General features: G+C 38.3%; 3 pseudogenes; all 3 read left to right on the top strand.

The window, feature by feature from the left end:
* The first annotated feature begins 37,450 nt into the window (after positions 1–37,450).
* LOC148553328 (uncharacterized) lies at positions 37,451–37,990 on the top strand (annotated as a pseudogene).
* Positions 37,991–41,977: 3,987 nt separating this feature from the next.
* Positions 41,978–42,517, top strand: LOC148553327 (uncharacterized; annotated as a pseudogene).
* A 3,941-nt stretch (positions 42,518–46,458) lies between these two features.
* LOC148553326 (uncharacterized) lies at positions 46,459–46,998 on the top strand (annotated as a pseudogene).
* Positions 46,999–72,089: the final 25,091 nt, after the last annotated feature.

Here is a 72,089-nt window from a genome sequence, read left to right as displayed (position 1 = left end):
CTAAAGAGGTTGGCTATGTCAGTAAGGTGAGTCAAGGAGGAAATGGCAGAAGGAAGTTCTTCCAGAGAGACCCTTTCCTTGAAGACGCAGCGACGGCAAGCTCGAGAAATGACAGGTATGAATGGCGGTGCGGGCAGCACCTCCTTCTCCTCGCGGAACACTCCTTCTCTTCTCTGGCCATGGCGTTCCTCTCTCCTCCACCAAGTTTGACGATGACGGCACACCCCGAAGCAGCCCCAACAGCGACGACGACGAGGTGTAGCTACGCAAGCAGCGCCCCCTTCTCCGTCGCGTGCTTCCTTCTCCCCCTGTCCTTCTCTCTTCCCGATCTCTCTTCCTCTCCTCTGGCGCGCGACAGCAGCGGCGCTCCTCACAGCTCCATGGACGGCGACCGCGGCTGGGCAGCTTCTCCCTCCTCCGTTCTTCTCTTCTCTCTCGGCGTGGGTGAGGGGAAAAGTTGCCCGTGTGTGTTGTGTGAAGAGGGAGAGTGCGTATGCGTGAGTGAAGGGTGAGGGGTGAGGGAGAGGAGTGGCGGCTGAAGGGCAGCAAGAGGAGTTAGGATTAGGGTTTTTGAGTTTTAATTTGGAAATAAGGATTTGAGTAACTTTAATAAACATTAGGGAATAGAGTAGTTGTTAAAAATTAAATTCTCTCTCAATAAAATTATTTTAAAAGTATCATTTTATTTCATTAATTTATTAATTGATTTTTTAAATAAGTATTTTAATTTAAAAGTTGAGGTAATTAAATAATTTTTTTATTTATAAAATTAATTAAAATTTTTAATTATTTAATTTAAATTATATATAAATTTTTTTATTTTTAATTACGAAAATTTTAAATTTTAATTAAGTAAAAATCTAACTTATTAATTTCCAATAAAAAAAATATCTAATTGTAATTGAAAATTATATAAATTTAAATTAATTTATAATTCAAAATTTCAGAACTTTGATTTATTTACTTTTCAGTAAATACAATTTTTTGAGCAAGGAGGACACGGCGAGCGACAAGAGATGAGCACGATGACCCACGACGTGTGACGAATGACACAGAGAAGCTTGTGATTCGTTGGACAACCTCCTAAAACCGTTATTATAGATACTTCTAGGTCACTCTCCAAAACCGTGACCATAAACCTTTTTAGGTCATCCTTTCGTAAAACGGTGACCATAGACTCCTTTAGGTCACCTCCCAAAACCGTGACCATAGACCCTTTTAGGTCACCCTTTTGAAAAACCATGACCATAGACTCTTTTTGGTCATTGTAAAAAACCATGACCATAGACCCCTTTAGGTTACCCCCTAAAACCGTGACCATAGACCCTTTTAGGCCACCCTTCAAAACCGTGACCATAGACCCCTTTAGGTCACCCTCCAAAACCATGACCATAGACTCTTTTAGGTCACCCTTCTGAAAAACCGTGACCATAGACTCTTTTTGGTCACTGTAAAAAATCGTGACCATAGACACCTTTAGGTCACCCCCTAAAACTGTGACCATAGACCCTTTTAGGCCACCCCTCAAAACCGTGACCATAGACCCCTTTAGGTCACCCTCCAAAACCGTGACCATAGACTCTTTTAGGTCACCCCTCCGAAAAACCGTGACCATAGACCCTTTTTGGTCACTGTAAAAAACCGTGACCATAGACCCCTTTAGTCCACCCCCCAAAAGCGTAACCATAGACCCTTTTAAGCGACCCCCAAAATCGTGACCATAGACCATAGACCCTTTTAGGTCACCCTTTTTTGAAAAACCGTGACCATAGCCCCTTTTTGGTCACTGAAAAACCGCGACCATAGACCCTTTTAGGCCACCCCTCAAAACCGTGACCATAGACCCCTTTTAGGCCACCCTTTTTTAAAAAACCGTGACCATAGGTACTCTATGGTCACCCTTTCTAAAAAAATCGTGACACAAGCTTTTTTTTTGGTCACCCTAAAAAACCGTGACCATAGAGGGTCTATGGTCACGGTTTTTTACCGTGACAAAAAAAAACGTGGCCATAGACCCAAAATGTTGTAGTGAATTAATGCAAGTACTATTATTTTTCCTTCAATTCACGCCTACTTCTTCTCCAAGATATACTCTTGTTCTTAACTCAGTTAAGTTAGAATGAAGGGGTGACCCGTGACAATCACCCAATCTTCATTACTCGCTTAGCCAAGATCCGCGTGCCTGACAACCACAAGCGGTCTACATGATGTTCAATGTAGTCATTGGACGACAGTCGGAGTATATTCTCTTGGGTTTCTAATCAACGATTCACATCATCTCCCCTGACAACAGAGCATCTGAATATGAGATTAGAACCTTCGGGGTATAGGCTAGAACCATTGGCAGCATTCTTGAGATCTGAAAAGTCTAAACCTTGTCTGTGGTATTCCGAGTAGGATCTAGAAAGGGATGACTATGACGAGCTTCAAACTTGCGAATGTTGGGCGCAGTGACAGTGTGTAAAAGGACAATGGTCCTATTTCGACGCTAGCGGGAACCGACAGATGATTAGCCGTGCGGTAGCTGTACATGGTATTTTTTTATCTGAGACGAGAAATCCGACAGTTGATTAGCCGTACAGAGATCGTACATGGATTTGTTTTCATCCGAGAGGATCTTACAGCTTGCCATGGAAGGAGGTAACGCATGCTTGGAAGAATGCAGTAGAAAAGCAGAAGTTCAAAAGCAACAAAGCATCTCCAGACGCTTATCTGAAATTCCCACCAATGAATTACATAAGTATCTCTATCTTATTTTATATTTTATTTATATTTTAATTATCAAAACCTCATAACCATTTGAATCCGCCTGACTGAGATTTACAAGGATGACCATAGCTTGCTTCAAGCCGACAATCTCCGTGGGATTAACCCTTACTCACATAAGGTTTATTACTTGGACGACCCAGTGCACTTGCTGGTCAGCTGCACCAGAGTTGTGAAAAGTGTGAATCACAATTCCGTGCTACCAAGTTTTTGGCGCCGTTGCCGGGTATTGTTCGAGTTTGGACAACTGACGGTTCATCCTGTTGCTCAAATTAGGTAATTTTATTTTATGTTTAAGCTTTTTAATTTTTATTTTTTATTTTCGAAAAAAAATTTATAAAATCATAAAACCAAAAAGAATTTTGTGTTTCTTGTTTGAGTCTTGTGTCAAATTTTAAGTTTGGTGTCAATTGCATATTTTTAATTTTCACTAAAATTTTCGAAAATTCATGCATGTGTTCTTTCTTAATCTTCAAATTGTTCTTGATAAATTCCTTTGTTTGATCTTTGCATTTTCTTGCTTTGTGTCTTTTCTTGTTTTTCATATGCATTTTTTAATTATTGGTGTCTAAAGTTTAAAAATTTTTAAGTTTGGTGTCTTGCATGTTTTTCTTTTCTTAAAAAAATTTTCAAAAACATGTTCTTGATGTTCATCATAATCTTCAAAGTGTTCTTGGTGTTCATCTTGACATTCAAAGTGTTCTTGCATGCATTGTTAGTTTTGATCCTAAATTTTTATGTTTTGTTTCATTTTTGTTGTTTAAAGAAAAAAAAAAAGAGAAAACAACTAAATGATATCTTCTCTTTTTCTCTTTCCTCATTAAAATTCAAAAATAAAAAATATATCTTTCCCTTATTTTACTAATAAATTTCGAAATTTTTAATTGATTTAGTCAAAAAGTTTTAAAATTTAGTTGTTTCTTATTAGTCAAGTCAATATTTCAAAGTAAAAATTCTATTTTTTTCAAATCTTTTTAAAAAATTAAATCTTTTTCATTTTTTATATATTTTCGAAAACTTTAAAAATTTGATTTTCAAAATATTTTTCTTATTGTTATCTCATATTTTTGAATTCATTGCTAACATTTAATATTTAGATTCAAAAATTTCAAGGTTTTACTTGCCTATTAAGAAAGGTTCAATCTTTAAATTCTAGAATCATATCTTTTAGTTTCTTGTTAGTCAAGTAATCAACTTTAATTTCAAAAATCAAATCTTTTTAATTTCCTTTTTAAATCTTTCTCAAAATAAATTTGAATCATATCTTTTTCAAAATCAATTTCAAAATCTTTTCTAACTTCTTATCTTTTCAAAATTGAATTTCAAATCTTTTTCAATTAACTACTTGACTTTTTGTTTGATTTTAAAAGTTTACTATTTCATATCTTTTTCAAAACCACCTAACTACTTTTCTCTCTCTAATTTTCAAAAATCCCTCACCAGTTTTTCAAAATTCTTTTTAATTAACTAAATGTTTTAAATTTTAATTTTATTTTATTCCTTTTTATAATTTCAAATTTTAACTAAATTCTAAATTAAAAACAAAAATATTTTTCTTTTCTTTTAGATTAGTATTCAAATTCTGTCTCCCTCTCATCTCTTTCTATTTATTTATTTAATCATTAACACTTCTCTTCTTCTTAAAATTCGATCCCTTTCTCTCCGTCTATGTGTTCGAATTCTTCATCTCTTCTCTCTACATCACTCTTCTCTTCTTCTCTTCTTATACTCACATAAAGGAATCTCTATACTCTGACATAGAGGATTCATCTTCTTTTCTGTTCTCTTCTTTTTCATATGAGCAAGAGCAAGGATAAGAACATTCTTGTTGAAGCTGATTCAAAACCTTAAAGGACTCTAAAGAGGAAGCTAAGAAAACCTGAAAGAACATTCTTGTTGAAGCTGATCCGAAACCTGACAGAATTATTCGAAAAATAAGAAGAGATGGCCGAACCTAACAACAATGGTGGAGATGCAAGGAAGATGCTTGGTGACTTTATTTCACACTCTTCTGACTTCTATGGAAGGAGCATCTCAATTCCTGCAACTGGAGCAAACAACTTTGAGCTTAAGCCTCAATTAGTTTCTCTAATGCAACAGAATTGCAAGTTTGATGGACTTTCATTGGAAGATCCTCATCAGTTTTTAGCTGAATTCTTGCAAATCTGTGACACTGTTAAGGCCAATGGGGTTAATCCTGAGGTCTAAGGAATTATGCTTTTTCCCTTTGTTGTAAGAGATAGAGCTAGGACATGGTTAGACTCACAACCTAAAGATAGCCTAAACTCTTGGGAAAAGTTAGTCAATGCCTTCTTGGCCAAATTCTTTCCACCTCAAAAGTTGAGCAAGCTTAGAGTGGAAGTCCAAACCTTCAGACAGAAGGAAGGTGAATCCCTCTATGAAGCTTGAGAAAGATACAAGCAATTGATCAGAAGGTGTCCTTCTGACATGTTTTCAGAATGGAGCATCATATGTATATTTTATGATGGTCTGTCTGAATTGTCCAAGATGTCATTGGATCACTCTGTTGGTGGATCTCTTCATCTGAGAAGACGCCTGCAGAAGCCCAAGAACTCATTGAATTGGTTGCAAATAACCAGTTCATGTACACTTCTGAAAGGAATCCTGTGAATAATGGGACAACTCAGAAGAAAGGAGTTCTTGAGATTGATACTCTGAATGCCATATTGGCTCAGAATAAAATATTGACTCAGAAAGTCAATATGATTTCTCAGGGTCTGACTGGAATGCAAGCTGCTTTCTGTGGTACTAAAGAAGCTTCCCCTGAACAAGAAGCTTATGATCCTGAGGATCCTGGAATGGAAGAAGTGAATAACATTGGAGAATCCTATGGAAACACCTACAATCCTTCATGGAGAAACCATCATAATCTTTCATGGAAGGATCAACAGAAGCCTAATCAAGGCTTTAATAATAATAATGGTGGGAGAGCACGGTTTGGCAATAACAAACCTTTTCCATCATCTTTTTAGCAACAGACAGAGAATTTTAAGCAGAGCCACTCTGACTTAGCAACTGTAGTCTCTGATCTATCTAAGACCACTCTCAGTTTCATGATTGAAGCAAGGTCCTCTATTGAGTTAAATCTCAATTTGGTCCTTGAAATTTAGTCCGATGCTCAAAAAGACCCCTACAATTTCGTTGGCCCCAATTAGAACCTCCAAATTTGTAATTATGGCTCTAGCTTGCCCCTGCGATTATCTTGGTCAGCAGAATACTGATCTGATGCAATTACATAACATAGTGGACACTACTTAAATGACGGCGCATTAGTTTCGTCTAAATCCTTTGGAAACCACGTCATTTCAGTTTCTTGTTGGTTAAAACTCTCTTTCTTTCCACTAGGATGATCATAAGTTGCAAAACATCAAGAAAACCCTTACACTACGTGGTTTCCAAAGAGTTTGGGTGCAAAACCAATACGTCGTCGTTTAAATAGTGTCTACCATGTCATGCAATTGCGTTAGATCGGCATTTTGGTGACGGAGATGATCACAAGGGTAAGTTGAGCCACAATTGTAAATTTAAGGATTCTATTTGAGGCCAACGAAATTGTCGGGATCATTCTGAGTATCAGCCCAAATTTTAGGGGCCAAATTGAGATTTAACTCGTTCTCCATTAGAAATTTGAAGGCACAAGTGGGTCAGCTGAGTAAAAGAGTTACTGAATTCCCTCCTAGTACTCTCCCAAGCAATACAAAAGAGAATCCAAAGAGAGAGTGCAAGGCCATCTACACGTCCAACATGGTCGAAACTGTAGAGGAGGGAAAGGTAGTGATTTCTAGTGAGCAAGACCTTAATGGACATCCACTGGCCTCCAAGAAGTTCCCTAATGAGGAACCAAAGGAATCTGAGGCTCATATAGAGACCATAGAGATTCCACTGAATTTACTGTTGCCATTCATGAGCTCTGATGAGTATTCTTCCTCTGAAGAGGATGAAGATATTATTGAAGAGCAGGTTGCTCAGTATCTAGGAGCAATCATGAAGCTGAATGCCAAGTTATTTGGTAATGAGACTTGGGAGGATGAACCTTCATTGCTCATCAATGAACAGAATGATCTGGTTCAACTGAAATTACCTCAGAAGAAACAGGATCCCGAAAAGTTCTTAATAACTTGTACCATAGGCACCATGACCTTTGAGAAGGCTCTGTGTGACCTAGGGTCAGGGATAAACCTCATGCCCCTCTATGTAATGGAGAAACTAGGGATCTTTGAGATGCAAGCTGCAAGAATCTCACTAGAGATGGCAGACAATTCAAGGAAACAGGCTTATGGACTTGTAGAGGATGTCTTGGTGAAGGTTGAAGGCCTATACATTCCTGCTGATTTCATAATCCTGGACACTGGAAAGGATGAGGATGAATCCATCATCCTAGGAAGACCCTTCCTAGCCACAGTAAGAGCTGTGATTAATGTGGACAGAGGAGAGCTAGTCCTTCAATTGAATGAGGACTACCTTGTGTTTAAGGCTCAAGGATCTTCTTCTGCAACCATGGAGAGGAAGCATGAAAATCTTTTCTTAATACAGAGTCAAATAAAGCTCCCACACTCAACTTCTAAGTTTGGTTTTGGGAGGCCTCCACTAAGCTCTGAATCTCTGTGAGGCTCTCTAAAGAGCTCACTGTCAAGCTATTGACAATAAAGAAGTACTTATTGGGAGGCAACCCAATGTTATTTAATTATATTTATTTATTTTCCATTGCTATTTTATGTTTTCTTTAGGTTGATGATCATGTGAAGTCACAAAAACAACTGAAAAATCAAAAACAGAATAAAAAATAGCATCAAAAATAGCATACCCTGGAGGACAAGCTTACTGGCGTTTAAACGCCAGTAAGGATAGCAGAATGGGCGTTTAACGCCCAGCCTTGTAGCATTCTGAGCGTTAAACGCCAGAATGGGCAGCACTCTGGGCGTTTAATGCCAAAAAGGGCTGTCTGGCATCTGGCTGGTGTTTAACGCCAGAAATGGACAGCAGAGTGGCATTTAATGCAAGGAAAGGTAGCAGAGCTGGCGTTAAACGCCAGAATTGGCACAGAATGGGCGTTTGAATGCCAGAATGGTGCAGGGACTCGAATTCCTTGACACCTCAGGATCTGTGGACCCCATAGGATCCCCACCTATCCCATCTCTTCTTCTCTCCTCTTTACACCTTTCCATAACACTCTTCCCCAAACACCCTTGACCAATCCTATTAATACCTCTTCCCCAAACACCCTTCACCTATCAATTCTTACCCTCTTCCCCATAATCTCTTCACCACTCACATCCATCCATCATAAATCCCACCTACCTCACCATTCAAATTCAAACTATTCCCCTCCCAAACCCTCCCCTTCATGACCGAATTCCCTCTCTCTACTACCCTATAAATACCCCTCCTCACAACCTTCAATTTCACACAACATACACACTACTACCACCCTTGGCCGAATTCACACCCCCCTCTATCTCCTCTATTTCTTCTTCTTCTTCTCATTTCTTTCTTCTTTTGCTCGAGGATGAGTAAACATTCTAAGTTTGGTGCGGAAAAAGCATTGCTTTTTTTTTCCATAACCATTAATGGCACCTAAGGCTGGAGAAACCTCTAGAAAGAGGAAAGGGAAGGCAATTGCTTCCACCTCCAAGTCATGGGAGATGGAGAGATTCATCTCAAAGGTCCATCAAGACCACTTCTATGCAGTTGTGGCAAAGAAAAAGGTGATCCCCGAGGTCCCCTTCATGCTCAAAAAGAGTGAATATCCGGAGATCCGGCGTGAAGTTCGAAAGAGAGGTTGGGAAATTCTCACCAATCCCATTCAACAAGTCCGAATCTTAATGGTTCAAGAGTTCTATGCTAATGCATGGATCACTAGAAACCATGACCAAAGTGTGGACCCGAACCCAAAGAATTGGCTCACAATGGTTCAGGGGAAATACTTGGATTTTAGTCCGGAAAAGTTGAGGTTAGCATTTAACTTGCCAATGATGCAAGGAGATCCTCACCCTTTCACTAGAAGAGTCAACTTTGACTAAAGGTTGGACCAAGTCATCTTGGACATCTGTGTGGAAGGAGTTCAATGGAAGAGAGACTCAAGAGGCAAGCCGGTTCAATTAAGAAGGCTTGACCTCAAGCCCGTGGCTAGGAGATGGTTGGAGTTCATCCAACGCTCTATCATTTCTACTAGCAACCGGTTTAAAGTTACTATAGACCGGGCTATCATGATTCATAGTATCATGATTGGAGAGGAAGTAGAAGTTCATGAGATCATATCCCTAGAACTCTACAAGGTGGCTGACAAACCCTCCACTTTGGCAAGGTTAGCCTTCTCTCATCTCATTTGTCACCTATGCAATTCAGCTGGAGTTGTCATAGAGGAAGACACACTCATTGAAGAGGACAAGCCCATCACTAAGAAAAGGATGGAGCAAACAAGAAAGCCCACTCATGGACCTCAACAAGAGCATGAGGAAGTTCCTCATCCAAAAATCCCTGAGATGCCCCAAGGGATGCATTTTCCTCCACACAACTATTGGGGGCAAATCAACACCTCTTTAGGAGAACTGAGTTCCAACATGGAATAGTTAAGGATGGAGCACCAAGAGCACTCCATCATCCTCCATGAAATTAGAGAGGACCAAAAGGCCATGAGAGAGGAGCAACAAAGGCAAGGAAGAGACATTGAGGAGCTCAAGCACTCCATAAGATCTTCAAGAGGAAGAACTAGCCGCCATCACTAAGGTGGACCCGTTCTTTAATTTCCTTGTTCTTATTTCCTGTTTTTCGTTTCCTATGTTTTATGTTTTATTTATGTTTGTGTCTTTATTAAATGATCATTAGTGTCTACTGTCTATGCCTTGAAGCTATGAATGTCCTATGAATCCATCACCTTTCTTAAATGAAAAAAATGTTTTTAATTGCAAAAGAACAAGAACTGCATGGTTTCGAATTTTATCTTGAAGTTAGCTTAATTATTTTGATGTGGTGGCAATTGATGAGCGGATATTTTATACGCTTTTTGGGGTTAATTTCATATAGTTTTTAGTATATTTTAGTTAGTTTTTAGTTTATTTTCATTAGTTTCTAGGCAAAAATCATATTTCTGGACTTTACTATGAGTTTGTGTGTTTTTCTATAATTTCAGGTATTTTCTGGCTGAAATTGAGGGAGCTGAACAAAAATCTGATTCAGGCTGAAAAAGGACTGCTAATGCTGTTGGATCCTGACCTCTCTGCACTCGGAATGGAATTTCTGGAGCAACAGGAATCCAATTGACGCGCTTCCAATTGCGTTGGAAAGTAGACATCCAGGGCTTTCCAGCAATATATAATAGTCCATACTTTTCTTAAGAATAGACGACGTAAACTAACGTTTAACGCCAGTTCCATGTTGCAGTCTGGCGTCCAGCGCCAGAAACACGTTACAAGTTGGAGTTCAACGCCAGAAACAAGTTACAGCCTGGCGTTGAACACCCAAAATAGCCCAGGCATGTGAGAAGCTTTAGTCTCAGCCCCATCACACACCAAGTGGGCCCCAGAAGTGGATTTCTGCACTATCTATCATAGTTTACTCATTTTCTGTAAACCTAGGTTACTAGTTTAGTATTTAAACAACTTTTAGAGACTTATTTTGTATCTCATGACATTTTAGATCTGAATTTTGTACTCTTTGATAGCATGAGCCTCTAAACTCCATTGTTTGGGGTGAGGAGCTCTGCTATGTCTCGATGAATTAATACAAGTATTTCTGTTTTCCATTCAAACATGCGTGTTCCTATCTAAGATATCCATTTGCACTTCAATATGAATGTGATGAACGTGACAATCATCATCATTCCCCCACGAACGTGTGCCTGACAACCACTTCCGTTCACCGTAGAATGAATGAATATCTCTTGGATCTCTTAATCAGAATCTTAGTGGTATAAGCTAGATTGATGGCAGCATTTAAGAGAATCCGGAAAGTCTAAACCTTGTCTGTGGTATTCCAAGTAGGATTCAATGATTGAATGACTGTGACGATCTTCAAACTCGCGAGTGCTGGGCGTAGTGATAGACGCAAAAGGATAGTAAATCCCATTCCGGTACGATTGAGAACCTGCAGATGATTAGCCATGCGGTGACAGCACACCTGGACCTTTTTCACTGGAAGGATGGATGGTAGCCATTGACAATGGTGATCCACCAACACACAGCTTGCCATAGGAGGACGTGCGTGCGTGAATCAGGAAACAGAGGAAGGCAGAATTTCAGAAGACAAAGCATCTCCAGAACTCCAACATATTCTCCATTACTACATACAAGTATAATTTGTGTTCTGCCCTTCTTACTTTTTACAATCCAAATTAAGAATTATTATTGATATTATATCCTGACTAAGAGTTACGAGATAACCATAGCTTGGTTCAAGCCAACAATCTCCGTGGGATCGACCCTTACTCACGTAAGGTATTACTTGGACGACCCAGCGCACTTGCTGGTTAGTTGTGCGAATTTATGAAGAATTGTGATTTCCAATTTTGTGCACCAAGATTTTGGCGCCGTTGTCGGGGATTGTTTGAGTTTGAACAACTGACGGTGAATCCTGTTGCTTAGATTAGGAAAATTTTGTCTTTTGGGTCAGAGTCTTTTATATTCTTTTCAAAAAAAAAAATTATAAAAATAAAAATAAAAATAATATTTTTTCTTAGTTATTAAAAATATTTTTCAAAACAAGTGTTACATTTACTGCCCATTTGGCTAGAGCGTTGGTCTGTGTTCTTGGTAAATTGGGTACCTTCCTTTTAAAATTCTTTTTCAAAAATAATTTTTACATTAAATCTTGTGCCAAACTTTAAGTTTTGTGTTTTCTTGTTGATTTTTCTTTGGTTTTCGAAAAATCTTATTTTGGTTTTCTAAAAATTTTAAGTTTGGTGTTCTTTCTTCATGTTCTTGTGTTCTTGTGAATCTTCAAAGTGTTCTTGAGTTTTCCTTGTGTAAGATCTTAAAATTTTTAAGTTTGGTGTTCCTTGGTGTTTTCCCTCCAAAATTTTCGAAAACAAGGAGCATTAGATCTAAAAATTTTAAATCTTGTGCTATCTTATTATTTTTCTCTCTCCTCTTTAAATTCAAAAGTATTTTTTCTCTCTATTTTAAAGCAAATTTTCGAAATTTACCTTTAAAATTCAGATTTTTATTTCAAAATTTAAAACCTTTTTCAAAAATCATAATATCCTTTTCAAAACTTCCTAACCAATTTTTCTCTCCTCATTTTTTCGAAAATCTTCACCCGTTTTTTATTTATTTTATTTTAATTTATTTTATTTTTGAAATAAATAAATAAATAAATAAATAAAAATAATTTTTTTATCATCTCCCTTTCTCCATCATGGATCTAAGTGGAAATGAACAGTCCAGAAGGACTCTGGGGTCATATGCTAACCCCTCTACTGCTTTATATGGGAGTATTATCTGCATACCCTCCATTGGAGTCAGTAGCTTTGAGTTGAATCCTCAGCTCATTATCATAGTGCAGCAAAGCTGCCAGTATTTCGGTCTTCCACAGGAAGAACCTACAGAGTTTTTGGCACAGTTTTTACAAATTGCTGACACAGTACATGATAAGGAGGTAGATCAGGATGTCTACAGATTATTACTGTTTCCATTTGAGTCAGTAGCTTTGAGTTGAATCCTCAGCTCATTATCATAGTGTAGCAAAGCTGCCAGTATTTCAGTCTTCCACAGGAAGAACCTACAGAGTTTCTGGCACAGTTTTTACAAATTGCTGACACAGTACATGATAAGGAGGTAGATCAGGATGTCTACAGATTATTACTGTTTCCATTTGCTATAAAAGACCAAGCCAAGAGGTGGTAAAATAACCAACCTAAGGCTAGCATAAGGACATGGAAACAGCTGACAGAAAAATTCCTGAATCAATACTTTCCTCCAAAACGGATGACACAGCTAAGGCTGGATATCCAAGGCTTTAAATAAGGAGATAATGAATCTCTTTATGATGCCTGGGAGAGATACAGAGAGATGCTACGAAAATGCCCCTCTGAAATGTTTTCAGAGTGGGTTCAGTTAGACATCTTCTATTATGGGCTTACAGAAAGAGCTCAGATCTCTCTAGATTACTCAGCTGGTGGATCTATCCACATGAGAAAGACAATTGAAGAAGCTCAAGAGCTCATTGATACAGTTGCCAGAAATCAACATCTGTACCTAAGCAGTGACCCTTCCATGAAAGAAGAGGTTAAAATAGTAACTGCTGAACTCAGTCCTGTAGAACAAGCTGCTGAATTCAATCAGAAATTGGACTTTCTAACACAACAGTTAGCCGAATTCAAAGATAGACTACAAGAACAATTGAAGCAAACAAAACAGCAGCTGTCAAAACAAATAACAGAAGAATGCCAAGCAGTTCAATTAAGAAGTGGGAAAACATTAAATACCCCACCTCAAGGTAGCAGGAAGCCAAGGAATGAGCAAACCACCCAAAATCCATCTAAGGACAGTAAGAAACAAGCAAGGAACTGGCGTTGAACACCCAAAGGAAGCACAGTTCTGGCATTCAGACGCCAGGAACAGATGAGGAATTGGCATCTAACGTCACTCCAGCTTCTAACTCTGGCACTCAAATGCCAGAGAGGGATCAGACACACACAAGTGCTGATGACAACCCCTCTAAAAAGGCTTCTTCAACTATTTCTGTAGGAAATAAACCTACAGCAACCAAGGTTGAGAAATATAAAGCCAAGATACCTTATCCTCAAAAACTCCACCAAGAGAAGCAGGATAAGCAATTCGCTCGCTTTGCAATTATCTCAGGACTCTTGAAATTAAGATTCCGTTTGCAGAGGCACTTGAGCAAATACCTTCTTATGCCAAGTTCCTGAAAGAGATCTTACGTCATAAGAAGGATTGGAGAGAAACTGAAAGAGTTCTCCTCACTGAAGAATGCAGTGCAGTCATTCTGAAAAGCTTTCCTGAAAAGCTTAAAGATCCCGGAAGCTTTCTAATACCATGCACATTAGAGGGAAATTGCACCAGGACGGCTTTATGCGATCTTGGGGCAAGCATCAACCTAATACCTGCATCCACTATCAGAAAGCTTGGCTTAACTGAAGAAGTTAAACCAACCTGGATATGTCTCCAACTTGCTGATGGCTCCATTAAATACCCATCAGGCGTGATTGAGGTCATGATTGTCAGGGTTGGGCCATTCGCCTTTCCCACTGACTTCGTAGTGCTGGAGATGGAGGAGCACAAGAGTGCTACTCTCATTCTAGGAAGACCTTTCCTAGCAACTGGACGAACTCTCATTGATGTCCAAAAGGGGGAAGTCACCCTGAGAGTCAATGAAGATGAGTTTAAGTTGAATGCTGTCAATCCCATGCAGCATCCAGACACACCAAAAGACTGCATAAAAGTTGATCTTATTGACTCTTTGGTAGAAGAGATCAACATGGCTGAGAGTCTCGAATCAGAGCTGGAAAACATCTTTAAAGATGTTCCACCTGATCTAGAGGATTCAGAGGAATTGAAAGAGTCTCTGAAATTTCCTTAGGAAGAGGAAAAACCTCCTAAACCCGAGCTCAAACCATTACCACCATCCTTGAAATATGCATTTCTGGGAGAAGGTGATACTTTTTCAGTGATCATAAACTCTGCTTTAAATCCACAGGAAGAGGAAGCACTAATTCAGGTGCTAAGGACACACAAGACAGCTCTTGGGTGGTTCATAAGTGACCTTAAGGGCATAAGCCCAGCTAGATGCATGCACAAGATCTTATTGGAGGACGATGCTAAGCCAGTGGTTCAACCACAGAGGCGGCTAAATCCAACCATGAAGGAAGCGGTGCAGAAAGAGGTCACTAAATTTCTGGAGGCTGGGATTATTTATCCTATTTCAGATAGTCCCTGGGTGAGTCCTGTTCAAGTTGTCCCTAAAAAGGGAGGCATGACAGTGGTTCATAATGAAAAAAATGAACTGGTTCCTACAAGAACAGTTACAGGGTGGCGCATGTGTATTGATTACAGAAGGCTCAATACAGCCACCAGAAAGGATCATTTTCCTTTACCATTCATAGACCAGATGCTAGAAAGACTAGCAGGTCATAATTATTATTGCTTTTTGGATGGCTATTCAGGCTACAACCAAATTGTAGTAGATCCCCAGGATCAAGAGAAAACAGCATTCACATGTCCATTTGGAGTATTTGCTTACAGAAGGATGCCTTTTGGGCTGTGTAATGTGCCTGCAACCTTTCTGAGATGCATGCTCTCTATTTTCTCTGATATGGTAGAAAAATTTCTGGAAGTCTTCATGGATGACTTCTCAGTATATGGAGACTCATTCAGCTCCTGTCTTGATCACCTGACACTGGTTTTGAAAAGATGCCAAGAGACCAACCTGGTTTTAAATTGGGAAAAATGTCACTTTATGGTGACTGAAGGGATTGTCCTTGGGCATAAAATTTCAAACAAGGGAATAAAGGTGGATCAAGCTAAAATAGAGGTAATTGAAAAATTACCACCACCTGCCAATGTTAAGGCAATCAAAAGCTTTCTGGGGCATGCATGATTCTATAGGAGGTTTATAAAGGATTTTTCAAAAATTGCAAAACCTCTAAGCAACCTGCTAGCTGCTAACACACCATTTGTGTTTGACACAGAGTGTCTGCAGGCGTTTGAAACTCTGAAAGCTAAGTTGGTCACAGCATCAGTTATCTCTGCACCAAACTGGACATTACCGTTCGAATTAATGTGTGATGCCAGTGATCACGCCATTGGTGCAGTACTGGGGCAGAGGCATGACAAGCTTCTGCATGTCATTTATTATGCTAGCCGTGTTTTGAATGATGCCCAGAAAAATTACACAACCACAGAAAAAGAATTGCTTGCATTGGTTTATGCCATTGACAAGTTTAGATCATACTTAGTAGGATCAAAAGTGATTGTGTACATAGATCATGCTGCTCTTAAATATCTATCACAAAGCAGGATTCAAAACCCAGATTCATAAGATGGGTGTTACTTCTGCAAGAGTTTGATATAGAAATAAGAGATAGAAAAGGGACAGAAAACCAAGTGGCTGACCATCTGTCCCGGATAGAACCAGTGGAAGAGGTGTCCTCCCCCTCTGTTGAGATCTCTGAAACCTTTCCGGATGAGCATTTGTTCGCCATTCAGGAATTACCATGGTTTGCAGACATTGCAAACTACAAAGCTGCAAGGTTCATTCCCAAGGAGTACAGCAGGCAACAAAAGAAAAAATTAATTACTGATGCAAAGTACTACTTGTGGGATGAACCCTATCTCTTTAAGAGATGTGCAGACGGAATAATCCGTAGGTGTGTGCCTAGAGAAGAAGTGCAGAGGATCCTATGGTATTGCCATGGATCACAATATGGAGGCCATTTCAGAGGTGAGCGAACAGCCACCAAGGTCCTCCAATGTGGTTTCTACTGGCCTACACTCTATAGAGATTTCCGAGAGTTTGTACGTAACTGTGACAGTTGCCAGAGAGCTGGTAATTTGCCTCATAGTTATGCCATGCCTCAACAAGGAATCTTGGAGATTGAGTTGTTTGATGTATGGGAAATTGATTTCATGGGGCCTTTCCCACCATCATACTCAAAAACTTATATTCTGGTAGCAGTTGACTATGTATCAAAATGGGTAGAGACCATTGCCACACCCACCAATGATACTAAAATAGTACTAAAGTTCCTCCAGAAACACATATTCAGCAGATTTGGTGTCCCTAGGGTACTAATCAGTGATGGGGGCACTCACTTCTGCAACTAACAGCTTTACTCTGCCATGGTCCGGTATGGGATTCGCCATAAGGTGGCAACTCCATATCATCCACAGACAAATGGACAAGCTGAAGTCTCTAACAGAGAACTAAAAAGAATCTTAGAACGGACTGTAAGTACCCGTAGAAAGGATTGGGCATGAAGCTTGGATGATACTCTGTGGGCTTACAGAACAGTATTCAAGACTCCCATAGGGACCTCTCCTTACCAACTTGTGTATGGTAAGGCTTGTCACCTGCCCGTGGAACTGGAACATAAGGCCTACTGGGCAACCAAATTCCTTAACTTTGATGCCAAATTAGCTGGAGAGAAAAGATTGCTCCAGCTGAATGAGCTAGAGGAATTCAGATTCATTGCTTTCGAAAATGCCAAGCTTTACAAAGAGAAATAAAAAAGGTGGCATGACAGAAAGCTGTCATCTAGAATCTTTGAACCAGGAAAAAAGGTTCTATTGTTTAACTCTAGGCTCAGGCTATTTCCCGGGAAACTGAAGTCCCGGTGGAGAGGACTATATGTGATTACAAGTGTATCACCATATGGTTATGTGGAGCTTCAAGATATTGATTCTCATAAGAAGTTCATTGTTAATGGACAGAGAATCAAGCACTATCTTGAAGGCAATGTTGAGCAAGAGTGCTCAAGGCTGAGGCTAGATTAAAAACTCAGCAAGGTCCAGCTAAAGACAATAAAGAAGCGCTTGCTGGGAGGCAACCCAGCCTTGGGGCATCACTTTCTCTAAGCATTTTGCTCTATTCTTGATTTTATTTGTTTATATAAAGTTCATTGATACTAAGGTAAAGATCAATTGTATAAGTTTACAGGGTTACAGAAGGATTTTGCACACAAAACAGAGAAAAAGAGCTCACTGGCAAGAAAACGCCAGTAAAAGTCTATTTTGGGCATTCAACGCCCAAAAGAGGCATCCACTGGGCATTGAACACTAGTAAGGATAGCCATCTGGGCGTTAAACGCCAGAAAAAAGCATCTTCTGGGCGTTGAACGCCAGAAAGAAGCTCCTTCTGGGCGTTTAACGCCAGATTTACAGCGTCCTGGGCATTCAGAAAAACGCCCAGTGACAAAGGAGTTCCTGGCGTTCAACGCCAGAAAGAAGCAACAGCTGGACGTTGAACACCCAGGAGAAGCAGCAGTTGGGCGTTGAACGCCCAAAACATGCAGCGTTTGGGCGTTCAAATGCCAGGATGGTGGGGAGGAGGTAAATTCATTTTTTCTTCATATTTTTCATTTTAATCTTAATTTTCATGTTTCAATTCATGATTTCTTGCATAAACATGTTACAAACCCTGATTTCTAAAATCCCTAATTTCTAAAAACCTCACTTTAAAAATATCAAATGTATCTTAATCCATAAGCACAAATCCTCTTTTTTTATCCAATTCAACTCTTTTTCAAAATTTTCAAAACAAATCTATCTCTTTTCATTCAAAAATCTTTTCAACTAATCAATATCTTTTTCAAATCTCCATATTATCTTTTTCAAAAAAATCCAAATTTATCTTTTTCAAATATCTTTCATATATTTTTAATTTTAAATTATATCTTTTCTTATCATACTTATCTCTTTTTAAATCATATCTTCTATCTTATCTTCGTCCCTCTTTTCAAAAAAACTGACCCCCCTCCCTTTTAAAAACACATTCGGCCTCCTTCCTCTCATCCACCATTCAACACTAGCTCTCCTTCTATCCCTCTCCTTTCTTTTCTTTTGCTTGAGAATATCTGGAGCTGCCCTCTATGACTACAGGACTGTGGTCAGAGGAAAGATTGTTCACATCCACCCTGACAAAATCAGGGAGATCTTTAAGCTACCTCAGCTGAAAGATAACCCAGACTCCTTCAATAGGAGAATGATGAGAACAAACAAGGGCCTGGATAAGATTCTAGAGGATATATGCATCCCTGGAGCCAGGTGGACCACCAGCACGAAGGGTGCCCCAAGTCAACTCAAACCAGTCGCCAGAGGATGGCTGGACTTCATTGGGCGTTCTATATTGTCCACCAGCAACCGTTCTGAAGTCAATATTAGAAGAGCAGTGATGATCCATTGCATTATGTTGGGAAAAGAAGTAGAAGTTCATCAACTGATCCCATCTGAATTCTCTATACTTACCAACAAGAACTCCAAGGATGCTAGGTTGGCTTATCCAAGCCTAATCTCTATGCTCTGCAAAGATGCTGGAGTAAAGATGGGAATAACAGAGTATATCTCAGTGGAGCAACCAATCACTAAAATCACAATGGAAAAACAACAAATGCAGGATGACCCCATCAAGAGGAGGGCGCAAGAATTCCTACCATAACTCCCTCAATTTGAATACTGGGAGCATCTTGAGGCATCTGTCACTAAGTTGCATGAAACCATGGACCAATTGAAGGAAGAACAGCAAAATCAAAACAGCATGCTTTGCAAACTGCTCAGAGAACAAGAGGTGCAAGGGGGTGAATTAAGAGAACTAAAGCATCAGAAACTATCTCTTGAAGGGCCAAGCACCCCACAGACTAAAGAGGCATCTGCTTCCCAAAGTCAAGGTTGTCGAGTTCTGATCTTAACCTTAACCCTGTGATAACTTTTTTCTATTATTTGAGTTTCACCTTCGGAGTCATATAATGGCAATTAGTATTTATATTTTGATTTAATCCCCAATTAAGCTATAATTTATTTTTCTCATCATCATTAAACATGAATAAAATAGAAGATTTTCTTTAGAACAAGGAGGCAATAATTTTCGAGTTTTTAATAAAACAAATTCTAATTGTTTACATGTAGTGGCAATGCTTTCTGCCTTCTGAATGAATATTTGAACAGTGCATATGTCTTTGGAATTTGATATTCTTGAATGTTAAATATGTTGGCTCTTGAAAGAATGATAAACATGAGACATGTTATTGGTAATCTGAAAAATCATAAAAATGATTCTTGAAGCAAGAAAAAGCAGTGAATACAAAGCTTGCAAAAAAAAAAAAGCAAGCAGAAAAAGCCAATAACCCTTAAAACCAAAAGGCAAGGGTAATAAAAAGGATCCAAGGCTTTGAGCATCAGTGGATAAGAGGGCCTAAGGAAATCAAATCCTGGTCTAAGCGGCTAAACCAAGTTGTCCCTAACCATGTGCTTGTGGCGTGAAGGTGTCAAGTGAAAACTTGAGACTGAGCGGTTAAAGTCAAGCTCCAAAGCAAAGAGAAGAGTGTGCTTAAGAACCCTGGACACCTCTAATTGGGGGCTTTAGCAAAGCTGAGTCACAATCTGAAAAGGTTCACCCAATTATGTGTCTGTGGCATTTATGTATCCGGTGGTAATACTGGAAAACAAAGTGCTTAGGGCCACGGCCAAGACTCATAAAAGTAGCTGTGATCAAGAATCAACATACTGAACTTGGAGAATCAATAACACTATCTGAATTTTAAGTTCCTATAGATGCCAATCATTCTGAGCTTCAATGGATGAAGTGAGATGCCAAAACTGTTCGGAAGCAAAAAGCTACTAGTCCCGCTCATTTAATTAGAATCTGAGCTTCACTCAACAACTCTGAGATATTATTGTTTCTTGACTCATTTGTATTCTATTTTATTTATCTAGTTGCTTGAGGACAAGCAACAGTTTAAGTTTGGTGTTGTGATGAGCGGATATTTTATATGCTTTTTGGGGTTAACTTCATATAGTTTTTAGTATGTTTTAGTTAGTTTTTAGTTTATTTTTATTATTTTCTAGGCAAAATTCATATTTCTGGACTTTACTATGAGTTTGTGTGTTTTTCTGTAATTTCAGGTATTTTCTGGCTGAAATTGAGGGAGCTGAGCAAAAATCTGATTTAGGCTGAAAAAGGACTGCTGATGCTGTTGGATCTTGACCTCTCTGCACTCAAAATGGAATTTCTGGAGCTACAGAAATCCAATTGATGCGCTTCTAATTGCGTTGTAAAGTAGACATCCAGGGCTTTCCAGCAATATATAATAGTTCATACTTTTCTCAAGGATAAATGACGTAAACTGGCGTTCAACGCCAGTTCCATGTTGCAGTCTGGCGTCCAGCGCCAGAAACACGTTACAAATTGGAGTTCAACGCCAGAAACAGGTTACAGCCTGGCGTTGAACGCCCAAAACAGCCCAGGCACGTGAGAAGCTTTAGTCTCAGCCCCAGCACACACCAAGTGGGCCCCAGAAGTAGATTTCTGCACTATCTATCATAGTTTACTCATTTTCTATAAACCTAGGTTACTAGTTTAGTATTTAAACAACTTTTAGAGACTTATTTTGTATCTCATGACATTTTAGATCTGAATTTTGTACTCTTTGACAGCATGAGCCTCTAAACTCCATTGTTGGGGGTGAGGAGCTCTGCTGTGTCTCGATGAATTAATGCAAGTATTTCTGTTTTCCATTCAAACATGCGTGTTCCTATCTAAGATATCCATTCGCACTTCAATATGAATGTGATGAACGTGACAATCATCATCATTCCCCCACGAACGCGTGCCTGATAACCACTTCTGTTCACCATAGAATGAATGAATATCTCTTGGATCTCTTAATCAGAATCTTCGTGGTATAAGCTAGATTGATGGCAGCATTTAAGAGAATCTGGAAAGTCTAAACCTTGTCTGTGGTATTCCAAGTAGGATTCAATGATTGAATGACTGTGATGAGCTTCAAACTTGCGAGTGCTGGGCATAGTGACAGACGCAAAAGGATAGTAAATCCTATTCCGGTACGATTGAGAACCTGCAGATGATTAGCCGTGCGGTGACATCACACCTGAACCTTTTTCACTAGAAGGATGGATGGTAGCCATTGACAACGGTGATCCACCAACACACAGCTTGCCATAGGAGGACGTGCGTGAATCAGGAAACAGAGGATGGCAGAATTTCAGAAGACAAAGCATCTCCAAAACTCCAACATATTCTCCATTACTGCATACAAGTATAATTTGTGTTCTGCCCTTCTTACTTTTTACAATTCAAATTAAGAATTATTATTGATATTATATCCTGACTAAGAGTTATGAGATAACCATAGCTTTCTTCAAGCCAACAATCTTCGTGGGATCGTCCCTTACTCACGTAAGGTATTACTTGGATGACCCAGTGTACTTGCTGGTTAGTTGTGCGAATTTGTGAAGAATTGTGATTTCCAATTTCGTGCACCAGCAATACTTTTTGTTTTCTGAATGAATGCTTGAACAGTGCATATTTTTTATATTATTGTTTATGAATGTTAAAGTTTTTGGCTCTTGAAAGAATAATGAAAAAGGAGAAATGTTATTGATAATCTGAAAAATCATAAAATTGATTCTTGAAGCAAGAAAAACTGTGAAGAGCAAAAGCTTGCGAAAAAGGAATAAAATCCTGGCCTAAGCGGCTAAGCCAAGCTATCCTTAACCATGTGCTTGTGGCATGAAGGTGTCAAGTGAAACGCTTGAGACTGAGCGGTTAAAGTTGTGGTCCAAAGCAAAAAGAGTGTGCTTAAGAACCCTGGACACCTCTAACTGGGGACTCTAGCAAAGCTGAGTCACAATCTGAAAAGGTTCACCTAATTATGTGTCTGTGGCATTTATGTATCCGGTAGTAATTCTGGAAAACAAAATGCTTAGGGCCATGGCCAAGACTCATAAAGTAGCTGTGTTCAAGAATCAACATACTGAACTAGGAGAATCAATAACACTATCTGAATTCTGAGTTCCTATAGATGCCAATCATTCTAAACTTCAAAGGATAAAGTGAGATGCCAAAAATGTTCAGAAGCAAAACGCTTAAGTCCCGCTCATCTAATTGAGACTAATCTTCATTGATATTTTTGAGATTCATTGTATATTCTCTTCTTTTTATCCTAGTTTGTTTTTAGTTTCTTGGGGACAAGCAACAATTTAAGTTTGGTGTTGTGATGAGCGGATAATTTATACCCTTTTTAGCATTGTTTTTACATAGTTTTTAGTATGTTTTAGTTAGTTTTTATTATTTTTTTATTAGTTTTTATTCAAAAATCACATTTCTGAACTTTACTATGATTTCGTGTGTTTTTCTGTGATTTCAGGTATTTTCTGGCTGAAATTGAGGGACCTGAGCAAAAATCTGATTCAGAGGCTGAAAAAGGACTGCAGATGCTGTTGGATTCTGACCTCCCTGCACTCAAAGTGGATTTTCTGGAGCATCAAAAGTCCAATTGGCGCGCTCTCAACTGCGTTAGAAAGTAGACATCCTGGGCTTTCCAGAAATATATAATAGTCCATACTTTTCTTGAGATTTGATGGTCCAAACTGGCGTTCAAAGTCAGCCTAAAATATCTTGGCGTAAAACGCCCAAACTGGCACCAAAATTGGAGTTAAACGCCCAAACTGGCACCAAAGCTGGTGTTTAACTCCAGGAACAGCCTAAGTACGAAAAAGCTTCAATGCTCAGCCCAAGCACACACCAAGTGGGCCCTAGAAGTGGATTTCTGCACTATCTGTACTTAGTTACTCATTTTCTGTAAACCCTAGTTACTAGTTTAGTATAAAAACTACTTTTAGAGATTTATTTTACATCATCTTTTACATTATGTTCCTGTTTTGATCTTGTACACATTGGGAGGCTGGCCTCACGGCCATGCCTAGACCTTTCACTTATGTATTTTCTACGGTGGAGTTTCTACACCCTATAGATTAAGGTGTGGAGCTCTGCTGTTCTTCATTAATTAATGCAAGTACTATTGTTTTTCCTTCAATTCACGCCTACTTCTTCTCCAAGATATACTCTTGTTCTTAATTTAGTTAAGTCAGAATGAAGGGGTGACCCGTGACAATCACCCAATCTTCGTTACTCGCTTAGCCAAGATCCGCGTGCCTGACAACCACAAGCGATCTACATGATGTTCAATGTAGTCATTGGACGACAGCCGGAGTATATTCTCTTGAGTTTCTAATCAACTATTCACATTGTCTCTCCTGACAACAGAGCATTTGAATCTGAGATTAGAACCATCGGGGTATAGGCTAGGACCATTGGTAGCATTCCTGAGATCTAGAAAGTCTAAACCTTGTCTGTGGTATTCCGAGTAGAATCTGGGAAGGGATGACTGTGACGAGCTTCAAACTTGCGAATGTTGGGCGCAGTGACAGTGTGCAAAAGGACAATGGTCCTATTCCGATGCTAGCGGAAACCGACAGATAATTAGCCGTGTGGTAGCTGTACATGGTATTTTTTATTTGAGACGAGAAATCCGACAGTTGATTAGTTGTACAGAGATTGTACATGGATTTGTTTTCATCTGAGAGGATCTTACAGCTTGCCATGGAATGAGGTAACGCATGATTGGAAGAAGGTAGTAGGAAAGCAGAAGTTCAGAAGCAACAAGCCTCTCCAGACGCTTATCTGAAATTCCCACCAATGAATTACATAAGTATCTCTATCTTATTTTATATTTCATTTATATTTTAATTATCAAAACTTCATAACCATTTGAATCCGCCTGACTGAGATTTACAAGGATGACCATAGCTTGCTTCAAGCCGACAATCTCCATGGGATCGACCCTTACTCACGTAAGGTTTATTACTTGGACGACCCAGTGTACTTGCTGGTCAGCTACACCGGAGTTGTGAAAAGTGTGAATCATAATTCCATGCTACCATCCGTCCTGTAACTAGGATGGGTCTCCCTAGGATAAGGGATGCATTCTTGTGCCCTTCCATATCCAACACAACAAAGTCAGTGGGAAAAGTAAAGGGTTCAACCTTGACAATCATGTCTTCTATTACTTCTGAAGGTATCTTAATAGAACCATCAACAAGTTGAAGGCATATGCGGGTTAGTTTGACTCCCTTAGTCAAACAAAGCTTCTTTATTAATGAAGCAGGTATTAGGCTGATGCTTGCTCCAAGGTCACATAGAGCTGTCCTTGTATAAGCATCACCTAGAGTGCATGGTATCATAAAGCTTCCAGGATCCTTAAGCTTCTCTAGTAAGTTTTAAAAAATAAGAGACAGAAGATAGGTAATTAATTAAGAAAAGATTTGAAAATAAGATAGGATAGAAGATTAGAAAAGATTTGAATTTAAAAATTGAAATTTAAAAATTAAAATTTTAAATTTTGAAAATTGAAATTGAAGTTTGAAATTTGAAATTTGAATTTGAAATTTTAAATTTTGAATTTTGAAAAAGTCAACGAGATAAGATAAAGATTTGAATTTTGAAAATATTTGATTTTAAAATTTAAAATTTTGAATTTTGAAAAAGATAAGATAAGATTTTGAAAAGATTTGAATTTTGATTTTTAAAATTAAGATAAGATAGGATAAAAATTTAAAATTAAAATCTGAATTTTTATTGATAATTTTCAAAAATTAAGTTAAAATAAAAATAGAAAAGATTTTTTTTTTATTTTTGAATTTAATGAGGAGAGAGAAAAACAAGTAAAAGACACAAGACTTAAAATTCTTAGATCTAGCACCCTTAGTTTTTAAAAATTTGAGGGAAAAAACACGATGGGACACCAAACTTAAAAATTTTAAGATCAAAGCAAAAAGAAAACTCAAGAACACTTTGAAGACTAACAAGAACACAAAGAACAAGACTCAAGAAATTTAAAGAACATAAGAACACACAAAGAACACCAAACTTAAAATTTTTAAAAAACTAAACACAAATTTTCAAAAAATATAAAGAAAAACAAAAGAAGACACAAAACTTAAAGATTAAAAACAAGACTCAAACAAAAAGACACTAATTTAGAAAAAATTTAAGAAAAAGGACTCAAGATTTTCGAAAATTTTAACCAAGAACATAAACAAAAGACTCTAACTAAGAACAAAGATTAAACAAAGAAAATAAAAATATTTTTGAAAATTTTTTAAAATTTTTTGAAAAATAGAGAAAAAGAAAATAAAAATAAAAGACTCAAATAAAATAAAAATTTCCTGATCTAGGGAGCAAGACAATCTGTCAGTTTGTTCAAACTCGAACAATCCCCGGCAACGGCGCCAAAAACTTGGTGCACGAATCCCCACACTTTCGTATAGCTGTACCAGCAAGTGCACTGCGTCGTCCAAGTAATACCTGAGCGATTCAGGGTCAATCCCACGAGGATTGTGGTTTGAAACAAGCTATGGTTATCTTGCAGGTCTTAGTCAGGCGAAATCATAAGGTTGTTGGATTGATGCAAGGGCAATTGGTAATAGGAATATTATATAAATTACCTTTTTATATCAGTAAGACGAATATAGTTGAGGATTGGAGTTGCTTTGTTTTTTTGAATTAACTCTGGTATTAGTATTTCCTTTGCTTGTGAATGATTTCTTCAATGGAAGGCTGTTGATGGTGTTTTTGCGGAAAACGAATTTTTCAAACACACGAAACTAACTGGCAAGTGCACCGGGTCGCATCAAGTAATAAAACTCACGCGAGTGAGGTCGATCCCACAGGGATTGATGGATCAAGCAACTTTAGTGGGTGATTAGTTTAGTCAAGCTATCATTTAAGTGAGATTGGGTGAAATTGTATCCAACAGAAAGTAAATGACAATGAATTTAAAGTTGCAGAGTGTAAATTGGCGAGTAACTTAAAGAGCAAGAAATGTAAATTGCAAGAATCTTAAATTGCAAGAAAAGTAAAATTGCACTAAATGTAAAGGGGAGTGGGTGCTGGAAATTAAAAGAAAGCAGTAGATCAAGTAACTGGAAAGTTAAATTGCAAGAAGAATAAAAGGAATTAGGATTTGGGATGCACAATTAAACAAGGAAATATGCAGAGCAATAAATCCGAGGAAGTAGTAAAATGCAATAGATCTCAACAGAGAAGGAAAATTGCTTAAAGAAGCAAAACAGAAATATAACTCAATTGCAAAATCTAAATGAGAGGTTGAAGATCTCAGGGGTTGGAAGAGACTAGAAAACAAGTCTAGATCTCAAATCCTTCCTTGATCCAAATTCAGAATTCAATTGCAAGAAAAGTAAAGATCAAGCAGTAGAAGAAAGGAATTCAAATATTGATTTCTCAAAAAGTGCAGTAAATAAAACAGAGAGATCTCAGGGTGAGATTGAAACAAAATTTCTTCAATTCTCAACCCAAGATTCAAAACAAAAATGAAAACTAAGAGAGGGAACTCTCAAATCCTAATGCTCCCTAGTGCTCTCTGATGGAGCTCTCCCTTTTCTAAAATGAAAATGATGCCTTTTTATAGGCTTTTACAAACATGACAAATAAAAATGAAATTGAAAAGAAAATTACAAAGAAAATGAAATTCCTAATCAAATTGTTTCTTGTGCCTTTGAGTGATGATAATGGGCTTTGCGTGCTTTGGATTTGGGTCGAAGATGGCCTCTGTTGATTGCACTTGGAGTTGGAGAGAAACCCATTGTGAATTGTGACATAATGCACAAAAGATTGAGTCAAAGTTTGAGGCAAACTTTTGCTCAAGCTTTTTATATCAGCCACCCCTTTTGCTGATATCCACGTTTGAGCTAAAGTTTGAGGTCAAACTTTTAGCCAAACGTGGATCCCCTTGTGTGCATGTGTGGGGTGCTACTTTGTCCTCTTGTCAACGTTGCCAATTTCATGCCAACTATGGCCTATTATATATGGTTGGAAAGCTCTGAATGCCAGCTTTCTAACCCAATTAGAATCACCTCAATTGGACATCTACAACTCAAGTTATGCTCATTTGAAGAGGACATGGTCGCTGGCTTTGGTGTGCAGCGTTTGAGAAAAAGTTTGCCTCAAACGTGGTCGAAAACGCCAGTTTTGGAGCCTCAAACACCTTGTTCACCGCATACTATTATACATTGTTGGAAATCCCTGAATGTCTACTTTCCAATGCCGTTGGAAGCGCATCATTTGGAGTTCTACAGCTCGAGTTATACTCCGTCGAAGGTGCAGAGGTCAGTTGGCCTCACTGCAAGTTGCCACCATGTTCATTTATGCACTTTTCGGGGCAGTTTTCTCCCTCAATTTTAGTGTCCACCATGCAGTGCCATATATGCTTAGAAAGCTCTCGATTCCTACTTTCCATTGCTTTTTGAATCACCTCATTTGGAGCTCTGTAGCTCAAGTTATTCATGTTGGAAGTATACCCCTTTAGGCTGTTGTGGTGTGTGGCGCCAACGTTTGCCAAAAAGCTTGAGGCAAACGTTGGCGCAAGCTTTTGCTCCAGGGTGTTGTTTTTGTGATGCCAACGTTTGCCAAAAAGTTTGAGGCAAACGTTGGCTCAAGCTTTTTCCTCCAGGGTGTTTTCAATTCTTCCAAAAGTTTGAGCTAAAGTTTGAGGCAAACTTTGGCTCAAACTTTTTTCCTCTAGCATGTTTTCAACTCTTCCAAAAGTTTGAGCTAAAGTTTGAGGCAAACTTTGGCTCAAACTTTTTGTTCTCTCTTGCTCCTAGCCATTCCTTCTTCCTTCAACCTTCTTCAAAACTCTTTTCACCTATCATCAATCAACCAAACACATCAAAGCTATGCTCAAAATCATGAGTTTGTTATTCTTTCATAATATATGACAATTATAGCATAAAATCTCATGAAATTGCATTAATTCATCTATGGTTGATTGAATCAAAGGAAATATGAAATTTCACCCAATTGGCTTACTTATGGCTCAAGAAAGTGCATAAAACCTATTGAAAACAAAGGAAAAAGCATAGAAAAACATGACATGGTGACATGTCATCACAACACCAAACTTAAACCTTGCTTGTCCCCAAGCAAGAAAAGAATCATGCAATAGAGATTGACAATCCAAGGTAAGAAGAATAGCAACTCAATGTTCATGGCAAGCTAGTTTTCTATGCATTCTACAATTACAAAAGAGATGTAAATGATTGATGCTTCTCTCTAGCTCAATTTATGAAATCTTTCTTTTATATTTCTTCCTTGAAATAAGCTTTTGATTTTCTTATTTAGCTTCTCCTTTTCGGTGCTTTGCCCCATGAGTTGATAACAAAGCTACGACTTCTAAATGATTTGTTTTCAAGTATTACCACTTGATACATAAGCACTACAAGCATTTGATTAGAGGACTTCATTAAGCTCATTTTTCTTTTCTTTTCTTGACTCTCTAATCATTGATGCTCAGAGCCTTGAGCTTTGAGGGAGTGCTTTTGCACTTTGAGCCTAACCTTGACTTCTAAGTGTTTTGTTTTCAAGCATTTGGCTTGATATATAAACACCACAAGTACTTAACAAATAAATTACCATTGGTACTCAGAGCCTTCAGCTTTCTCATTCTATCCCTTTTTCTTTTCTTGCTTTAATTGTATTTGCCTCTTCAAGGTTTTCATGATTTTCAAAAGATTTCACAAAATGTCCTAGATGAAAACTTCAATTAAATAAAATCCAATGCAATTAAGCAACAATCAAACATACTAGCTTTCCAATACTTTTATGCACATGCTAAAATCTTCTTTAATGCCTTGTTTGTTTATGATCATGATACTTTGTTGCTTTTGAATTCACAAAACTCAAGTTGGTAATCATAATGACACAGCACCATGTTGCAAATCAAGATTCAAGTTATGCTTTATTCATACACACATGTAAACAGAAAGGATGAAGACAATCATGCAATTTAAGTGCTGGAAACAAATGAGGAGAAAAGGAACTCTACAACCTTGTAGTTCATCTTCATTATTGTTGTCCTTTTTCCTCTATTCTTCCTCCTTTCCTTGCCAAACTCAGAATGCTTACTCATCCTCAAGCAACAATTAGAACAATGGCTATGGGGCTAAGATGGATCATGAGTGTCTTACACAATGAAAAGTTAGTAGTACATGTGTTCCAAGCAACCAAAATTGAAGATAGTAATCAAGGCACAGGAGACAGAGACCTTGTGATTGCAAACTTAAGAAGGTGAGCATAATACTTTGCATAAAGAATAAGTGGCACACCAAACTTAGTGTGACACTTTCACTTAGAATTGATGCAAGTATCTTGTAAGGATTAGAACCAAATTTTGTTGCATAGCAACACCAAACTTAGAATGCAACCACATGTCAATTTATTTGAAATAAAACTAAATGAAAGAAACTGTTATATGTTAAATACAATCACCAAGTAAAGAATATGTCATGAATAAGGGTCTCTTGGTGATGTATTAACAAAAACAGTTAATAAAAGAAAGCACTAAAAACAAGTAAATGAATAGAGCAGAGAGAGAAACTAAATTATCCAAAATGACACTGCAAGGGGCATTATGATTATGCAGACAAGTAGTGTTGCTTGAATGAATTGCATAGAAAATAAGTGGCACACCAAACTTAGAATCTTGGTGTGTCACTTTCATTTTTTGATTTGATGCAATCATCCAAAAAGATTGAAAACAATTTGTTGCAAGGCAACACCAAACTTAGAATGTAACCATATGCCAATTTATTGAAATTTAAACAAAGCAAGGAGAAGAAATGTACCTACTGTCTACCTGTTCTTTACTTTCTTCCTCTTCTTCCAATTTGTTAAGAGAAATGACTTCAAAGGAGGAGAAGTTTCAGCTACTGTCCCTTGCCTTGGCCTTTCCTCAGCAAGCTTCCTTTTGCAAATGGCTTGATTGATCTTGCTTGCTGGATCAGGGACAGGATTGGTGCTCTTGTTAGTTGCCTTCACTTCTTTGAATCCAAGTCTTGGTTGCTGTGTGATTATTGGAGTTTTGTATTCATCCAGAGCCTTTTGAATCGGTGGTTCCATGAACTCTTCCTCACTTGAGTGTAAATTTTCTGGAATGACTTCCTCACTTTCTTGCTCCTCCACTCCTTTCTTTGCACTCAACATTTGCTTTAATAGCTCTTTCATGGAGGAGGTTTGTTGATTTTCCCAAGCTTTCTTCATCTCCTCTTTATACCTTTCAATCTCAGAGTCAATTGTTGAGACTTTTTGGTCCAGGGGAGTTTGAGGAGGTTGTGACTGTTCAGGTCCTCTTGTCATCTCAAGTGCAGTTTCAGGTTCCAATACTTTCACCACCTCTTCCTTTTTTGCAATTTCACTTGACACAGGGACCTTGTGTTCTTGTTTTTCCATTTCCTCCTTCCTTGCATTCAATAATTTGCCAAACTGCACTTCCATATTTTTGAGGGAGTTCTCTTGTTCTTTCTGGTATTTCTCTTTCTCCTCCGCAATTCTTTTGAGCATGGACTCAAGCTTTGAGAGTCTTTGGTTCATGGAAGTTTGTGTGGGTGGTGAGTTTTGACAGAGGCTTTCTGTTGAAGCGTGGTCAAGTGATGATATCTTCGGATGAATATCATATGGAGCATTAGAATTCCCTTCCCATCCACCATTAAAATCATGACTTGCAGCATTTTGTGGTGGAGGGAAATATCCCATATGCTTTTCTTTCTCATCTTGTGGTTCTGAAGCATAGCTCCATGAATTGGAGTGCCCAGAATTTGAAGTTTCTTGGTGATATTCCCAGCCATCATTAGAGATTGATGATGGTGGGTAATATCCCATAAAATTTTGTTTGACCAAATGATGAGTTGAACTCCATTTGTATTTTGCAAATATCAATGAAAATTGAAATTACTCATATCAGAGATGAGAATTTCTTAGTGAGGCAAAAACACAAACACCTTGGTTTCAATCTAAAATAGAAAACAAAAATAAAGAAAATGCTTGATCTAGACTTCTCACCCACTTAATCATTGTTGATCTAAATCAATCCCAGGCAACGGCGCCAAAAACTTGATGGGAAAATTTGTGGAAAAACGAATTTCCAAAACACCCAAGACTAACCGGCAAGTGCACCGGGTTGCATCAAGTAATAAAACTCACGGGAGTGAGGTCGATCCCACAGGGATTGATAGATCAAGCAACTTTAGTGGGTGATTAGTTTAGTCAAGCTATCATTTAAGTGAGATTGGGTGAAATTGTATCCAACAGAAAGTAAATGACAATGAATTTAAAGTTGCAGAGTGTAAATTGGCGAGTAACTTAAAGAGCAAGAATCTTAAATTGCAAGAAAAGTAAAATTTGATTTAAATGTAAAGGGGAGTGGGTGCTGGAAATTAAAAGAAAGCAGTAGATCAAGTAACTGGAAAGTTAAATTGCAAGAAGAATAAAAGGAATTAGGATTTGGGATGCACAATTAAACAAGGAAATATGCAGAGTAATAAATCCGAGGAAGTAGTAAAATGCAATAGATCTCAACAGAGAAGGAAAATTGCTTAAAGAAGTAAAACAGAAATATAACTCAATTGCAAAATCTAAATGAGAGGTTGAAGATCTCAGGGGTTGGAAGAGACTAGAAAACAAGTCTAGATCTCAAATCCTTCCTTGATCCAAATTCAGAATTCAATTGCAAGAAAAGTAAAGATCAAGCAGTAGAAGAAAGGAATTCAAATATTGATTTCTCAAAAAGTGCAGTAAATAAAACAGAGAGATCTCAGGGTGAGATTGAAATAGAATTTCTTCAATTCTCAACCCAAAATTCAAAACAAAAATGAAAACTAAGAGAGGGAACTCTCAAATCCTAATGCTCCCTAGTGCTCTCTGATGGAGCTCTCCCTTTTCTAAAATGAAAATGATGCCTTTTTATAGGCTTTTACAAACATGACAAATAAAAATGAAATTGAAAAGCAAATTACAAAGAAAATGAAATTCCTAATCAAATTGTTTCTTGTGCCTTTGAGTGATGATAATGGGCTTTGCGTGCTTTGGATTTGGGTCGAAGATGGCCTCTGTTGATTGCACTTGGAGTTGGAGAGAAACCCATTGTGAATTGGGACATAAAGCACAAAAGCTTGAGTCAAAGTTTGAGGCAAACTTTTGCTCAAGCTTTTTATATCAGCCACCCCTTTTGCTGATATCCACGTTGGAGCTAAAGTTTGAGGTCAAACTTTTAGCCAAACGTGGATCCCCTTGTGTGCATGTGTGGGGTGCTACTTTGTCCTCTTGTCAACGTTGCCAATTTCATGCCAACTATATACTATTATATATGGTTGGAAAGATCTGAATGTCAGCTTTCTAACGCAATTGGAATCACCTCAATTGGACATCTACAACTCAAGTTATGCTCATTTGAAGAGGACATGGTCGCTGGCTTTGGTGTGCAGCGTTTGAGGAAAAGTTTGCCTCAAACGTGGTCGAAAACGCCAGTTCTGGAGCCTCAAACACCTTGTTCACCCCATACTATTATATATTGTTGGAAATCCCTGAATGTCTACTTTCCAATGCCATTAGAAGCGCATCATTTGGAGTTCCACAGCTCGAGTTATACTTTGTCGAAGGTGCAGAGGTCAGTTGGCCTCACTGCAAGTTGCCACCATGTTCGTTTATGCACTTTTCGGAGCAGTTTTCTCCCTCAATTTTAGTGTCCATGCAGTGCCATATATGCTTGGAAAGCTATCGATTCCTACTTTCCATTGCTTTTTGAATCACCTCATTTGGAGCTCTGTAGCTCAAGTTATTCATGTTGGAAGTATACCCCTTCAGGCTGTTGTGGTGTGTGGCGCCAACGTTTGCCAAAAAGCTTGAGGCAAACGTTGGCGCAAGCTTTTGCTCCAGGGTGTTGTTTTTGTGATGCCAACGTTTGCCAAAAAGTTTGAGGCAAACGTTGGCTCAAGCTTTTTCCTCCAGGGTTTTTTCAATTCTTCCAAAAGTTTGAGCTAAAGTTTGAGGCAAACTTTGGCTCAAACTTTTTTCCTCTAGCATGTTTTCAACTCTTCCAAAAGTTTGAGCTAAAGTTTGAGGCAAACTTTGGCTCAAACTTTTTGTTCTCTCTTGCTCCTAACCATTCCTTCTTCCTTCAACCTTCTTCAAAACTCTTTTCACCTATCATCAATCAACCAAACACATCAAAGCTATGCTCAAAATCATGAGTTTGTTATTCTTTCATAATATATGACAATTATAGCATAAAATCTCATGAAATTGCATTAATTCATCTATGGTTGATTGAATCAAAGGAAATATGAAATTTCACCCAATTGGCTTACTTATGGCTCAAGAAAGTGCATAAAACCTATTGAAAATAAAGGAAAAAGCATAGAAAAACATGACATGGTGACATGTCATCAGCTATATGTGATTGACGCTGGTTTTAGCAGCCACCAATACTCCTCCAGATCTAAACCCCAGGGTTAGTGCGGATCCATTCTGATTGAGGGTGAAGCTCCTGCAGTTCATTCTCCTTGATGACCCCACTCAAAATGCCATAGACAAGGTCGAATCTTTCGGATTGGAGGATGCTGCGCCTTTGGTTCGAGCCTCTACCACAGAAACTGTAATCTTCCCGTAAATCAGCTGAACTGATGTGTCGAGAAGACCCCAATGAAGTGGTGGAATAGCCGTCTGAGAGATATATAGTCAAGCTGGTGGTTCATCATTGTCCGATGAAAGACGCACTCTGAATCCATGTAGAATGTGATAACCTTATGCCGGTTCAACGCATTCATATTAATGAAGAACGAATATATATCTTAGAATTGATCAGACACGGATCAAAGAAAATCAGTAATACTTTTATTAATTCATAGGACTCAGCAAGGCTTCTCCCCTCAACCTAGGAGGTTTAGAAACTCATACTGAAAGGAAAATACAATGGTAAAAACGTGCAAAGTTTGTAAAAAGCTTATCAAAAGATTTTAATAACATAAATCTAATCCCTTAAATACTAAACAAATAACTAGTAAGAGTCTTAAATTCGGACTTTGTCACCCTTCATGGATCCCTTGCAAACCATTTTCGATTCCCAAAGTTCATTTTTGATAAATCAAACAAACCAAATCTAATGTCAAATCATTTATAAATCTGAAAGCTAACTAGGATCAATATCAAAATCATTTCCAACTCTCAATTCGTTACCATTAAATCAAACCAATGTTTTCTCAAACTCTTTCCAGAACTAGGAACACCAAACTTAATTTCAGAAATTAAGGAAAATAATTAGAAAAAATTTTCGAAAATACTGAAGCAAAAATTTAGTAAAATTAAAACTAAAATGCCTAATCCAAGCAGAAAATTCGAAATATATAAGAAAAAATTAAATAGGAAAATTAAAATAAAATTAACTAGGTAACACCAAACTTAATTTTAGAAATTAAGGAAAACAATTAGACTAAATTTTCGAAAATACTGAAGCAGAAATTAAGTAAAATTATAAAACAGTCTTTCTAGTGCTAAAATCCACTTCTGGGGCCCACTTGGTGAGTGTTTGGGCTGAGCTTTGATGAGATCCATGTGATATGAGGTCTCTAGGGCGTGAAATGCTGGCTAGGGGGTCCTCTTTGGGAGTTTGAACGTTGGGCTCTGCTTTGTGGGCGCTTAATGCCTGGAAGGGGGAAGGAAGCTGGCATTTGACGCCAGTTTTGAGCCTTTTAATCTGAAACAAAGTATGGACTATTATATATTACTGGAAAGTATAACATCTCGGATTTTTTTTTTGAAAATTAAGTAATTAGTTATTTATAAGTTATCATATTATATTGAGATTTTGTTTTTAAGAAATACATTTTTTATCAAAGATAATTAAATAAAAATTCTAAGATGAATAGGACACTTTCTTATGGGAAACAGCAAGTTAGTAATCTTCCTGCTCGTGACAATATCGATAGGCAAGGACGAGATACTGGAAAGCGACCACAGCCAGCACTAACAAACCTTGTTTGTAATCAGTGTGGGAAGAACCATGGTAGAAATCCATGTAGATTGGGTTCGAGCGTTTGTTATTTTTGTGGTATGCCTGGACACATAGCGAGGAATTGTGAGAAGAAGATTGCTCAAGATTTAGCTAAATCTCAGCAACCAGGAAGAGTATTTACAATGATGACTGAAGATGCTCGTACTCGGACTCCCTGACCCAAGGTCAGTATTGTGTTAAGACTCGCTCCTTAACTGTACTTTATGTTTCTGGTGCGTCACATTCTTGTATTTCTTTAACTGCTATACGTAAGTTGAGACGAGATGAGGACACACAACATACCTGAGGACTAGAAAATAAGATAAGAACCGTTTATTCGCACCTACTTACAGGTAAAGGAAATGTTGAGGGAAAAATTTTCTTTTAGGATGAAAATTTTCGTTTATAACAATTTTCGAGGACGAAAATTTTTGTAAGGTGGGTAGGATATAACATCTCGGATTTTTTTTTTTGAAAATTAAGTAATTAGTTATTTATAAGTTATCATATTATATTGAGATTTTGTTTTTAAGAAATATATTTTTTTTTAACAAAGATAATTAAATAAAAATTTATGATTATTGAAGTTTAATTTAAATATAACTTATTTTATTAGCTTGAACTATTTATTAAAAACTATTTTGATAGGCAGAAATTAAGTTAATCTTTTATAGTTATTATTATTATTATTATTATTATTATTATTATTATTATTATTATTATTATTAGTTACTTCTTTCTTTTGGCCGAAGCCATTAAGCAAACATGAATGAAGAAAAGCCAAATGTGGCTCATTTACAGGTATGAATATATATATATATATATACATAACTAATGTCATTAAGGGACTAAGAAAGAAAAGAACGTGGCTTGCATGCTATTATACTTATATATACTCATGACACCTAATAATACTTTCACACTACAAACTATCATTAATTAGCATCATTTACTTTTATCACTTTTATTCATTATAGCCGAACTCTTTAGAAAGAAAAAGAGAAATAAAGGTAGTGGCTTTTATGTATACATATATCTATGCAACCATGACACATGTTACATTCATTTAATAACCAATGACACCTAATAAACCTTACTACCACAAATCCTTTTTAATCACCCTCATCACTAATCATACTTTCTTTTCCTTCATGCATCACCGAACCAACTTTGAAAGAAAAGAGAGAGTAAGCCGTGAGTGAGAGGAATCAGAAACCATGGAACCTTACTTTTTTTGAGTTCGATTTCTTATGATTTGTAACTCCAATAAAAAATCTAATCTGGTAAAAGTGTTCGTATCTTCCTCCTCTACGTGTTGGCCTTACTTTTGTCCGGTGGAAATCGACGGTGACGTAGCTCCCCTACTCCTTGAGCTTGGCCAACTGGAGTTCTAGGAGGCACGGAGGATTCCGGACGTTTTTCCTTTCAGCAGCACAGTCAGAAAGTTTTCCTAGAGTTTCGAATATTTTAATAACGTACGAAGATAGGTTTTGATAAATTTTCACCGACTAAATGATATTTGAAAGTAAATTGATGTCTGGATTGAGTGTTATTGAAATTTGATTGCATTTCATGTTGAATTTTGTTGATATATTGATATTTTGATGAAGTTGTGTTTAGTCAGCTCGAGAATGGATAAATTTTTAAGTTAATATTTTGATAAAAATAAAACAGGTTTTCGGTCTCGTTGAAGGACAAGATATTAGTTTGGAAATTTTATTTTAAAGGATGTCATTATATTTTTTATAAAAAGACTGAGGTTATGTTTATTATTATAAACTAAGTTTTGAAAGGAAAATGCTATTTTGAGTTTTTATTCAAAATTACTGCCACAAGAGAGCAGATGTGACATTGTTTGGGCCTTAGTGCCAAATGTAAAGTGGGGACGCCCACACACTGAGAACTGTTTTCCAGATGTACGCTTATTGATTTGCAAAGTCACACTGTATGCAGCCTAGCCGTACGACGTATAAGCACACTGATGCATCTGGAAAACCATATCTGGGACTCGTGCCTGGGTAATGTCGAGAGCGGGTAGGCAACCGACACATGAGCTCATGGCCTCCGTTAGGAGTAGACATGCATCATTTTTGTTGCGCATTTGCATTTTACTTGACATTGTGAAATTATTTGTGATTGTCTTCTTGTGTTTATACATTCATTAATGTTATTCTGAATTGTAGTGACTAGATATTTCGTTGTGAATTACTTGAACTGTGGTAATCCTGACTAAACTAACCACCCTCGACCCTACTAAGAACCCCCAGTTCTTACCCTTCTCTTCCTCCCCTTCAGATGGAGACCGGAATTATATTTTACGAGATGGACCCTCCCTATATATACGAGGATATTGTACAGCATAGGTTTTATGTAGTAGTTGCGGAGATTAGGACTCGTTTGTAGATTCTGCGTGATCATCCTTTCCATCACCCGATTGACACTCCACAGTTTAACCCCGACATGCCCTATGAGTTCCCACTGCAGTGGCTCCACTTGGATGCTCCATTTCACCCGTTTCATGATGGGCCGGTACCTCACCAGCATCCTGATCAGCCTGCGAATCAGGCGGACCCTGAGCCTGAGCCCATGGAGGAGCATTTTCCAGAGCCTGTACCGGAGGAGGACATCCCCGTGGAGCAGATCTCAGTATCTTCATCCGAGCCATCTTCTGAGGAACCGCTCACCGCCTCTATCAGTGGATCGGCGAGCGCTGGTCAGACCAGTAGCACGAGTGCCAGTGCCCCTCCCGAGATTATAGAGATTTCCGATGACGAGGACGAGGATCCTGAGGAGTATTCTGATGTGGTTGTGATCTCCTCTGACGATGACAGCTGAGTTTTGGGAGCTACGGTTGTGCCTTTTGATAGTTTTTTTGTGTTAGCCTAGCCTTTGTGTTAATCTCTCACTTTTGGTCAGACTCACTGAGAGAGTAGGGTGTACATAGTGGACTAGGCTAGTTCGGGTGCCAGTTTAGGGGTTTTCTATATGGATCATGGCCCGGAGTGTTGGGTTGTACATAGTAGTATTTCTGAAGGGTTGTATGCTAACTCAGGATATATATATATACTTATATGTACGACAGTACCTGTATGCTTATGCTTGTCTATGTTTAATTAGTTGTCCTTGCAAGTTTTCCTTATAAAAGTTTATCCAAAACTCGATAGTACGCTAACCCGATTACAGGCTTAATAATACATAGTAAAGGTTTCATGTGAACAAGTTGGTGACACTTGATTTCTGGTATGATCATGACTTACTGGGAATTGGGTCGTTACAACTTGGTATCAGAGCAGTTCGTTCCTATTAAAGCCTAGGGATATGGACTGAATCATGCCTCATTGCATTCTCTAAGTTGTGTCTCATGCACATAGGATATCGTTGTGATATGAATTGCATGATTGTCACTGTGTTTCCATCTTAGAGACTATTCACACTTTGCCTGAAATGTTAAGACTGATCACCTTAATATTACATGTTGGGTGTGCACAGAATCTTGATGGCTACACGGGGACGAGGATGTGGTAGGCGTGGTGCAAACCATGCAGAGGAACCGACGAGGGGTGCAGATGCTTTTATAGCTGTAATGAACACCATGGCTGAGGCTGTGCGTGAAACGGCAACTGCTACTACGCGAGCAATTGACCGTTTAGGGGAGAGGAACGGAGATCGTAACGGAGGACGCAATGGTGAGCATGGTGGAGATGGTAATGATAATGAAGGTGACGGAAACCACGATAACCCTATGACACTGGCAACCTTTCTGAAGGTAAATCCGCCCAAGTTTAAGGGGATGCTTGTTGCAACTGAAGCTGACAATTGGTTCCATGGTATTGAGAAGTCATTGCGAGCGCAACATGTACCAGAAAGACATTATGTGGAATTTGCGACCTATATGCTGGAGGGAGAAGCTGAACACTGGTGGCATGGAGTGCAACGCTTGTTAAGGCAGGTGGTGGAAGAAATTGACTGGGATACTTTTAAGGAGGAATTTTACAAAATGTACTTCCCTAGAACTGTTTGTGATGCTAAAGAAATGGAACTGATACAGTTGACGCAGGGGAATATATCAGTAGCAGAATATACTCGGAAATTTGAGGATTTGTGTCGATTCTCTAAGATCTATCAGGGAAACCCAGATGATTTTGAGGAATGGAAGTGTTTGAAGTACGAAGGAGGACTCTGCGAAGAACTAATGCACTCGTTGGTACCACTGCAAATACGAAATTTTGCAGAGCTTGTCAATAGGAGTCAGTTGGTGGAAGACTGTACCAAGAAGGTGGCGGCAGCAAAGATGAGTCGTCAAGAATTACCCCCAACCAATTTTAATCGCCATATAGCCCCTCAGGGAAGGAACTTTAAAATGAATAGGACACTTTCTTATGGGAATCAGCAAGTTAGTAATCTTCCTGCTCGTGACAATATCGATAGGCAAGGACGAGATACTGGAAAGCGACCACAGCCAGCACTAACAAACCTTGTTTGTAATCAGTGTGGGAAGAACCATGGTAGGAATCCATGTAGATTGGGTTCGAGCGTTTGTTATTTTTGTGGTATGCCTGGACACATAGCGAGGAACTGTGAGAAGAAGATTGCTCAAGATTCAGCTAAATCTCAGCAACCAGGAAGAGTATTTACAACGATGACTGAAGATGCTCATACTCGGACTCCCTGACCCAAGGCCAATATTGTGTTAAGACTCGCTCCTTAACTGTACTTTATGTTTCTGGTGCGTCATATTCTTGTATTTCTTTAACTGCTATACGTAAGTTGAGGCGAGATGAGGACACACAACATACCTGAGGACTGGAAAATAAGATAAGAACCGTTTATTCGTACCTGCTTACAGGTAAAGGAAATGTTGAGGGAAAATTTTTCTTTTAGGATGAAAATTTTCGTTTATAGCAATTTTCGAGGACAAAAATTTTTATAAGGTGGGTAGGATATAACATCTCGGATTTTTTTTTGAAAATTAAGTAATTAGTTATTTATAAGTTATCATATTATATTGAGATTTTGTTTTTAAGAAATATATTTTTTTAACTAAGATAATTAAATAAAAATTTATGATTATTGAAGTTTAATTTAAATATAACTTATTTTATTAGCTTGAACTCTTTATTAAAAACTATTTTGATAGGCAGAAATTAAGTTAATCTTTTATATTTATTATTATTATTATTATTATTATTATTATTATTATTATTATTATTATTATTATTATTATTATTATTATTATTATTATTATTATTAGTTACTTCTTTCTTTTGGCCGAAGCCATTAAGAAAACATGAATGAAGAAAAGCCAAATGTGGCTCATTTACAAGTATGAATATATATATATATATATATATATATAACTAATGTCATTAAGGGACTAAGAAAGAAAAGAACGTGGCTTGCATACTATTATACTTATATATACTCATGACACCTAATAATACTTTCACACTACAAACTATCATTCATTAGCATCATTTTCTTTTATCACTTTTATTCATTATAGCCGAACTCTTTGGCAAGAAAAAGAGAAATAAAGGAAGTGGCTTATATGTATACATATATCTATGCAACCATGACACATGTTACATTCATTTAATAACCAATGACACCTAATAAACCTTACTACCACAAATCCTTTTTAATCACCCTCATCACTAATCATACTTTCTTTTCCTTCATGCATCACCGAACCAACTTTGAAAGAAAAGAGAGAGTAAGCCGTGAGTGAGAGGAATCAGAAACCATGGAACCTTACTTTTTTTGAGTTCAATTTCTTATGATTTGTAACTCCAATAAAAAATCTAATCTGGTAAAAGTGTTCGTATCTTCCTCCTCTACGTATTGGCGTTACTTATGTCCGGTGGAAATCGACGGTGACGTAGCTCCCCTACCCCTTGAGCTTGGCCAACTGGAGTTCTAGGAGGCACGGAGGATTCCGGACATTTTTCCTTTCAACAGCACAGTCAGAAAGTTTTCCTAGAGTTTTGAATATTTTGATTACGTACGAAGGTAGGTTTTGATAAATTTTTACCGACTAAATGATATTTGAAAGTAAATTAATGTCTGGATTGAGTGTTATTAAAATTTGATTGCATTTCATGTTGAATTTTGTTGCTATATTGATATTTTGATGAAGTTGTGTTTAGTCAGCTCGAGAATGGATAAATTTTTAAGTTAATATTTTGATAAAAATAAAACAGGTTTTCAGTCTCGTTGAAGGACAAGATATTAGTTTTGAAATTTTATTTTAAAGGATGTCATTATATTTTTTATAAAAAGACTGAGGTTATGTTTATTATTATAAACTAAGTTTTGAAAGGAAAATGCTATTTTGAGTTTTTATTCAAAATTACTGCCACAGGAGAGCAGATGTGACATTGTATGGGCCTTAGTGCCAAATGTAAAGTGGGGACGCCCACACACTGAGAACTGTTTTTCAGATGTACGCTTATTGATTTGGAAAGTCACACTGTATGCGGCCTAGCCGTACGACTTATAAGCACACTGATGCATATGGAAAACCATATCTGGGACTCGTGCCTGGGTAATGTCGGGAGCGGGTAGACAACCGGCACATGAGCTCATGGCCTGCGTTAGGAGTAGACATGCATCATTTTTGTTGCGCATTTGCATTTTACTTGACATTGTGAAATTGTTTGTGATTGTCTTCTTGTGTTTATACATTCCTTAATGTTATTCTGAATTGTGGTGACTAGATATTTCGTTGTGAATTACTTGAACTGTGGTAATCCTGACTAAACTAACCACCCTTGACCCTACTAAGAACCCCCAGTTCTTACCCCTTTTCTTCCTCCCCTTCAGATGGAGACCGGAGTTATATTTTACGAGATGGACCCTCCCTATATATACGAGGATATTGTACATCATAGGTTTTATGTAGTAGCTGCGAAGATTAGGACTCGTATGTACATTTTGCGTGATCATCCTTTCCATCACCCGATTGACACTCCACAGTTTAACCCCGACATGCCCTATGAGTTCCCACTGCAGTGGCTCCACCCGGATGCTCCATTTAACCCGTTTCATGATGGGCCGGTACCTCACCAGCATCTCGATCAGCCTGCGGATTAGGCGGACCCTGAGCCTGAGCCCGTGGAGGAGCATTTTCCAGAGCCTGTACTGGAGGAGGACATCCCAGTGGAGCAGATCTCAGTATCTTCATCCGAGCCATCTTCTGAGGAGCCGCTCACCGCCTTTATCAGTGGACCGGCGAGCGCTGGTCAGACCAGTAGCACGAGTGCCAGTGCCCCTCCCGAGATTAAAGAGATTTCCGATGACGAGGACGAGGATCCTGAGGAGTGTTCTGATGTGGTTGTGATCTCCTCTGACGATGACAGCTGAGTTCTGGGAGCTGCGGTTGTGCCTTTTGATAGTTTTTTTGTGTTAGCCTAGCCTTTGTGTTAATCTCTCACTTTTGGTCAGACTCACTGAGAGAGTAGGGTGTACATAGTGGACTAGGCTAGTTCGGGTGCCAGTTTAGGGGTTTTCTATATGGACCAGGGCCCGGAGTGTTGGGTTGTACATAGTAGTATTTCTGAAGGGTTGTATGCTAACTCAGGATATATATATACTTATATGTACGACAGTACCTGTATGCTTATGCTTGTCTATGTTTAATTAGTTGTCCTTGCAAGTTTTCCTTATAAAAGTTTATCCAAAACTCGATAGTACGCTAACCCGATTACAGGCTTAATAATACATAGTAAAGGTTTCATGTGAACAAGTGGGTGACACTTGATTTCTGGTATGATCATGACTTACTGGGAATTGGGTCGTTACAACTTGGTATCAGAGCAGTTCGTTCCTATTAAAGCCTGGGGATATGGACTGAATCATGCTTCATTGCATTCTCTGAGTTGTGTCTCATGCACATAGGATATCGTTGTGATATGAATTGCATGATTGTCACTGTGTTTCCATCTTAGAGACTATTCACACTTTGCCTGAAATGTTAAGACTGATCACCTTAATATTACATGTTGGGTGTGCACAGAATCTTGATGGCTGCACGGGGACGAGGACGTGGTAGGCATGGTGCAAATCATGCAGAGGAAACGACGAGGGGTGCAGATGCTTTTATAGCTGCAATGAACACCATGGCTGAGGCTGTGCGTGAAACGGCAACTGCTACTACGCGAGCAATTGACCGTTTAGGGGAGAAGAACGGAGATCGTAACGGAGGACGCAATGGTGAGCGTGGTGGAGATGGTAATGATAATGAAGGTGACGGAAACCACGATAACCCTATGACACTGGCTACCTTTCTGAAGGTAAATCCGCCCAAGTTTAAGGGGATGCTTGTTGCAACTGAAGCTGACAATTGGTTCCGTGGTATTGAGAAGTCATTGCGAGCGCAACATGTACAAGAAAGACAGTATGTGGAATTTGCGACCTATATGTTGGAGGGAGAAGCTGAACACTGGTGGCATGGAGTGCAACGCTTGTTAAGGCAGGTGGTGGAAGAGATTGACTGGGATACTTTTAAGGAGGAATTTTACAAAAAGTACTTCCCTAGAACTGTTCGTGATGCTAAAGAAATAGAACTGATGCAGTTGACGCAGGGGAATATGTCAGTAGCAGAATATACTCGGAAATTTGAGGATTTGTGTCGATTCTCTAAGATCTGTCAGGGAAACCCAGATGATTTTGAGGAATGGAAGTGTTTGAAGTACGAAGGAGGACTCTGCGAAGAACTAATGCACTCGTTGGTACCACTGCAAATACAAAATTTTGCAGAACTTGTCAATAGGAGTCAGTTGGTGGAAGACTGTACCAAGAAGGTGGCGGCAGCAAAGATGAGTCGTCAAGAATTACCCCCAAAAAATTTTAATCGGCATATAGCCCCTCAGGGAAGGAACTTTAAAATGAATAGGACACTTTCTTATGGGAATCAGCAAGTTAGTAATCTTCCTGCTCGTGACAATATCGATAGGCAAGGACGAGATACTGGAAAGCGACCACAGCCAGCACTAACAAACCTTGTTTGTAATCAGTGTGGGAAGAACCATGGTAGGAATCCATGTAGATTGGGTTCGAGCGTTTGTTATTTATGTGGTATGCCTGGACACAAAGCGAGGAATTGTGAGAAGAAGATTGCTCAAGATTCAGCTAAATCTCAGCAACCAGGAAGAGTATTTACAATGATGACTGAAGATGCTCGTACTCGGACTCCCTGATCCAAGGTCAGTATTGTGTTAAGACTCGCTCCTTAACTGTACTTTATGTTTCTGGTGCGTCACATTCTTGTATTTCTTTAACTGCTATACGTAAGTTGAGACGAGATGAGGACACACAACATACCTGAGGACTAGAAAATAAGATAAAAACCGTTTATTCGCACCTGCTTACAGGAAAAGGAAATGTTGAGGGAAAAATTTTCTTTTAGGATGAAAATTTTCGTTTATAGAAATTTTCGAGGACGAAAATTTTTGTAAGGTGGGTAGGATATAACATCTCGGATTTTTTTTTGAAAATTAAGTTATCCTATTATATTGAGATTTTGTTATAAAGAAATATATTTTTTTTAACAAAGATAATTAAATAAAAATTTATGATTATTGAAGTTTAATTTAAATATAACTTATTTTATTAGCTTGAACTATTTATTAAAAACTATTTTGATAGGCAGAAATTAAGTTAATCTTTTATAGTTATTATTATTATTATTATTATTATTATTATTATTATTAGTTACTTCTTTCTTTTGGCCGAAGCCATTAAGAAAACATGAATGAAGAAAAGCCAAATGTGGCTCATTTACAAGTATGAATATATATATATATATATATATATATATATATATATATATATATATAACTAATGTCATTAAGGGACTAAGAAAGAAAAGAACGTGGCTTGCATGCTATTATACTTATATATACTCATGACACCTAATAATACTTTCACACTACAAACTATCATTCATTAGCATCATTTTCTTTTATCACTTTTATTCATTATAGCCAAACTCTTTAGAAAGAAAAAGAGAAATAAAGGTAGTGGCTTATATGTATACATATATCTATGCAACCATGACACATGTTACATTCATTTAATAACCAATGACACCTAATAAACCTTACTACCACAAATCCTTTTTAATCACCCTCATCACTAATCATACTTTCTTTTCCTTCATGCATCACCGAACCAACATTGAAAGAAAAGAGAGAGTAAGCCGTGAGTGAGAGGAATCAGAAACCATGGAACCTTAATTTTTTTGAGTTCGATTTCTTATGATTTGTAACTCCAATAAAAAATCCAATCTGGTAAAAGTGTTCGTATCTTCCTCCTCTACGTGTTGGTGTTACTTTTGTCCGGTGGAAATCGACGGTGATGTAGCTCCCCTACCCCTTGAGCTTGGCCAACTGGAGTTCTAGGAGGCACAGAAGATTCCGGACGTTTTTCCTTTCAGCAGCACGGTTAGAAAGTTTTCCTAGAGTTTCGAATATTTCGATTACGTACGAAGGTAGGGTTTTGATAAATTTTCACCGACTAAATGATATTTGAAAGTAAATTGATGTCTGGATTGAGTGTTATTGAAATTTGATTGCATTTCATGTTGAATTTTGTTGATATATTGATATTTTGATGAAGTTGTGTTTAGTCAGCTCGAGAATGGATAAATTTTTAAGTTAATATTTTGATAAAAATAAAACAGGTTTTCGGTCTCGTTGAAGGACAAGATATTAGTTTGGAAATTTTATTTTAAAGGATGTCATTATATTTTTTATAAAAAGACTGAGGTTATGTTTATTATTATAAACTAAGTTTTGAAAGGAAAATGCTATTTTGAGTTTTTATTCAAAATTACTGCCACAAGAGAGCAGATGTGACATTGTTTGGGCCTTAGTGCCAAATGTAAAGTGGGGACGCCCACACACTGAGAACCATTTTTCAGATGTACGCTTATTGATTTGGAAAGTCACACTGTATGCGGCCTAGCCGTACGACTTATAAGCACACTGATGCATCTGGAAAACCATATCTGGGACTCGTGCCTGGGTAATGTCGGGAGCGGGTAGGCAACCGGCACATGAGCTCATGGCCTGCGTTAGGAGTAGACATGCATCATTTTTGTTGTGCATTTGCATTTTACTTGACATTGTGAAATTTTTTGTGATTGTCTTCTTGTGTTTATACATTCCTTAATGTTATTCTGAATTGTGGTGACTAGATATTTCGTTGTGAATTACTTGAACTGTGGTAATCCTGACTAAACTAACCACCCTTGACCCTACTAAGAACCCCCAGTTCTTACCCCTTCTCTTCCTCCCCTTCAGATGGAGACCGGAGTTATATTTTACGAGATGGACCCTCCCTATATATACGAGGATATTGTACAGCATAGGTTTTATATAGTAGCTGCGGAGATTAGGACTCGTATGTACATTTTGCGTGATCATCCTTTCCATCACCCGATTGACACTCCACAGTTTAACCCCGACATGCCCTATGAGTTCCCACTGCAGTGGCTCCACCCGGATGCTCCATTTCACCCGTTTCATGATGGGCCAGTACCTCACCAGCATCCCGATCAGCCTGCGGAATAGGCGGACCCTGAGCCTGAGCCCATGGAGGAGCATTTTCCAGAGCCTGTACCGGAGGAGGACATCCTCGTGGAGCAGATCTCAGTATCTTCATCCGAGCCATCTTCTGAGGAGCCGCTCGCCGCCTCTATCAGTGGACCGGCGAGCGCTGGTCAGACCAGTAGCATGAGTGCCAGTGCCCCTCCCGAGATTATAGAGATTTCTGATGACGAGGACGAGGATCCTGAGGAGTGTTCTGATGTGGTTGTGATCTCCTCTGACGATGACAGCTGAGTTCTGGGAGCTGCGGTTGTGCCTTTTGATAGTTTTTTTGTGTTAGCCTAGCCTTTGTGTTAATCTCTCACTTTTGGTCAGACTCACTGAGAGAGTAGGGTGTACATAGTGGACTAGGCTAGTTTGGGTGCCAGTTTAGGGGTTTTCTATATGGACCAGGGCCCGGAGTGTTGGGTTGTACATAGTAGTATTTCTGAAGGGTTGTTTGCTAACTCAGGATATATATATATACTTATATGTACGACAGTACCTGTATGCTTATGCTTGTCTATGTTTAATTAGTTGTCCTTGCAAGTTTTCCTTATAAAAGTTTATCCAAAACTCGATAGTACGCTAACCCGATTACAGGCTTAATAATACATAGTAAAGGTTTCATGTGAACAAGTTAGTGACACTTGATTTCTGGTATGATCATGACTTACTGGGAATTGGGTCGTTACAGAAAGCTCTGGAAGGCAGCTTTCCATAGCCATTGAGAAAGTTTCATTGGAATTCTATAGCTCCAGAAAAACTCTTCTGAGTGCAAGGAGGTCAGATTTGGACAACATCTGCAATGCTTTCTCTGTCTCTGAATCAGACTTCTGCTCCAGCTCCTCAATTTCAACCAGAAATTACCTGAAATTGTACAAAAACACAAAAACTCATAGTAGAATCCAAAGATGTGAATTTAAAACTAAAACCTATAAAAAACTAATAAAAACTAATCGAAACATACTAAAAACTATATGAAAACTATGCCAAAAAGCGTATAAAATATCCGCTCATCACATGGTCAGAAGGCACATCATGGATTTCAGCCCTAAGAGTGTGAGGGTCGTGCTACAGTTGCCAGAGCCACGAGAGGACCCTCATTCATACACTCGTAGGGTCAACGCTGACCAGCGGCTGGATCAAGTCCTTGCTGACATCTACGTACTTAGAGCTTAGTGGAGGAGGGATGCTCAAGGTCAGCCTTACCAGCTGGTAGGCTTGACCTTAGGCCAATAGCTAGCGGATGGTTGGAGTTCATCCAACATTCTATCTTCCCTACGAGTAACCTGATGAGTCCATATTTGATGAGATATTTTGACTTGATTTGGATGGGGGGTTGAATCTATGCCTTTCTTTTTAATTACTGAAGTGACCCTTTAAAACAAACTTTCAATTCTGCTTCTATTTGAACTCAGCAGCGGAAAATATATGAGATAATTTATTCTTGTCTCATGAATATCAGAGAATAGAATACAGCAGAAAAGAGAGAAGCTAACACTAGCACGTATCCTGATTCGGTTGCCTTGTGCAATGCAACCTACGTCCAGTCTCCTCCACAACAATGGAGGAATTTCCACTATAGTTAAAAGTATTACATACACTAATTTCACAAGATTGACACAATCCTTTCACACTCAATTTCTAACCTAACTTGACATTGGCTATGCTAATATCTAACTCCTCACTCTTAGTGCTAACCCAACTAAGAAAGGGATACCTCACCGGTACAAGATACAAGACACAAACATACCTAAAGAAATCTGAAAATAACTGTAGGCTTTTCTCTCAAGTGTATCACTCAGCCTTTTTCACTCATGGCTTTTACTTGAGCTCTCTCAATATGCCTTTTCACTCAAGAAATTATAGAAAGATAAATATAGAAAAGTACATTACAATATGTAAAACATAAAGGAGATTGACTTCATCAACAGCTTCTTTGCTATGTGCTAAACCAGATTTGCAAACCTCAGATTCAATTCATCAGTATTTGCCGAATGCTTCTTTGAAAGAAAGTATTATCCAAGTAGAGGAACTTCTTTACAGAACACAACTCACCAAACTCTGGTTTTCTCTCCTTGGCCTCTGAATGAACAGCAAACCTTTTTTTATCTCCTTACATGTTGCTTGGTTGCTCTTCCTGGGTCAACTTCTTGAGCCTTGTGCTTCACAACCCAGCCATTCACTTTCTTCCATTTTTACTCAAATTAGGGACTTTGCTTCTGACCTCCCTTGTTGACCAAAAACCCTAGGAAAGCAAAAAATAGATATCCACACAAGTGAACCCAAATCTTGGCCATTGAGAAGCTACTTGGTCCCCAAGAATCACTTGTGACCGTAGATACACAGCAGTGAAGAACAGAAATCCTCTTTTCCATATAGCTCAAAACGCAGTGGCAGAGAGTTGAAGATGAAGAGAAGAAAGTGTGTTGCATGTATAACGAAATGGGTTACCTTTAACCTTCTGATCTTTTCTTGATATGGTTTGAAATGGTTGATTAGACCTTACCCTTCTTTGCTTAACCTTCTCTTTCCTTCTTCTTTCATGACTAGCTTAGGAACTAAGCTCTCTTTCTTACTTTTTCTGAGTTTTGTGATTTGACTGAGACAGAGGAAAAGAACGTTGCTTTGGAAGTAAGATGGAGGGATTTGAAATCAACTCGGGCTTAGATCGGATGTCCATTAAGCAACCTGTTTGGCCCATCTGTCTTCTTTCTTTGTTTTTCTTTTGGGCTTTCATTGCTTTATAGCCCGCCAGCCTTGTATCTTGATTCCAGTTAGTTTGGGCTGCTTGTTTTTATTTTGGTTTTGGCCTGCATCAATAAATAATTAGTAATATGTAATTATAATTAATAAACACTAATTATTTATTTTGCCCAGAAATAATGTTTGTCATCACTAATTAATTTAGTTAATTTCTTAACTCGACAATCTCCCCCTTGATGACAAACATATTTAAACAACAACCAAAAGGAATTGAATTTTAGTTAAGATGGAAAATTTCCCTTTGAATGATGTTTCTTGCTTTTATGTTGCTCCCCCTTTCCTTTTCAAGAGTAGCTCCCCCTGGATTTATGCTCTTTCCTTTTTGTTCCTATTTACATTAAACTTACAAAAAGAGCTGTACATAATGTAGCTTGACTAAGAGATACTGCATATCCAACAACACAGATTTAGCCCAGTAATTTTCATATCATGTCAGCAGCAAAAACAAAGTATCAAGAATAACCAAGGGCTAACTAATAACATATGAAAGCAAGTTCCAATTGTTAGCCACTCAATCTGCCCTTGGTTTGGAATTGCTTCCTCACCAACTTCTTTTTCCTCTTCCCCATTACTAAAGTCATAGCATGGAGGTTGTGAGAAGTCTACCTCCATGTCTCCATCAAACTCAATTGGAAGAGGCTCATTATGATCACTAAGGGGATTGACCAAGGAGGACAAAAAATAACCAATGATGGAATCCTCATCTTGATCAACCTCTCTCAATTCTCCCTTTTTTCCTCCGGTTCACATACTTCCCTTTCTTCCTCTCGTTGCATTTCAAGCTCTAATTCTTCCTCTTTTCCTTGAGGCACCATGTTATCCTCCTCTCTACACTCCTTCATGGCTTCTCCACATTCCTCAAGGGGAATGTCTTGATTGCTTGAGCATAGTGAGGCTAGGCGGTTCACCACTTCGTCTTTGGTAGCCATGAATTCCCCTTGCTTCCTTTGGAACCCTTCTTTCTCTTGGAAGAATTCTTGAAGGTCTTGTTCTTCTTGGGGCAAGGGTTGGAGAACTTTACATTTAGGTGGAAAAGAAGATTCAAAAGTTGGGAGAAAGGTTGTATATGTGGGAAGTAGTTCATGTGGATCGGGATATTGAGGTGGTGTATAAGGGGGTGATGGTTCATATGGTTGGTAACAAGGTGATAGGCATTTTGGTTCCATGGAGGTGTATGGTATGGTGCTTGAAGGTTTGGTGGTTAGAGGTTGTGTCTGGGGTATCTTTTATATCCTTGGGTTTGATATTCATATAGGAGAGGGCTTGGGGAAGGACTTGGCTCGTTGTAGTATGAAGAAGATTGCTCCTCCCTCCATCGCTTCTCCCACTCCTTGATACAATCCCAACATGAATTCATCATACCCTACAAAACAATCATAACCTAGCTCCAAGCAACAAGGGTGATATCTCATAAAGAAAGTAAGAAATATAAACAAAAGACATAAATAAACAAGGAAAATAAACACCCAAATATTCACAAAAATAACCAAACAACCAAAAAGTAATATATTTACACTATGGACATATTTACAACAACTTAAGATATAACACCGATTGCATCCCCGGCAATGGCGCCAAAAACTTGATGGGAGGACTATTATTAGTTCAGAATTTCTCAAGATATGGAATTTCTAGGTTCGTTGCAAGTATAGCCTAGACCAACAAGCAATCCTCTCAAATCAAGGTTTAATTTAAAGTAATATAAACCAAGATTAAGAGTAATTCAACCTCGGGTCGTTCTTCCCTATGATGCAATTGAAGTGTCACGCTTTCGGTTGTTAGGGCAAAAAAGGGAGTGGTTTCCAAATCAAAGAACGAAAGATTAAAAGAACTAAGAAATAAAAGAACTAAGGAATGATCAAAATTGGTAATTAATGCAAGTAAAAGGAAACAAGATCAAGACTAGTGAGAATGCTAAGATATGCATAAAAGAGCCTTGACTTGGGAATGAGGATCTAAGAAATCCTATCATTGCCATAACCACAACTATGGTACTTATCATGAGTTAATCTCATTTAGTTAACCCCAAACATCGAGGAGTAAGTTAAGCAAGCATAATTGACCTATAAGTCCCAACCAACTTACAAAACTGATTGATAAAAGGCTAGCTTTAATGGAAATAAGAGCCAACTAACTCCCCAAGAATTACCACTAAATGTTGGACATTATGACTCTACTATCCTAGGAAATCAAACCCCAAGCCAAGGTGTGAAAATCTACTCAAAATTACCAAGTAGTATTTTCACAAACCCTTGGTGGGCATAAAATCAAAACATGAGAATTTGCAAAAGAAAGTGGAAAACTATAACCAACTATTCACAAAACCAACTATAAACAAGCAATCAAACATAAAGGAAGCATAAAACATTAAATTCATTGAGCAAAACTTCAAAAAACGCAAAATTGGAATTATGAACAAGTAACTTGAACCAAAAGAAAATGAAAGTAAAAGTTCTATAATTGAAGATGAAATTGAGAGTACTTACAATTAAAGAAGCAAAATCAAAGATCAAAGCTTGCTATAAAATACTACAATGGAAATTGATAAACCCTAAGAGAGCAATCTACTCTACTCCTACTCCTATGGAAGCTTCCTGACTAATACTACCTAATAAAACTTAATCTAAGTGTCCCCTTCATATGTGTTGAATTCCCCTTGATATAGCACTCCAATTCAGCCTTCAAGCCTTCCAAAATGGGCCAAAACCCCTCAGAAATCGTGCAGTACGTGTTTCATTAATGAAATCACGTGCAGGGTCCTGTGCATACGCACAGATGTGTGCGTACGCACACTTAGCTAAATGTTCTTCTGTGCATACACACAGGTAGTTGTGCGCACACACACTTCGCTGTGTGTGCTTTTCCTTGTTTTCTTCATTTGTTCTCCCTTCTTCATCCTTCCTTCCACTTCTGCATAGCCAATCTTGCCTAATTGACCTGAAATTGCTCACAAAATATATCACGGCATCGAATGGCCTAAAAGTGGAATTAAATTGCTCAATTTAAGCACAAAATTTCATGTTTTCACATTTAAGTCCAAAATAGGAAGAAATCACAAAAGTATGCTATTTGGGTGCTTAAGTGTGAGTTTATGTGCTAGAATCCATCCAAATTTAGTCAAAATATATCATTAAATATGGATTCATCAATGACTTTTTCACACCATCAGCATATTTCACCCCAATGGAACCCAAACACTTACTTTTCTAGTCACCAATTCAATACACCATCACCTCACTACATATCAGACCAAGATCCTTACCCTCATGAGTTTGATTGTCAACCTTCATCATCTCAATTTTTGTCTTCATATATTGATCAAGCCATACAAGAAGTGCTTTTCATGCTCATTCAAGAACAATAAGAGTTTCGGAAGAAGCAAGAATAAGTCATGTCTACCTTAGCGGAAACTCTTGATATTTAGCTTCATTGTGTTCATGCCACAACCAAGAAATTCTAGTGGATGGATGTGTGGAACCAAGCGAAGAGTATGGAGTGAAAGAGCTGAAATTGCAAAATTGAGAAGAAGATGTCATGTTACAACATGAAGCACAAGAGGAGATAAATGAAGAGTTGGTGGGAATTGATCAAGAGGATTCAATCATTCAAGATTTTTGGTCCAACTTGGTTAATCCCTTCAATGACCTTCATGAGCCTCCCTTATTTGAATTTGAAGGAGATGTTGATGTGGACTTCACACAACCTCCAATTTTTGAGTTGAGTGATGATGAGGAAGATTCAAAGGAGGTTGAGGAAGATTTTAGCTACCAAGAAGTGAAAGTATTTGTCCAAGAGCGAATTGATTCGGTGGAGATTTCTCCAACAAGCTTTCTAGGCCCACACGAATATGCCATCTTAGAGACGGATTGTCAACTTCAAACCCTTCTTGGAGTAGTGGATGGTGGAAAGAAGAATGTTAATTGGCAAGGAAATAGAAAGTTCATCAAGAAATCCAATTCAACATTTGGAGCTCAATTATGGTGCAAGAGTCAATTTAGTGGATTCCGGGGAGTGTACAAGTGTGTCAATGGTGATTCAAGACAAAGTTCATCTAAGTGCAACAATGAAGATCAACAAGAAGATGAACAAGAGACTAGAGTATGGGATCCGAGCATTAGTTTCAAGAGTCAAAATGTTTGGATCCTAGTTGCTAGCTTGGAATCTCTCAAGAGTTTGATGCAATTCATTTGGGACCCCAGAGGTCAAATCAAGGGCAAACTTGGTTGGAGATTCAAGGAGGATTGGAAGCATAAGCCACCCTAACAAGGATCTCCTCAAAAGTCCAACTTAAGGACTTTAAACCAAAGTGCTAGGTGGAGGCACCCCACCATGGTAATATCCTTCTAACTTTCTCTCTTTTAGCTTTTATTTCTTGAATAATTGGTGATGTTGATTAGTTTAGTTAGTTGCATTTTGATGTTTGTTAGGTAATTTTAGTGGAATAATGTGTTTTTAGAGTTTTATGGTGTTTTGGGACGTGAAAATATATTTTGGATGTCATGATTGATGCCTTAGAGGCATAATTTTTGTTGCAGGAACAGAGTCCTGTGTGTATGCACAGCATTGTGTGTGCGCACACTTCATCTATTTTTCGTTACCTGTGCGTACGCACACGTCTGTGCGTACGCACACTCCTTAAACACCGATTCTGTTCAGGGCACTCGTACGTCTTGTGCGCTTGCACCTAACCCTCTTTTCTTCCCGTGCGTACGCACACACATTGTGCACGTGCACACTTCACCCTTTCACTTAAAAAAAAAGGCTACCAGTGCGTCCGCATAGCCTTGTGCGCATGCACAACTTTTAACACACCCTCTGCTCGCAGCCCACGCACGGGGTGTGCGTGGGAACAACTCCTTTTTTCTTTGTGTGTGCACGCACACCTCCTTGTGCGCTAGCATAGGCCTTGCTACCCGTTCAGTTCGCAGCGCACGCACGCTGCTGTGCGTGCACATAAAGCTTCGTTTCCCTTCTGTGCGTCCGCACACTGTCTTGTGCGTATGTACAGGACCCTTTTTGAACGTTAATTCGAAAAGGGGACTCCCTCGCGCTTCAGCATCATTCCAAACCCTTTTATTCTCTTCTTCTCTGAAGCACCACACCACCACACAACCCAGCCACCCGAACCGCCAAATCACCTCCGTCCGACCACCACACCACCACCGACGAACACCATTGCCCACCCTATCTTCCTTCCTTCCCCCCGTTTCTTCTCCATTTCCCCATTTCTCTTTCTCTGCGCGAAGCACCCTGTCTCCCCAATAGCAGCCCTAGTCAGCGTCTTCCAGTCTGGCAAGCAGCCACCAGCAGCGGCGAATTTCTGTGCCACTGCGACCTCCACCCCTCCGCCTCGACCTACATTCTTCTTCTTCCCTCATCAACGTAGGTTCCAACCCCTGTCCCTGCCCCTGTTCCATTTTATTTTTTTTTCTTTAACTATTTTTTAATTCTGTTTTTAGAAGTTTGGTTAGGTTAGGATAGAAGATTTCTTGTGTTTCTGGATTGAATATTGTTGTTGGCTGATCCTTCTATAATTTCTGGGTTGTTTCATGGTTGAAATTGAACTGATAATGCTGCTTTTAATTTCTGCACACAACCTGTTCAATGAATTGCCTGAATGGAGTTTTTTATTTGATTCTCTTGTCTGATCAACATGAGCTTTGAATTTTGTTTTCATTTGGCATTTTAATTCGTACCTGTGTAGTTTAATGTAATTTTGGATGATGGTTGATTTTGAATTTTGATTATGCACTCAATGTTGTTCTTGCTTAAACACCAAACTTACTTTAAACTTACAGATTTTGCAGTCTGTCTGGTGCATTTTCAGTAGTGCATAACATGTTTTTTTGGTGAATTGACTAAGTTGCTCACTCATATGCTAATGAACATAAATGATCATATATCACAACTTATTCTTTGAAATTCTTTTTGAGCAATACAATCTAATTTCAATCAATTATTGCTTTTGAACAAGAGTTATGTGTATGTAATCATTTTCTATTTTTTTAACATGAGTTAGCAAATGCTTCAATTGTTGAATTGATTATTTCCTTTATGCCAATTTTCGCTAATCCTTCCAATTTCAATGCACAATTAGGCAATCATCAATTTACTTGATTTGATTCACTTGCATTGCTTTACCTAAGTTATTTGTGCTTTAATTATTGATCATTGCCTTTAATTGTTACTTAGGTTGCTTGATTATAGAAAACTACATTTCCTTTTGAGCATGTCACTTGTTTTGAACATGTTTTCCTCAATTAAGTGTCTGTTTGCTTTGTTGGCTCTAATTTGCATTATGTGATTATTTCCTCTTTGCTTTTGTGATTCTTATCTATTTTTCCTAAGTTGTATTCTATTTTTTGTTCTCTTTCAGGATGCGACGCAAGGGTAAGGAGAAAGCTAACCCTTTGCCTCCTCCTTCTGCACGTCCGAGCACTCAGCCGGACACTTTTATCAATAAAGAAGCCCAAGAGCAATATAGAAAGCTAGAAAAGAAAGCCTTCCACTACGAGAGGAAGCTAAGTGTACCAGAGAAATATGCGGAAGCAATACATAACCGACTCAATTTCTACTAGTGAAAATTTGTAGAATTCGACTCGGTGGAGATTAATGAATACCGGGTCAAAGAATTCTACGAAAATCTGCTGAAGAGAGAGGCCACCACTATTTTTCTGAGAGGTGTCACACTAGACACCTCCGACTACAATTTAGAGGCCCTCTTACAGATTTCGCATATTCCTCCGGCCCGCGATGCTTACCCTAAGATAGTGGCAGACTTGACATCGGGCAAGCTTTCTTTATACGCGGTTCTGAAGAGGATTGGCCTACCTGAGGCCCAATGGGAATACAGCAGAAGAGAGAACGTGGTCCCACAAAGTATTGCATGTGCTTATTTACACCCTGAGGCAAGGATCTGGCAGCAGATCATTACTGATTACATCCTGTCGAGCAGACATGCTACACACATTAGGGTCTATGTGGCAGTTTTACTTTGGGCCATTCGAGAGGGAAAGAGGATCTCTATTCTTCCCCATATCAGAGATTCGATGTGGAAGGTGAGCCAACAGCAGAAGTACAACATTCCCTTCCCTTTGATGATCACCCGCTTGGCTACGTTATCTAGGGTGGAGAGACGTTCGACAAATCAGATGTCTGTCTTTATCAGCAACCAGCCATTTCTGTCATACGGAGAATATGGTGGACTGCCGCCATAGAAGAAGAGGAAGACCACAAAGCCACCATCATCATTTAGAGCGCTCAGCACCTCCAGCACCCTCCACACCTGCACTTAGACTTCAGACACCTTATGAGCTGGGTTGGGAGATTCTTTAGGCCATTCACTGTTTTGAGCACTGCAATGCTCGCCGCTTCCAGTGGATTGTGGCAAAGTTTGAGGGTAGAGACCTTGGACCACCTCCTCCGGATACACCAGAGCCCGAGCCTGAGACTGAGCCCACAGCAGAAGAGCAGACAGTCGATCCAGCAACTGAGGCTGGGCAGGTAGTCGAGAGCACTGAACAGAGAGCTAAGAGAGGGCTGAGGAGCCAGTAGTTGAGAGAGCTTAGGAGCCAGCAGCGATAGTAGAGAAAACAGCAGAGCCAGCTGACCGGGCTATTCAAGAGCCGGCAGCTGAGACTATTCCAGAGCCGACCCGTGTGATCATTGTATATCAGTGACATTAGCATCTACCGCTGCCAGACGGTGGAGATTCTCCAAGTTGACCACCCCCAGTCCAATTTTTGGCACGGAGGACCATGAATTATTTAAGTGTAGGGGAGGATCTGCTATTTTTTGGGAGTAACATTCTCTCCTCAACACTTGTTATTTAGTTTATTTTCTGTTTTATTATGCTTTTTTGTGGATATTTCTGATATTTTGTCTTATGCACTACATTTTAGTACTTTGGTTTGTATATATGTTAGTTTCTTCTAGTTATCTTGAGTATTGCATTTTTATTATATATATATATACTGGATATAGCTTATAGATTTTGGTTGTGATTGGATGATGTGAATAGCATGTGCCTAGTCTATTTTGATCCTAATTGTTCATGTTAGTTTTTGGTTGTTGTAAATTAGGATAAAAAACTAGGAATTATTTGAAAAATTTGCATCCATCACAACATCATACATACATATAGGAAATAAATTTTGGTGAAAAACAACAAGGATTTTCCAAGAATTTTGTTCTAGGGCATTCTGTTGAATCGATTTGGAAAATTGTTTTTAAGCTTGCTTGAAGGATTTTTATGGAACATAGAAGAGGAAAGAACAAATACCTTGTGAGTTTTTGAGCTATATTGAGTGGTTACACATTTTAACCACTAATTTTGTTCATTATGTGCTATATCTCTTCTATGATTATAATCTTTGTTTTGCTTGATTCCTTATTTTCAATGATTGATGTTTTGAATGCTTTGAGCATGATTGAGGCCATATTTCATTAAAGCTTACTTAACCCATATGACCTACCCTTTGCATCTACCATTGTTAACCCGTTTGAGCTTTATTTGCCCCATTGTTCTTGATATTAGCACATTACAATCTTAAGCGAAAAACTGACTCACCTTGGATTTGTATCCTTGATTATCTTAGGTTAAGAAGTGTGTTACATTTAACTGTGGGGGAATTCGGGAAACATTGGTAGTGAATAAAAATGTTTAATTTGGGTACTTCATTGAAAATTTTGGAAAATGGAAGCACTCATGTATGAACTATTAAACCATATGCATTTACCTTGATCGAAAAAAAAGAGAAAAAAAGAAAAAAAAAATATATATATATATATTCATCAAAAAGGGGATAAAGGTTGCCCCAAAGAGAAAAGAAATGAATAAGAAAAGCATATGTGATGTGAATGAAAAAAAAAACATACATGAATGTTTGTGAAAAAGAATTGATGGGAAGTTAGGTTGCATATTTCTGTTATTGGATTGATATGGGTTGAGTTGGATACTTAAACTAATCAAGAATTCAATCATTTTAGTCCACTTAGCTATATCTATCCCTCCTTAACCCTAACCCCATTATAACCCTGCGAAGTCCTCATGATAATTGCATTCATGCATCATTTGTTTATTGATTGTTAGATGAAGAGCAAATCGTTGAAAAAATGATTAGAGGAGACTTGAGTGATTAAAACCCTACACACCCACTGATTATAGTGTATACACACCAAGTGAGGGTTCAATTACTCAATTCTATGTTTCCACCTTTCTTATTATGTATTCTTGCAAGTTGCTTCATTTTGATGACTTGAATCAATTCTTTATATTTTACATGCATTGGATTCTTTCTTTGCTTTGCCATAAATGTCTATCCTTATGCTTGGAATTGATTGTTTGTTTTCATGAAATCAATAGGAAACTATAGATAGATATATAAGTATAGATAGTATATAGTATACTTGCACGCATATAGTTAGTTGCATTTAATAAGTTGTTTACCCCTTGGATCATTCTCCTTGTTTGGTTTAGCATGAGGACATGCTATTGTTTAAGTGTGGAAAAATTTATGAGTCCATATTTGATGAGATATTTTGACTTGATTTGGATGGATTTCATCATATAAACCTACACTTAAGCACCAAAATAGCATACTTTTGTGATTTCTCCCTAGATTGAACTTAAATGTGAAAACATGTGTTGTGTGTCTAAATTAGTGATTTTAATTCCACTTTCATGCCATTCGATGTCATGACATATTTGTTGAGTGATTTCAGGCCCAAAAAGAAAGATTGGCTTGGTAGGAAGTGAAAAAAAGCATGTACAAGGGAAAACACATGAAGAAAACAAAGGAGAAGCACACAATGACGTGTGCGTGTGCATAAGCACCAGCGGCTGGATCAAGTCCTTGCTGACATCTGCGTACTTAGAGCTTAGTGGAAGAGGGATGCTCAAGGTCAGCCTTACCAGCTGGTAGGCTTGACCTTTGGCCAATAGCTAGCGGATGGTTGGAGTTCATCCAACATTCTATCTTCCCTACGAGTAACCTAATGAGTCCATATTTGATGAGATATTTTGACTTGATTTGGATGGGGGATTGAATCTATGCGTTTCTTTTTAATTACTGAAGTGACCCTTTAAAACAAACTTTCAATTCTGCTTCTATTTGAACTCAGTAGCGGAAAATATATGAGATAATTTATTTTTGTCTCATGAATATCAGAGAATAGAACACAGCAGAGAAGAGAGAAGCTAACACCAGCACGTATCCTGGTTCGGTTGCCTTGTGCAATGCAACCTACGTCCAGTCTCCTCCACAACAATGGAGGAATTTCCACTATAGTTAAAAGTATTACATACACTAATTTCACAAGATTGACACAATCCTTTCACACTCAATTTCTAACCTAACTTGACATTGGCTATGCTAATATCTAACTCCTCACTCTTAGTGCTAACCCAACTAAGAAAGGGATACCTCACCGGTACAAGATACAAGACACAAATATACCTAAAGAAATCTGAAAATAACTGTAGGCTTTTCTCTCAAGTGTATCACTCAGCCTTTTTCACTCATGGCTTTTACTTGAGCTCTCTCAATATGCCTTTTCACTCAAGAAATTATAGAAAGATAAATATAGAAAAGTACATTACAATATGTAAAACATAAAGGAGATTGACTTCATCAACAGCCTCTTTGCTATGTGCTAAACCAGATTTGCAAACCTCAGATTCAATTCATCAGTATTTGCCGAATGCTTCTTTGAAAGAAAGTATTATCCAAGTAGAGGAACTTCTTTACAGAACACAACTCACCAAACTCTGGTTTTCTCTCCTTGGCCTCTGAATGAATAGCAAACCTTTTTTTATCTCCTTACATGTTGCTTGGTTGCTCTTCCTGGGTCAACTTCTTGAGCCTTGTGCTTCACAACCCAGCCGTTCACTTTCTTCCATTTTTACTCAAATTAGGGACTTTGCTTCTGACCTCCCTTGTTGACCAAAAACCCTAGGAAAGCAAAAAATAGATATCCACACAAGTGAACCCAAATCTTGGCCATTGAGAAGCTACTTGGTCCCCAAGAATCACTTGTGACCGTAGATACACAGCAGTGAAGAACAGAAATCCTCTTTTCCATATAGCTCAAAACGCAGTGGCAGAGAGTTGAAGATGAAGAGAAGAAAGTGTGTTGCATGTATAACGAAATGGGTTACCTTTAACCTTCTGATCTTTTCTTGATATGGTTTGAAATGGTTGATTAGACCTTACCCTTCTTTGCTTAACCTTCTCTTTCCTTCTTCTTTCATGACTAGCTTAGGAACTAAGCTCTCTTTCTTACTTTTTCTGAGTTCTGTGATTTGACTGAGACAGAGGAAAAGAACGTTTCTTTGGAAGTAAGATGGAGGGATTTGAAATCAACTCGGGCTTAGATCGGATGTCCATTAAGCAACCCGTTTGGCCCATCTGTCTTCATTCTTTGTTTTTCTTTTGGGCTTTCATTGCTTTATAGCCCGCCAGCCTTGTATCTTGATTCCAGTTAGTTTGGGCTGCTTGTTTTTATTTTGGTTTTGGCCTGCATCAATAAATAATTAGTAATATGTAATTATAATTAATCAACACTAATTATTTATTTTGCCCAGAAATAATGTTTGTCATCACTAATTAATTTAGTTAATTTCTTAACTCAACAATCTCCCCCTTGATGACAAACATATTTAAACAATAACCAAAAGGAATTGAATTTTAGTTAAGATGGAAAATTTCCCTTTGAATGATGTTTCTTGCTTTTGTGTTGCTCCCCCTTTCCTTTTCAAGAGTAGCTCCCCCTGGATTTATGCTCTTTCCTTTTTGTTCCTATTTACATTAAACTTACAAAAAGAGCTGTACATAATGTAGCTTGACTAAGAGATACTGCATATCCAACAACACAGATTTAGCCCAGTAATTTTCATATCATGTCAGCAGCAAAAACAAAGTATCAAGAATAACCAAGGGCTAACTGATAACATATGAAAGCAAGTTCCAATTGTTAGCCACTCAATCTGCCCTTGGTTTGGAATTGCTTCCTCACCAACTTCTTTTTCCTCTTCCCCATTACTAAAGTCATAGCATGGAGGTTGTGAGAAGTCTACCTCCATGTCTCCATCAAACTCAATGGGAAGAGGCTCATTAGGATCACTAAGGGGATTGACCAAGGAGGACAAAAAATCACCAATGATGGAATCCTCATCTTGATCAACCTCTCTCAATTCTCCCTTTTTTTCCTCCAGTTCACATACTTCCCTTTCTTCCTCTCGTTGCATTTCAAGCTCTAATTCTTCCTCTTTTCCTTGAGGCACCATGTTATCCTCCTCTCTACACTCCTTCATGGCTTCTCCACATTCCTCAAGGGGAATGTCTTGATTGCTTGAGCATAGTGAGGCTAGGCGGTTCACCACTTCGGCCTTGGTAGCCATGAATTCCCCTTGCTTCCTTTGGAACCCTTCTTTCTCTTGGAAGAATTCTTGAAGGTCTTGTTCTTCTTGGGGCAAGGGTTGGAGAACTTTACATTTAGGTGGAAAAGAAGATTCAAAAGTTGGGAGAAAGGTTGTATATGTGGGAAGTAGTTCATGTGGATCGGGATATTGAGGTGGTGTATAAGGGGGTGATGGTTCATATGGTTGGTAACAAGGTGATAGGCATTTTGGTTCCATGGAGGTGTATGGTATGGTGCTTGAAGGTTTGGTGGTTAGAGGTTGTGTCTGGGGTATCTTTTATATCCTTGGGTTTGATATTCATATAGGAGAGGGCTTGGGGAAGGACTTGGCTCGTTGTAGTATGAAGAAGATTGCTCCTCCCTCCATCGCTTCTCCCACTCCTTGATACAATCCCAACATGAATTCATCATACCCTACAAAACAATCATAACCTAGCTCCAAGCAACAAGGGTGATATCTCATAAAGAAAGTAAGAAATATAAACAAAAGACATAAATAAACAAGGAAAATAAACACCCAAATATTCACAAAAATAACCAAACAACCAAAAAGTAAGATATTTACACTATGGACATATTTACAACAACTTAAGATATAACACCGATTGCATCCCCGGCAATGGCGCCAAAAACTTGATGGGAGGACTATTATTAGTTCAGAATTTCTCAAGATATGGAATTTCTAGGTTCGTTGCAAGTATAGCCTAGACCAACAAGCAATCCTCTCAAATCAAGGTTTAATTTAAAGTAATATAAACCAAGATTAAGAGTAATTCAACCTCGGGTCGTTCTTCCCTATGATGCAATTGAAGTGTCACGCTTTCGGTTGTTAGGGCAAAAAAGGGAGTGGTTTCCAAATCAAAGAACGAAAGATTAAAAGAACTAAGAAATAAAAGAACTAAGGAATGATCAAAATTGGTAATTAATGCAAGTAAAAGGAAACAAGATCAAGACTAGTGAGAATGCTAAGATATGCATAAAAGAGCCTTGACTTGGGAATGAGGATCTAAGAAATCCTATCATTGCCATAACCACAACTATGGTACTTATCATGAGTTAATCTCATTTAGTTAACCCCAAACATCGAGGAGTAAGTTAAGCAAGCATAATTGACCTATAAGTCCCAACCAACTTACAAAACTGATTGATAAAAGGCTAGCTTTAATGGAAATAAGAGCCAACTAACTCCCCAAGAATTACCACTAAATGTTGGACATTATGACTCTACTATCCTAGGAAATCAAACCCCAAGCCAAGGTGTGAAAATCTACTCAAAATTACCAAGTGGTATTTTCACAAACCCTTGGTGGGCATAAAATCAAAACATGAGAATTTGCAAAAGAAAGTGGAAAACTATAACCAACTATTCACAAAACCAACTATAAACAAGCAATCAAACATAAAGGAAGCATAAAACATTAAATTCGTTGAGCAAAACTTCAAAAAACGCAAAATTGGAATTATGAACAAGTAACTTGAACCAAAAGAAAATGAAAGTAAAAGTTCTATAATTGAAGATGAAATTGAGAGTACTTACAATTAAAGAAGCAAAATCAAAGATCAAAGCTTGCTATAAAATACTACAATGGAAATTGATAAACCCTAAGAGAGCAATCTACTCTACTCCTACTCCTATGGAAGCTTCCTGACTAATACTACCTAATAAAACTTAATCTAAGTGTCCCCTTCATATGTGTTGAATTCCCCTTGATATAGCACTCCAATTCAGCCTTCAAGCCTTCCAAAATGGGCCAAAAGCCCTCAGAAATCGTGCAGTACGTGTTTCATTAATGAAATCACGTACAGGGTCCTGTGCATACGCACAGATGTGTGCGTACGCACACTTAGCTAAATGTTCTTCTGTGCATACACACAGGTAGTTGTGCGCACACACACTTCACTGTGTGTGCTTTTCCTTGTTTTCTTCATTTGTTCTCCCTTCTTCATCCTTCCTTCCACTTTTGCATAGCCAATCTTGCCTAATTGACCTGAAATTGCTCACAAAATATATCACGGCATCGAATGGCCTAAAAGTGGAATTAAATTGCTCAATTTAAGCACAAAATTTCATGTTTTCACATTTAAGTCCAAAATAGGAAGAAATCACAAAAGTATGCTATTTGGGTGCTTAAGTGTGAGTTTATGTGCTAGAATCCATCCAAATTTAGTCAAAATATATCATCAAATATGGATTCATCAATGACTTTTTCACACCATCAGCATATTTCACCCCAATGGAACCCAAACACTTACTTTTCTAGTCACCAATTCAATACACCATCACCTCACTACATATCAGACCATGATCCTTACCCTCATGAGTTTGATTGTCAACCTTCATCATCTTAATTTTTGTCTTCATATATTGATCAAGCCACACAAGAAGTGCTTTTCATGCTCATTCAAGAACAATAAGAGTTTCGGAAGAAGCAAGAATAAGTCATGTCTACCTTAGCGGAAACTCTTGATATTTAGCTTCATTGTGTTCATGCCACAACCAAGAAATTCTAGTGGATGGATGTGTGGAACCAAGCGAAGAGTATGGAGTGAAAGAGCTGAAATTGCAAAATTGAGAAGAAGATGTCATGTTACAACATGAAGCACAAGAGGAGATAAATGAAGAGTTGGTGGGAATTGATCAAGAGGATTCAATCATTCAAGATTTTTGGTCCAACTTGGTTAATCCCTTCAATGACCTTCATGAGCCTCCCTTATTTGAATTTGAAGGAGATGTTGATGTGGACTTCACACAACCTCCAATTTTTGAGTTGAGTGATGATGAGGAAGATTCAAAGGAGGTTGAGGAAGATTTTAGCTACCAAGAAGTGAAAGTATTTGTCCAAGAGCGAATTGATTGGGTGGAGATTTCTCCAACAAGCTTTCTAGGCCCACACCAATATGCCATCTTAGAGACAGATTGTATACTTTAAACCCTTCTTGGAGTAGTGGATGGTGGAAAGAAGAATGTTAATTGGCAAGGAAATAGAAAGTTCATCAAGAAATCCAATTCAACATTTGGAGCTCAATTATGGTGCAAGAGTCAATTTAGTGGATTCCGGGGAGTGTACAAGTGTGTCAATGGTGATTCAAGACAAAGTTCATCTAAGTGCAACAATGAAGATCAACAAGAAGATGAACAAGAGACTAGAGTATGGGATCCGAGCATTAGTTTCAAGAGTCAAAATGTTTGGATCCTAGTTGCTAGCTTGGAATCTCTCAAGAGTTTGATGCAATTCATTTGGGACCCCAGAGGTCAAATCAAGGGCAAACTTGGTTGGAGATTCAAGGAGGATTGGAAGCATAAGCCACCCTAACAAGGATCTCCTCAAAAGTCTAACTTAAGGACTTTAAACCAAAGTGCTAGGTGGAGGCACCCCACCATGGTAATATCCTTCTAACTTTCTCTCTTTTAGCTTTTATTTCTTGAATAATTGGTGATGTTGATTAGTTTAGTTAGTTGCATTTTGATGTTTGTTAGGTAATTTTAGTGGAATAATGTGTTTTTAGAGTTTTATGGTGTTTTGGGACGTGAAAATATATTTTGGATGTCATGATTGATGCCTTAGAGGCATAATTTTTGTTGCAGGAACAGAGTCCTGTGTGTATGCACAGCATCGTGTGTGCGCACACTTCCTCTATTTTTCGTTACCTGTGCGTACGCACACGTCTGTGCGTACGCACACTCCTTAAACACCGATTCTGTTCAGGGCGCTCGTACGTCTTGTGCGCCTGCACCCAACCCTCTTTTCTTCCCGTGCGTACGCACACACATTGTGCACGCGCACACTTCACCCTTTCACTTAAAAAAAAAGGCTACCAGTGCGTCCGCATAGCCTTGTGCGCATGCACAACTTTTAACACACCCTCTGCTCGCAGCCCACGCAAGGGGTGTGCGTGGGAACAACTCCTTTTTTCTTTGTGTGTGCACGCACACCTCCTTGTGCGCTAGCATAGGCCTTGCTACCCGTTTAGTTCGCAGCGCACGCACGCTGCTGTGCGTGCACATAAAGCTTCTTTTCCCTTCTGTGCGTCCGCACACTGTCTTGTGCGTATGCACAGGACCCTTTTTGAATGTTAATTCGAAAAGGGGACTTCCTCGCGCTTCAGCATCATTCCAAACCCTTTTATTCTCTTCTTCTCTGAAGCACCACACCACCACACAACCCAGCCACCCGAACCGCCCAATCACCTCCGTCCGACCACCACACCACCACCGGCGAACAACATTGCCCACCCTATCTTCCTTCCTTCCCCCCGTTTCTTCTCCATTTCCCCATTTCTCTTTCTCTGCGCGAAGCACCCTGTCTCCCCAATAGCAGCCCTAGTCAGCGTCTTCCAATCTGGCAAGCAGCCACCAGCAGCGGCGAATTTCTGTGCCACTGCGACCACTACCCCTCCGCCTTGACCTACATTCTTCTTCTTCCCTCATCAACGCAGGTTCCAACCCCTGTCCCTGCCCCTGTTCCATTTTCTTTTTTTTTTCTTTAACTATTTTTTAATTCTGTTTTTAGAAGTTTGGTTAGGTTAGGATAGAAGATTTCTTGTGTTTCTGGATTGAATATTGTTGTTGGCTGATCCTTCTATAATTTCTGGGTGGTTTCATGGTTGAAATTGAACTGATAATGCTGCTTTTAATTTCTGCACACAACCTGTTCAATGAATTGCCTGAATGGAGTTTTTTATTTGATTCTCTTGTCTGATCAACATGAGCTTTGAATTTTGTTTTCATTTGGCATTTTAATTCGTACCTGTGTAGTTTAATGTAATTTTGGATGATGGTTGATTTTGAATTTTTATTATGCACTCAATGTTGTTCTTGCTTAAATACCAAACTTACTTTAAACTTACAGATTTTGCAGTCTGTCTGGTGCATTTTCAGTAGTGCATAACATGTTTTTTTGGTGAATTGACTAAGTTGCTCACTCATATGCTAATGAACATAAATGATCATATATCACAACTTATTCTTTGAAATTCTTTTTGAGCAATACAATCTAATTTCAATCAATTATTGCTTTTGAACAAGAGTTATGTGTATGTAATCATTTTCTATCTTTTTAACATGAGTTAGCAAATGCTTCAATTGTTGAATTGATTATTTCCTTTATGCCAATTTTTGCTAATCCTTCCAATTTCAATGCACAATTAGGCAATCATCAATTTACTTGATTTGATTCACTTGCATTGCTTTACCTAAGTTATTTGTGCTTTAATTATTGATCATTGCCTTTAATTGTTACTTAGGTTGCTTGATTATAGAAAACTACATTTCCTTTTGAGCATGTCACTTGTTTTGAACATGTTTTCCTCAATTAAGTGTCTGTTTGCTTTGTTGGCTCTAATTTGCATTATGTGATTATTTCCTCTTTGCTTTTGTGATTCTTATCTGTTTTTCCTAAGTTGTATTCTATTTTTTGTTCTCTTTCAGGATGCAACGCAAGGGTAAGGAGAAAGCTAACCCTTTGCCTCCTCCTTTTGCACGTCCGAGCACTCAGCCGGACACTTTTATCAATAAAGAAGCCCAAGAGCAATATAGAAAGCTAGAAAAGAAAGCCTTCCACTACGAGAGGAAGCTAAGTGTACCAGAGAAATATGCGGAAGCAATACATAACCGACTCGATTTCTACTAGTGAAAATTTGTAGAATTCGACTCGGTGGAGATTAATGAATACCGGGTCAAAGAATTCTACGGAAATCTGCTGAAGAGAGAGGCCACCACTATTTTTCTGAGAGGTGTCACACTAGACACCTCCGACTACAATTTAGAGGCCCTCTTACAGATTTCGCATATTCCTCCGGCCCGCGATGCTTACCCTAAGATAGTGGCAGACTTGACATCGGGCAAGCTTTCTTTATACGCGGTTCTGAAGAGGATTGGCCTACCTGAGGCCCAATGGGAATACAGCAGAAGAGAGAACGTGGTCCCACAAAGTATTGCATGTGCTCACTTACACCCTGAGGCAAGGATCTGGCAGCAGATCATTACTGATTACATCCTGTCGAGCACACATGCTACACACATTAGGGTCTATGTGGCAGTTTTACTTTGGGCCATTCGAGAGGGAAAGAGGATCTCTATTCTTCCCCTTATCAGAGATTCGATGTGGAAGGTGAGCCAACAGCAGAAGTACAACATTCCCTTCCCTTTGATGATCACCCGCTTGGCTACTTTATCTAGGGTGGAGAGACATTCGACAAATCAGATGTCTGTCTTTATCAGCAACCAGCCATTTCTGTCATACGGAGAATATGGTGGACCGCCGCCATAGAAGAAGAGGAAGACCACAAAGCCACCATCATCATTTAGAGCGCTCAGCACCTCCAGCACCCTCCACACCTGCACCTAGACTTCAGACACCTTATGAGCTGGGTTGGGAGATTCTTTAGGCCATTCACTGTTTTGAGCACTGCAATGCTCGCCGCTTCCAGTGGATTGTGGCAAAGTTTGAGGGTAGAGACCTTGGACCACCTCCTCCGGATACACCAGAGCCCGAGCCTAAGACTGAGCCCACAGCAGAAGAGCAGACAGTCGAGCCAGCAACTGAGGCTGGGCAGGTAGTCGAGAGCACTGAACAGAGAGCTAAGAGAGGGCTGAGGAGCCAGTAGTTGAGAGAGCTTAGGAGCCAGCAGCGATAGTAGAGAAAACAGCAGAGCCAGCTGACCGGGCTATTCAAGAGCCGGCAGCTGAGACTATTCCAGAGCCGACCCGTGTGATCATTGTATATCAGTGACATTAGCATCTACCGCTGCCAGACGGTGGAGATTCTCCAAGTTGACCACCCCCAGTCCAATTTTTGGCACGGAGGACCATGAATTATTTAAGTGTAGGGGAGGATCTGCTATTTTTTGGGAGTAACATTCTCTCCTCAACACTTGTTATTTAGTTTATTTTCTGTTTTATTATGCTTTTTTGTGGATATTTCTGATATTTTGTCTTATGCACTACATTTTAGTACTTTGGTTTGTATATATGTTAGTTTCTTCTAGTTATCTTGAGTATTGCATTTTTATTATATATATATATACTGGATATAGCTTATAGATTTTGGTTGTGATTGGATGATGTGAATAGCATGTGCCTAGTCTATTTTGATCCTAATTGTTCATGTTAGTTTTTGGTTGTTGTAAATTAGGAAAAAAAACTAGGAATTATTTGAAAAATTTGCATCCATCACAACATCATACATACATATAGGAAATAAATTTTGGTGAAAAACAACAAGGATTTTCCAAGAATTTTGTTCTAGGGCATTCTGTTGAATCGATTTGGAAAATTGTTTTTAAGCTTGCTTGAAGGATTTTTATGGAACATAGAAGAGGAAAGAACAAATACCTTGTGAGTTTTTGAGCTATATTGAGTGGTTACACATTTTAACCACTAATTTTGTTCATTATGTGCTATATCTCTTCTATGATTATAATCTTTGTTTTGCTTGATTCCTTATTTTCAATGATTGATGTTTTGAATGCTTTGAGCATGATTGAGGCCATCTTTCATTAAAGTTTACTTAACCCATTGACCTACCCTTTGCATCTACCATTGTTAACCCGTTTGAGCTTTATTTGCCCCATTGTTCTTGATATTAGCACATTACAATCTTAAGTGAAAAACTATGACTCACCTTGGATTTGTATCCTTGATTATCTTAGGTTAAGAAGTGTGTTACATTTAACTGTGGGGGAATTCGGGAAACATTGGTAGTGAATAAAAATGTTTAATTTGGGTAGTTCATTGAAAATTTTGGAAAATGGAAGCACTCATGTATGAACTATTAAACCATATGCATTTACCTTGATCGAAAAAAAAAGAGAAAAAAGAAAAAAAAAAATATATATATATATATATTCATCAAAAAGGGGATAAAGGTTGCCCCAAAGAGAAAAGAAATGAATAAGAAATGCATATGTGATGTGAAGGAAAAAAAAAAACATACATGAATGTTTGTGAAAAAGAATTGATGGGAAGTTAGGTTGCATATTTCTGTTATTGGATTGATATAGGTTGAGTTGGATACTTAAACTAATCAAGAATTCAATCATTTTAGTCCACTTAGCTATATCTATCCCTCCTTAACCCTAACCCCATTATAACCCTGCGAAGTCCTCATGATAATTGCATTCATGCATCATTTGTTTATTGATTGTTAGATGAAGAGCAAATCCTTGAAAAAATGATTAGAGGAGACTTGAGTGATTAAAACCCTACACACCTACTGATTATAGTGTATACACACCAAGTGAGGGTTCAATTACTCAATTCTATGTTTCCACCTTTCTTATTATGTATTCTTGCAAGTTGCTTCATTTTGATGACTTGAATCAATTCTTTATATTTTGCATGCATTGGATTCTTTCTTTGCTTTGCCATAAATGTCTATCCTTATGCTTGGAATTGATTGTTTGTTTTCATGAAATCAATAGGAAACTATAGATAGATATATAAGTATAGATAGTATATAGTATACTTGCATGCATATAGTTAGTTGCATTTAATAAGTTGTTTACCCCTTGGATCATTCTCCTTGTTTGGTTTAGCATGAGGACATGCTATTGTTTAAGTGTGGAAAAATTTATGAGTCCATATTTGATGAGATATTTTGACTTGATTTGGATGGATTTCATCATATAAACCTACACTTAAGCACCAAAATAGCATACTTTTGTGATTTCTCCCTAGATTGAACTTAAATGTGAAAACATGTGTTGTGTGTCTAAATTAGTGATTTTAATTCCACTTTCATGCCATTCGATGTCATGACATATTTGTTGAGTGATTTCAGGCCCAAAAAGAAAGATTGGCTTGGTAGGAAGTGAAAAAAAGCATGTACAAGGGAAAACACATGAAGAAAACAAAGGAGAAGCACACAATGACGTGTGCGTGTGCATAAGCACCTGTGCGTATGCATGGGTGAACATTTAACAAAGTGTGCGTACGCATACATCTGTGCGTATGCACAGGTCCCTGCACGTGGTTTCATTAATGAAACACATGATTCGCGATTTTGGGGGCCTTTGGCCCAGTTTTAGAAGCCTGGATGCTGAATGGGAAAAGCTATATGAAGGGGATATCAACACATATGAAGGCATTAGGTAGAATTAGATTAAGAGGCCTCATTTTTACATTTAAGCATAGTTAATTAGGAGTAGGAGTAGTGTAGATAGCCATTTCTCTCCTAGGGTTTATGTATTTTTCATGTAGCATTTTATAAAAAGCTTTGATCTTGGATTTTTGCTCCTTTTATTGTAAGTACTCTTAATCTTCTCTTTAATTATATCACTTTTCCTTTTATTTACTTTTGGTTCAAGGTACTTTGTTCATATTTGCAATTTTGAATTTCTTGAAGTTTTGATTGATGAATTTCATGTTCTATGCTTTCTATATGCTTGGTTGTTTATTTATAATTGGTTTTGTGAATAGTGGTTATAGTTTTCCATTTTCCTTTGCAATTTATCATGTTTTGGTTTTGTGCCCACCAAGTGTTTGTGAAAATGCTACTTGGTAATTTTGAGTAGATTTTCACACCTTGGCTTGGGGTTTGAGTCCCTAGGATACTAGAGTCATGATGTCCGACATTTAGTGGTAATTCTTGGGGAGTTAATTGACTCTTGTTTCCATTGAAGCTAGCTTTTTATCAACTAGTTTGGAAAGTTAGCTAGGACTTATGGATCAAGGTCAATTATACTTGCTTGACCTACTCTTCGATGTTAGGGGTTAACTAAGCGAGATTAACTCATGATGATTACCATAGTTGTTGTTATGGCAATGATAGGATTCCTTGGACTCTCATTCCCAAGTCAAGGCTCTTTTTATATATCTTAGCATTTTCACTAGTTTTGATCTTGTTTCCCTTTTACTTGCATTAATTTCAATTTTGATCATTTCTTGGTTCTTTCATTTCTTAGTTCCTTTAATCTTTCGTTCTTTGATTTGGAAACCACCCCCTTTTTGCCCTAACAACCAAAAGCATAACACTTTGATTGCATATTCCTAGGGAGACGACCCGAGGTTGAACTACTCTCGGTTTATTATTTTGTATCAGAAAAGTATTTAAATTTTGATTGTGAGAGTTTATTGTTGGTTTAGACTATACATGCAACAAAGAAATTCTATTTTGAGAAAATTCTGAACCCACGATAAATCCTTACTTATCATAATT

The sequence above is a fragment of the Arachis ipaensis genome, chromosome B7 (assembly GCF_059453495.1).
Source record: "Arachis ipaensis isolate K30076 ecotype BB chromosome B7, ASM5945349v1, whole genome shotgun sequence".
Classification (NCBI taxonomy): domain Eukaryota; kingdom Viridiplantae; phylum Streptophyta; class Magnoliopsida; order Fabales; family Fabaceae; genus Arachis; species Arachis ipaensis.
This window is presented reverse-complemented; position numbering and strand designations above follow the sequence as displayed.